The sequence below is a fragment of the Pomacea canaliculata genome, linkage group LG5 (genome assembly GCF_003073045.1).
Source record: "Pomacea canaliculata isolate SZHN2017 linkage group LG5, ASM307304v1, whole genome shotgun sequence".
NCBI lineage: Eukaryota > Metazoa > Mollusca > Gastropoda > Architaenioglossa > Ampullariidae > Pomacea > Pomacea canaliculata.
Window position 1 is genome coordinate 9810379 of NC_037594.1, and position 71826 is coordinate 9882204.

General features: G+C 42.4%; 5 protein-coding genes and 2 long non-coding RNA genes across 9 annotated transcripts in view; 2 read left to right on the plus strand and 5 right to left on the minus strand.

The window, feature by feature from the left end:
- The window catches only part of LOC112563952, a 24887-nt gene extending 24513 nt beyond the window's left edge, over nt 1–374 (minus strand). The window contains exon 1 of the mRNA XM_025238431.1: nt 1–374. This exon is cut by the window's left edge and continues 35 nt beyond it. The gene's annotated coding sequence lies outside the window, so the exon portion shown is untranslated.
- A 23146-nt stretch (nt 375–23520) lies between these two features.
- On the plus strand, nt 23521–26809 carry LOC112564876. Its single transcript, XR_003099272.1, has 6 exons — nt 23521–23685; nt 24110–24197; nt 24674–24697; nt 25116–25220; nt 25936–26035; nt 26699–26809. It is a non-coding gene; the product is annotated as an uncharacterized LOC112564876 (long non-coding RNA).
- A 203-nt stretch (nt 26810–27012) lies between these two features.
- Nucleotides 27013–28599, plus strand: LOC112563953. Its single transcript, XM_025238432.1, has 4 exons — nt 27013–27028; nt 27276–27401; nt 27611–27771; nt 28070–28599. The coding sequence occupies exons 1-4, from the start codon at nt 27013–27015 to the stop codon at nt 28166–28168; spliced, it is 402 nt and encodes a 133-aa protein (XP_025094217.1). The 3' UTR covers nt 28169–28599.
- Nucleotides 28600–28766: 167 nt separating this feature from the next.
- LOC112563954 lies at nt 28767–34589 on the minus strand. Its single transcript, XM_025238433.1, has 5 exons — nt 34372–34589; nt 30398–30534; nt 29643–29801; nt 29144–29292; nt 28767–28983 (listed from the first exon to the last, which is right to left on the minus strand). The coding sequence occupies exons 1-5, from the start codon at nt 34587–34589 to the stop codon at nt 28840–28842; spliced, it is 807 nt and encodes a 268-aa protein (XP_025094218.1). The 3' UTR covers nt 28767–28839.
- A 3032-nt stretch (nt 34590–37621) lies between these two features.
- Nucleotides 37622–42465, minus strand: LOC112564629. Its single transcript, XR_003099251.1, has 3 exons — nt 41014–42465; nt 40316–40509; nt 37622–38469 (listed from the first exon to the last, which is right to left on the minus strand). It is a non-coding gene; the product is annotated as an uncharacterized LOC112564629 (long non-coding RNA).
- Nucleotides 42466–43577: 1112 nt separating this feature from the next.
- Nucleotides 43578–57686, minus strand: LOC112564856 (FMRFamide receptor-like). 3 transcript variants are annotated; one of them, XM_025239933.1, is made up of 3 exons: nt 57301–57686; nt 48494–48602; nt 43578–47777 (listed from the first exon to the last, which is right to left on the minus strand). In XM_025239933.1, exon 3 carries the CDS (start codon nt 47744–47746, stop codon nt 46796–46798), a length of 951 nt encoding a protein of 316 aa, XP_025095718.1. In that variant the 5' UTR covers nt 47747–47777; nt 48494–48602; nt 57301–57686; the 3' UTR covers nt 43578–46795. The 3 variants fall into 3 exon arrangements, with proteins under 3 accessions (XP_025095718.1, XP_025095716.1, XP_025095717.1); XM_025239931.1 differs by lacking the exons at nt 43578–47777; nt 48494–48602 and adding an exon at nt 51933–56176 and having other exon boundaries at nt 57301–57672; XM_025239932.1 differs by lacking the exons at nt 43578–47777; nt 48494–48602; nt 57301–57686 and adding exons at nt 51933–56176; nt 56926–57287.
- Nucleotides 57687–62671: 4985 nt separating this feature from the next.
- LOC112565058 (neuropeptides capa receptor-like) lies at nt 62672–66991 on the minus strand. Its single transcript, XM_025240304.1, has 2 exons — nt 66361–66991; nt 62672–65184 (listed from the first exon to the last, which is right to left on the minus strand). Exon 2 carries the CDS (start codon nt 65152–65154, stop codon nt 64126–64128), a length of 1029 nt encoding a protein of 342 aa, XP_025096089.1. The 5' UTR covers nt 65155–65184; nt 66361–66991; the 3' UTR covers nt 62672–64125.
- Between the last annotated feature and the right edge of the window lie 4835 nt (nt 66992–71826).

The following is a 71826-nucleotide window of genomic DNA, read 5'->3' on the forward strand; positions in this document are numbered from 1 at the left end:
ACAGGGTATCTTCTTTCTTTACTGTTGTTATGCGCAGGAATCGAGTCAGCAGACCGGGTCACTGCTGGCGCAAGCACCGCACGAGGGGGCAGTCCGAACTATTGTGGAGGAGTTGTGGGGATGGGGTGGGGGCAGTATGGGCTGTATAGTTATCTAACCTTCGCTATAGCGACGACTAGAGAAAGGACTGCGCATGCTCTTCTTACACGCGAGTGCTACAACACTTTGAGGGAAATTGCGGAGGTCTGCGAAAGGGGGTTCTGGCAGTTTTCACAGAACAATCTCGTCAAGCCGATTATCGTCGACAGCCTGGAAAGTCTCTGGCGATTACGAAAAACATCCTCTCTCCCCACCACCCCACCCACACTACCACCACCACCACCACCCCAACCCACACAGCGCATACACACGCTCGCACTCACGCGCGCCAACGGACGAGAACGCGCACGTGAGGCCGGGGGATGCTGTGGCGCGCGGGGGGCTCGCGTGCGTTCTGCGAGAGATCGCTGCGTTTCATCGTCGCTGACTTTACACCGAAGCATGTCAAGCCGGCAGCGATGTGCCCTAAAAAACTGCCCCAGAAATCTGTCCGCCAGTATCTCTTGTCCTACGCGCGCGCTGATTGGCTGCTTTCTCGAACGAGGAAGTGCGGCGATCGCTAGGGGATTCCCCGACATTTTCTACCGTAGAGCTATTGACTGGAGTGGGCCGCCATCTTCACCCAGGCCGCGGTGGACGTGCGCGTGTTTTCACCTCAAAAGATTATCCAACTTTGTCTGATGAAAAGCAGGCAGCTCAAAGTTCTAGCAGTGTCGTTTCCCCGTGAATAAAGGTTAATTCCACTTGCGAATAGCTTCAGGGTAGTTAAACAGCTTTTAATCTTATTCGGATAATATCGTCTCCGCAGTCGGGAAAGATTTATGCCGGTTTTTTTTTTTTTTTTTTTTTTTTAATTTGTGCTCAAAGACACAGACAAGGAAGAGTGAATAAAGTTGTAACATTTAAACTTTGTGGGAATTGTGGAGATATAGTTTTTTTTTCAAGTCGGGTTCATGTTACACGCCTCGAGGTGGAAAGCACAACCAGGAAGAATTAAAAACTAGTCCAGGGTTTGAAAGCAAGCGTATTGCTCAACAGTTTCAAGTATATCAATTGTATTTTTGGATAAATCACTTGATATACATCTTAATCAGTGTAGCAGATTGCAATGATAGTTTAGCAAGAAAAGTCAAAACCGACCTACACCACCTACGCATTTATACACAAACACACAAACACGTGCGCACAACTAGATTGTTTATGCTCATATGCATGTTATTTATACTAAACATTAGAGATATTTATGTTTTTTTATGTATATTTGTATATCTGATATTATCATAGTTGTATTTTTGCCGTGGATAATGTCATTCAAAAAAACAAACGTATTCAATCCAAAGTTTGGAAAGACGGTTTATTAGTATTGAATAATCGAATCTTCTTTTACACAGTACTGGGCATCGGTTAAGGGTCCACCTGACATCACTTCTACTGTTCACCATCTTTTTGGAGAGCATCATGAGAGAAACCCTTTACTGACCCACCCAACCCCTCATTTCCACCGGCTGGAGACCAACATGTATGACATCTATGTTGCACTATGCATGTAGGTAGTACGTATGTGCGAACATGACATGCAGACTAACAGTAACACACTTACTGACCTACATGGCTTGCGGTGTAGAGATAATTATTGTCAAGTGACAGGTGTCCAGACAGATTACAAAAATATCAAACAAGTGATAAGTCCCGTCCAAAGTCACCCTGTCCTTGACATACACTTACGATGTGCACGTGCATTCACCTAACTTATATTTACATCCATTTGCAGACTGATTCGCTACATTCAGTTACTTTACACATGAGCACCATACAGATGATCGATAATAATTGTAGTAAAACATTCGCTTTTCATCTTCACTTTTTTCAACTTTATTTCGTAATTTTTTTCATTAAACCTATTTTTCTATTTCCGCGATAGATGCTTGAACTGTTTATCAGACAGGACTGTGCAAACAGCGCCATATCACTGTCAAAAGATCACATCACTGTGCCAGGCAGGAATCATTGAGTTTTCCCTATTCTTGGGCTTCAGCAACAGGAAAAAGGAGCTGACAGCATCTTCGATATCTGAATCTCACGGCTTTCCGCAAGTGTGACAAGAGACTTCTGGTCTATTTTTGGCGCTCGGATGTTGTCCATCTTGATTATTGGGGCCTGGCGACATCAAAGCAGGACGACATCACAAGAACAGAATGAGGAACATGTTAGTCTGTAAGGTGTAAAGTATGTACTAGTATAGTCTTGAACCCTGCTGACCTTCCTCGCTGGTGTGGACGTTGCTGCGCGCGCATGTGGTGTGTGTGTAGGGGGGTCGCTGGTGTCACAGACTGGGGGGGCGCCTCCCGCGCTCTGCTGTCAACTGCCGGAAATGTCAGTTGCACGTCACAAAGCAGAGAAATGACATGTCAGACTGTGTTATGTAGCACTGTGTGTCCAGCGACACGCTTTTCTTCTTTCTTCCTCTCTCTTCTCCCTTCCTTCTCTATTTCTCCTTTTTTTTCATGCTTCCTTGTGTGTGTGAGAGAGAGCTCTAATATTTCATTGACAAAGCTATTTCAGCCATTGTAACTTATAGTGTGTGTGTGTGACAGAGAGAGAGTGTGAGAGAGAGAGAGAGTGAGATGAAAAGCGCCAAATAAAGACTTCAATTGGTTGTTAAGATGCTGCGTGGTTTCTGTAATATCGCGACTCAACCCCTTGTATATATCAGGTACCTACTTACTTTGGGCTAAAATAAGCCCTTAACCTGCCAACTGACTTCAAGAAAAATATTATCACGTGATTAAATGTAGAAAAATTAAGTAAGGAGAACAACTAAACTCGTATATATTATGAGCATAAGTTATTGCACACTTTTGAGGGCTGACCAGACACCTGTTTCCATCGTTGTTTTCCTTTAACAAAAGATCCTTACAAAATAAATTCTACATGTGACCACAACATAAAATCTTATCTGTAACTAAAATGCTTTACTTTTACTGATTTTTAGCTGTCTGTGTATGACGGGGATATATCATCAGAATAAACAAAGCATATTCTAATCGTACATTTTTTAACACAGACTTCTCCCTTTCTCTCTGTCGTTTTCATAAAGGAACCTCCCTCCTACGTACAAACAAGATCACTGAGACACGTACACCCGCCAGTTACATACGGGTAGGGCTTCCCCAGGTACATATATACATACCTCTGCAGCGGAGAAACCAGAATCCTTCATCTTCATCAGACATGAAGGTCGGATGGGCAGGCTTCAAGAAGTCTGCTTTTTTTTTCTTTCTTTCTTTCCGCAATTTATTGTGAACTGTCCGAGGAACATCCCAGTCGCCTCCCATAACCCAGTTTACTTGACCCACAAGCCGACCCAAAATTTCCCCGGCAGAAAAATTCGCTTTTCTGATTGGGTGTTCGATTCAGACGTCACTGCCAAAAACTCTAAAATTAGGCACAGCAGGTCACATGGAGGGTGAGAGGTCATGTGTTCTAATGGAAGAGATCATAGGGCAGGTGAATGAGAAAAGTGCAGTTCTTATCCACTAAATGAATAATTAAGTACTAATTACAGATAAGAAAACGCACCAATGGCCGTCTTTTAAGTAGGTGACAGTAAATTTTATACTATTGTGGACTAGAAAAGTGTAAACAAGGAAATTTGAGTAAAAATCGCTGACGAAGCTGTCTCGTGTGTCGAAAACAAACAAACTATTGCTGTGACATCTACTACTAGCGTGACTGATGTCCCTAACCAGATCCTATTTGTCATTTCAAGGGGGATTAACTCGAGTTTGGTGTCTACTGTCGACATGTATGTTTACTGCGCCGTCTACATTGGTTCCGGATGTCTTTCGATGCATATACAGTGTAGTTGTTGTCTTCAGATATTTTTCTTTTACTGTATTCCCTCTGTTTCACTGCAATTATCGCGCTTTCTGGGCGCCATTTGATGTCCGTGCTCGCTTCCTTTGCTTTAGTCTGAATCTTTGTTTGTCAACGCGTCGACTGACAGCCTGTGATAGCTTGTGCACTGTTCTGGCTTCTGTCCATTAATGTTCTGCACTCGTTTGTGCTGGTGCAGCTTCTGTTCTAGCCCGGATGTATATCTTGGAACTCCTGGCTGTCTGCCGAGATCAGCTCGCAATGTCGTGCGCTGTACAGTTATCCAGAACTACTATAAAATGATTAAAGTCGACCAACAATTTGCAATAAAGTTTGTGATTTAGTTACTTTTATTTCTTTTAGGGGTGCAAAAAATCTGGACTTTAGACTTCCCACTCTTTAGTGCTAATAAACTGAAAACACAACAGACCATGAAGCGTGAGCTTTTGTACCTCCGTCAGCACGATTGCTCGCATCGTCTGCTTTTTTTTTTTTTTTTTGATGTCTATAATTTTACCAGAAGCGAATGTGTGCTTTGGCTCGTTCTAGAAGTTAACAGAAAATTCGCCTGCAGACAATCCAGAGATATACGTCCTTGCTGCCTGTCACGGACCGTCCGCAGACATGCGCATTCTTTCCACAAACCAAAATATCCTGATCGCTTGAGGGTGGGCGTACCTTCTTAGAGGCACAAATAATTATTCAAATCAAATACAAAGTCAAATGAAACAAAGGCAAAATCCACACTCATAGATTCACTCCTTCATTCGCCACACAAGATGTATTACCAATATGTTATCATTCATCCCACATAATATTAAAGGTAACAATAAAATCGACTCTCCTAAATTATTGTCACTGATGAAGAACCCAATGTTCGCTCCCGATGAAACATCAACCTCTTATTTTAAAGTCTTTGAGACCCTCCCAAGTCCTCTATTCCAATTAATCCCACTGATCTTCTTTCCACGAAGTCTATTTATGATTGAAAATAAATGGTTTTCACAGTACCCACAGTTTATAAGCAGACGTCTCGATCTTGCGCATGCGGCCGCCTCCTAGATGTTTGGCCGGATGATGTTAGATTCGCTGAAGGCCGGGAGGAAACCTTTCCTCCACCGGCGCTTACTCTCAGGCTGTGAAGAGCTGCCCCTTCCAGGCGACAGATGGAAGTCGGTGCCCCAGTCTTGCACCAAGTTTTCTGTTCTTTTCTCGCTGATACCAGTGTTTAGTTTCTTGACCCGCCAAGAAACTGGGATGCCCAAGCCACAGAGCTCCCCCACGGTGCGAACACGGACTACAGTGACTCACGACCTGTGAAGTACATCCACCTGTAGTTTACCCACGGTATTACTTCCCGTAATACTTTTTCCGCTGTCGCAGCAGTTGCGAGAAAGTCCCGAGAAAAATCCACCAGCTCCAACTTTTGTTTCGCCGTCTGCTCTCTGCCCACCGTTATTTTCTCTAACGTTAATTTCCTCTATCTTTTACGTCACCTTATTTTGACGTCCCAGTTTACGTCATTTGCTCAAGGGCAAACAACTTCCAGCCCACTACGCTAAATCAGATCAACCACGGTTGTCGATCTTCCCTCCTAACCCCCTCTACTAAGTACTTATCCGTTACACTGCCAGTCATCTATGTGCGGTAACAGATAGTCAACCACGTGACTTGCAGTCACCATCGCCGTTCAGGTCAGACTTTACCAGGAAAATTGTCGGAACACCAAACCTCAGAAATATAGCGCTCTATGTAAAGAAATTCATTTATATCTGTTACAATAAACAAAATAACAAAAACAAACAAAAAACAAAACAAAACAAAACAAAACAATGATAAGGCTATACACTATAGCATGGAGTAAGAAAAGGCCATTCGTCAAGGTGTTAGGAGAGAGACATTACAAAGACAAATTTTTAAACTACATCCTCAATACAGATAAGATAATGGCATACCTTCGTCGTTGTGTGGATGAAGATAATGTCATCAGCTTTTTTCCTCTGTCGTAAAAATAAATGAAACTGTTAGGAAGACACACGGACTCGAAGAATTCTATAATCCTTTCTTTGTAGAAAAAACCCATTGACAACAGAATCTCAGGAGAGAAGGCTTGTCCTGTAAAATGTTGCTGTTGGAGACAGGAGAAAACATCATTTGCTGAGTGTCACAAGTGTCAAAATAACGAAATAGTCTCTGGAGCCCCGGGGACTCGCTCCTCCAGGCTGCCATGCTAAACAGTCCAAAAAAGCGATCTCTAGACACATAACGGTTAACGAAGCTGTTTTCAAATAAACAAAACAATTTCTTGCTGATTATTCTTAACAAGTGAAGGTAACAAGTAGTCCTCTGAGACATGAAGTGTTAACAGTCTGCATTTGTTTCCTGTCTCTTCAAGTGTTTCCTCCGCCCACGCCATTGTCCTTTGCCGCTTGTTTGTGTTTCTGTAGGAGAGCAACAATAACAAGCTTTTCGTTGTCGAACTTGCCTTTTCTAAAGTCTTATTTGAGAGTTACATAAAATAGAATGATGTCATGATAGGAAGTCTTTGAACAGACACATGAAAACACATCAGTTATAACCTGATATATATATATAGATTCCTTCTTTGTTGCTCTAATAGCATAGCTCCAGAAAGGGTATGAGCATCTGTCAAAGTAACTACAACACCTGCTATAAATATAAGCAGTTATAAAAATAGTTATAATCGATTTTTATAAACACGTTACCAAGAGCTCCACACGCAAGCAAACAAACAAACAAACAAACAAACAAACAAACAAACAAACAAACAAGCAAACATGACCTCTATTTATACTCATTACTCTATGCCTCTCCAACTGTATCCTGTTCATGCGGATCTCTCGTTCTCTCTACCAAACACCACCAAGGCAAAGATCCGGATGAACGGGGTAGAGCTGGAGGAGGTGCAGTGGTTCAAGTACATGATGGCGACCCTTCACAAGGATGTAGGTCTCAAGATCACACCAGCGACAGCGGCGATGGCTGGACTCAACAACATTCGGGACAACAGCTTCCGCTAACAACTGAGACTCTACATGTCTCCACATGTCTCTACAAGTCTCTACAAGTCTCTTGTTGTCCTCATTATCCTGTGCAGCTGCGAGAAGTGAACCTTGCTCACAGACAGGTCCAAGTGTTCGAAATAAAGCGCTTCAAGAGACTTCTCACGATCTCCTGCAGACAGCAACAGACTAACGACTTCGTCCGCAACCTATTCATCTGCTTGGTGTGTCCTTAGGAGCTTCTTCTCTGCACCGGCAAGTGGCCGAAGCTGGATTGGTTCCATCATATCATCCGAAATGACACCTTGTTGAAGACGGTGTTTCAGGGCTACACTGTAGGCGGCAGACGCCGTGGCAAACAGAACAAAAGCTGGGTGGCCAACATGAATGAATGGACCGGGTGTCCACTGGGGACATCCTCTCACGTCCGTGCAAGACAGACCTTGGCGTGAGTTCACCCCTGTTGCGCTCCATCTGTATCTCCCTCACGATTAGTACTTCCGGTACCAGTTAATGGAAAAATTAATGAATTACCCCGAACCCAAACAATATATAACAAAAATCGTTACATCTTAGAACAAGAACTAGACATGGACAGCATACGAGGGACAGGAAAATAAACAAATAACAAATGAACTATAAAAGAATAAACAACAGTACTAAACAAAGAATAAAATCAAATACAGAAAACACAAAGAGGAACAAAATAACGAGAACAAGAGCAGAGAAAACATGATATCGCAAAACGAAGGGAGTGAACAAGGACTACATTATGGGATAGGTTGTTAGAAGTCATGTTTACGGAAGAGGTGTGTTTTCAGTGCACGTGTAAAGGATTCAATAGTGGGTAGGTGGCGGATATAGAAAGGGAGAGTTTCATTGTTTCACTGCACAATAACTAAACATCCTGTGGCCATACACAACATACGTTGTTGTTTTGTTGACAGGAAGAGCAAGGAGACGATCATCAGACGAGGAGCGGAGTTGTCTAGCTGGCAAGTAAGGGAAGAGCAGTTCAGAGAAATAACCAGGGCAGGTGCCAGCACAGAAATGGGCAAGAGTAAGAATCAGTTCAGTTGTTTAGATACGGAGCAGGATACAAACACACACAAGAGACTTTTGAAGTGGTATAGACTGTGTGTAGTGTCTGCTCAGTGTCACAAGAAGCCCCAGGTCTGTTAGATGTAAATGTTTTTTCAAACATTTTTAAAACTTTTTCATCATCATCACGGTGGCAACACTCGGAGGACATCAGGATTCACTACTCTCAACAGTCAACAGACGTAGAGAGGTTGTGACCAGCACGACAATCTGTCCAAGACTATCCTTCGAGGTGCCTTGGAAGGTCAACATCCAGGTGATCAGAAGAAGAACTGGTTTATAAACATGAAGTGGATGAACAACCTGCTAACCATCGCTCAGTAAAGGTCTCAGTGGCTGGCTTTGTCAGTGTGTCTATCCACGTGCTCCACCCACCCCACGTTCCAACGACCGGTACCAGTTATTGGACAAATGAATAACGTGTGTGTGTGTGTACGTGTCTAAGCCCTTTAACCCCGGCTACATCTTGCTAGTGTCACTAATGTCTCGAAGATACTCTGTAACTCGAGTGTCAGGTAACATCACGCAAAACATAGTTTTACACTGGACAATGTGTTTAATGTCTTGTTACAACGCCAGGGGCGGATGTTCATGCACGGATACCTGCCTACAACTACAAGTCAAGCTCAGTTCACAATTTATTTTTTTGGCATGAGGTTACACTTACATCACAGTTATACAACACAAGCACCAAAGCCAGACTCAATTCCTTTACATCCAGGCGCACGAGCGGGGACATCCGTTTGTGTGTGTGCGCATGCGTAGTTACAAGCTCACCGATTAGATTATCAAATTCTAGAGCCCAAAAAATTTTTCCAACATATCTTCCGGGAAAGCTAACAAAAAGGATTTTTATTTAGAGTCAGAATTCGGCCGATTTTTAGCAAATGAATCACACATCACGCGCTAACGAAAATGGATGAGCTCGGGTTTTGTTTTGGAGTCAACACCGGGACTTCCTGGATTACATGTCCTTGTCAGCAGTCCACATGAAAATGAAAGTCGGTGGTATGTCCATCCTGTTGTTACAGACACCAGTGTGCAGAAACGCTGGAGCATAAACACGAGAATGACAAAACAATCAAAAGACTATTAATAAAGTTTGAAAGTTAATTGCCTGTTAGAATTCTGTCTTTGACCTCCCCTGTCACTGGTATTTTTGGATGAATGAAACACAAACATTTCTGTTTTGAAGTGTGAGTTTCGTGTGTGGATGCTCTATCGAAAACTACTTGAAATTGTGTGTGTGTGTGTGTGTGTGTGTGTGTGTGTGTGTGTGTGTGTGTGTGTGTGTGTGTTGTAGCTAATTTATTCCCATCCCGTGCTAGAAAATAATCATGTTTGGATGATGGATTTAACATACCTGGGGACCTACACAATAGACAACTTTGCATGTGCTTGCCCAACCTGTATAGTCCTCATGTTTGTTATGTAGCTCAGATTCAGAAAATAAAGTATTTTGGGTGAAGAGAGAGAGAACTCTGTAAACTAAGTCGAGTTAGAAATTAGGCGGAAATGCCAGCCAAAAAGATTAAAATTTCCCGAAACTTTTAGTGAAGGTTTTTCCCCTTCGTGGCTACGAATAGCATGTCTAAGACACTTTCTAAACACTTTCCTTAAATCTGTCAGATTCTAAGTAGTCTCGTTATAAGGTCCTACAAAATGTCAGTAAAAATAAATAATATATATGTACATGAAAAAAAATGCTTTGTCGCAAGTATCTCACTTTGACAGTTAATGGAAGTTTTTTTCCCCAAAATAAATACTATCAATGTATCTGATGCAGCTATAGTTTCTTTGATCACTGTCATGTTTCTTATTTCATGAAAGTAGTACACGAATGAGAACTTTTGATCCTTTAAGTTTCAAGTTTTTTTTTTTATTGTAAGCGATGGATTCTGTACATTCTATTTAAAAAAAGTGTAATTATCTCTCTAAACCTCTCACAAGGTGAAGACACTTTTGCTCTTAATCTTTAACAAACAGTCGACCTTGCATCCTCGCACGTAGCTCTCTAGAAATTCCGAGAACAGATTTATAGCCGAAGATCCCATCCATCCATCCACCGTAGAATGTCCGTGGTATAGATGCTGGACAACTGAAGGAAGAACTCATGACCTGTGAACTGTTTTCTTGCCAACGAGAGGACGCGATGTCGCCACACCAAGAACTCAAAGCCATGTTGTCGGCCTCGATGTTGTTTACCGGCAGGTAATCCTATTATCTTGTCCTTGGCAGGTGCGAGACTGTAGGGGTCGTGACCCTTCATGTCTCATTCCTGTGTTTCCGAGCACTTGTCACTCGCGACTGACGACGACTGCAGTTTGCTGCCCATGTTCTCCTTTAAGCTCATTAACATCTTGCCAGTCTCGGTGGACAGAGGTTTACTGATAAAACCTTTTTGGTTAGTAGTGGATACAAATATAAAAAATGTATAAAATATATCTTTAAAATAAAGGTATCAAGAATATACACAGCTAGGTTTGTTTATATGACTTCCAGAAGAACTTTTTTCTGTCACTCCCTTGGCGATAGGCTGTGGAGAAATGTTAGTGGCTTAAATTTACGATTCCAGTCTTGTAAGGAGAAGAATATTAACTGAACGTATGTATCAATAATCTCTCTTGATTTATCGGTCGACAGTTTCTTCGCTAACCAGGCAGTCGATTAGTCCCTCGATGATTCTCCGAGTATTCTTGTAGAGATACACACTCCATGGTATTGAATCTGAAAATATTGTTAAATGAGTTTCCTTTTGTTTTGTTTTTTTGTTTTTTTGTTTGTTGTTGTTGTTTTTGGTGTTGTTGTTTTGTTGTTGTTGTTGTTGTTGTTGTTTGTTTGTTTGTTTGGGTTTTTTTTTTGTTTTGTTTTTTTGTTTTGTTAATTCTTTAACGCCATTCACAAACCATAAGCCACGTACAGCCAATCAAGTTTCTAAATCATCGCATGTTTTTAGGGATGTTATCTGTAAAATAACCTGGATAACACAGATTCCATAGTACAAATAAACAGCAGCATCATCCACAAAGACAGTTAATGATGGACACATAAGGAAGAAGAGTGTCGAAAGCTAGACAGCATCAACGGGAAAAGATAGACAGAGCGCCACAGACGCTCCAACAGGTTCTGCAAAGCAAAGAGACTGTTCCTTCTCTTCGTCCTATTGATCAGCCTCCACACTGGCATGAGTCGCCATCATTTTCTGACTGCACGTGCAGCGAGGTTCTTGGTCCAAAAAGTAGGTTGAGCAGACGACCAGAGGCCCACTGGAGGGCGCCTGTCACACAGGCAGAACAGCGCCAGAAGAGTTCGTCTCTCCGTCGCGTGACGAGTGCCGAGCGCTGAACTTGTTTTCTGTCCGAGGTCTATTCATCATTCTTCCACAAACCAGGAAGAGGATCCCGAAATAGACACATCACTAGTGATTACCCTGTCTGTCCGATTTGTTGTAAATACCTTATACCTCCCACCACCCTACTCTTCCTTCTAACTACTTGGTCTTGCCGAGCAGTTGCCCATTCATTGGTTACTGTCGGTTGGACTGACGTCAGAGAGAGACTATCTGTAGCCAGTTGCTGGGCAACTCTACCTGAACAGAGGAAGGGACAAATCTATCCACTTTTCCTGCTTTCTTCCTGTCGTCATGGTAACATATAGACAAGTGGCTGTTAACTCCACCTCTTCTCTCTGTTCTGATTGGTTGGTGTTGGTAGCTGACTGGATTCATTTGACTAAATATATTTCTACTAGTGGCAATCTCGCACTAGGGGGGAAAGGGGCAAAAAGATGGAAGGAACCATAGTAACCGAAGAATTTCCCTTCCCCACCAGCTAGGAATGTGAAAAAGTTCCCATGAAAAGAAAAGTAAAAATTTACCAGGGAGATATCTTCACTCTTGACATTATGATTCTCGATACAGAGGTCGGTGACAAGCGCCTACACCCACTCCCCACCTACACCCACTCCCCAAGCACCCTCTCTCTCTCTCTCAGATATGAGGCAAGGGTAGATTGTTGGCCCGGACAAATGTCTTGTTTTCGAGAAGTTATAGTGACAATTGTAGTTATAATTTGACAGCAAAGGACTTGTAGAGTTAAAAAAATAATAATCCAATGGTATGGACATCGCATAACTAGAAAACAAACGCTTTTCCTTCGGTTCCCGATTTAGCCATGGGAACAAGACTTTTCTGCATCATGACAACTGCTTCTGATGCGCCAAGCATCCCCCATCTTCTCCTGAAAAATCAAAGAACAGCATCTGGTGTGGTCTGGACAAGGACCATGGCAGAGTAATTCCAGCAAAAGCATACATGAAGTGACTTGCTTCATTTATTTTTCCCTTTCTGCTCAGACAAGACTTTTAAAACGAGCTTCTGGGTTTCTATCAGCCTAAGAGGAAGAGCTCTCGTGTTGACGGAGGTACAAAATCTCCTGCTTTATGGTCTGTTGTGTTGTTGGCTTATTGGCTAATAGCCAGGGTCGGGATGGAGTGGAGGTCGACAGCGTTTGCCAAAAAAGAAATAAATAATAAATTAACCAGGCAACTAACTGTTGACGACAAACATGTTTTCTGACTAAAACGACCTCGCCGACATTGCTCCTTCCGTCAGTCTTGGTCATGTTTGTTTACCTCAAGTAATGTCAAGTCACTCTCAGTAACAACAAACCTTTCAAGGGTCATAGCTGATGTAGGAGACGAACCAGAAACTGGACAATGACACGTGATTTAAACGACCAATGGGATCAGCGCTAGCGTTCGCTCCCTACATCCTCATGTTCGTGTACTGGCAGCAGTAAACATGGCGTCGATACTACACAGACGAGGAGAGATCTGTTTGCCCAGTCAGATGACACAAAGAAGAGATGAAATCAACGAATAAAAATGCGCCATGACGATGCGCACGTGGGAGCAATTGGAGGAAGTTAGCAGTGACGTCATCGGCACTTACATGGTGAGACAAAGACGGGCACCAGATGGCGCACCACTCGCAACCGGATGAGTTTTGTATTCAATAAATGATATCCATGGAATGACGGTTGATGAGATCTGTGTTGCGGACGCACTTCGCTGCTACAACCCACCCTCGGTTTGAACTTTGCGAGAGCTGTTTACACTTGCCGAGGTTTGATGTGGGGAGGTGGGCCCCTCCCTGGCGAACCTGTGCGACCTTCTGTATAGAACTCATCCTTACTCCACCCTACTCACTCGGTTTATAGAAAGCACCAACCTTCTCTATTTATTCAGAAGACTTAAAGGAGTACATTAGGCACACACAGTGCAGTAAGTCCCTACTACACTGTCTGACACAACAAAAACACAGAGAACAGATTTTGTCAGGGTAGTCCCACCCGGCACAACAAATAATATAGTCACAGTCAAAAAAAAAAAATTACAACTTTAAACTCAGATTTACTGTGATATAGCAAACTGTGTGAATAACGAATCAAGCTTCAAGGTAATTCGAATCTGTCAACTGTGATTGCCTCCCCTACCTTGTGTTTTTAAGACAAATTCTGTGTGAAGTCTTTCACCTGGAAGTGGAATGCAATGTTTAAAAGCTGTTATACATGACTTCGTTTATTTTCTTCTGTAAGTCCTTTGTACACTAAAAGTTCTGACAAAGCTACAGGTAAACTGTTTTGTCGTCCTGACCTCCGACCAAAGAATTCGTCCATTGTGGGACACGGTTGCCCTCGAGATGGCGGTCTCGTGTTTTTCTTCTACGATTGAAGCCTGTTGTCGGAGGTTGCTGCAGTCCTCACAGTGGCATCTTCTTGCATATAATAGGTTGATGACAGTTCTAGTGGATGTTTTACACGTGTGTGTGTGCGTGTGTGTTCTCAATTGCCATGACTGTGATGTGTCAAGTGACAAGGTTTGCTTCATGTCGCAAAAGCTTTCGCTGTTGGGTGGCAAGAATAAGGAGCGAGTAGGTTACAGGTCACCACCACTCTCCAGATGATTTAGTCAATAACCGAATCGACTTCATCCTTCTGCCACGGCTTTCCAAATCCAGCATCAGCAAGAGAGAAAAGGTCATGTCTAAAAATCGACATAGACAGCGACTATATTTTCGTTCTAACAAATCCGAGGTTTAAGGTGAAAGTAAAATTATTCTCAGGCGCATTTGCTGGTCACACAGCTATCAATAAAATCCATGTCAAAAAAAGACATTAACTGACACTTCACACACCACTGTCATTATCTGTGTTTCTACACTCTACACAAAACGTGTAGTAAGACAAATAATATTGAAATCAGAAATGTTTTCCCGTAATTAGTTCCCAGTTTCCAATCAGTTTTGTTGCTATCCATGGCATGTAAATTAAAGTGTATACAGTCGTATATTCTGAATGCGATTTCTCAAGCCGGAACCTTCGAAAATCCTTTACTGTTAGCATATCTCGTCGACATGTTATCACCTGTGTCCGGGACACGATCACCTTGACCTGGCGCCATGACCTGGCCACTGGGTGCTCTATACTGCTCTAGAAAATAATGGTAATATTTTGTCCTTCGAGTGGTTCTACAAAAGAATAAGGTGCATTAAAATTGTACTTAGATTGTAAACTCAAACTATGAAAATGATACTATTTTCGTATTATTAGCATCGTTCTAAAACAATATGACGATTGCTACTCAGGTGGACTGATTATTGCTGTTAGGTGTTGTAACAGCTTAGAAAGGAGTTGAAGTGTTTGTTTGCAAAACTCCCAATTTTTTATTATTTTTTAAAAACAAAAAGGGCCTACCAACGGGTAACGCATCTCATGTCTGTCAATGACAAATGAACACGAAGATGACAGCAGTGGTCCAGGGCGAGAGATTGGAGCCACAGAACACTCTCATGTTGACTTTCGGCACCAGAAACTGTGATGTCTCGTGAGAATCATGGAGCGAACTACTGGTGAGCCCAACATTTTCAGTACAACTCGAGGAAAAGCTTCTTGGAAATCATAAAACGATGTCCTGACCCCTCGGACACTGCTTTGTGTTTCTGTATCCCAGGCCACCTTCGCCACAGCTTTTTAATTACGAATACAGGGCTACAACACCCTGGGGTCTGCACACCACTTTGTACTTTTAGAAACAAGACATTTGTCATTGAGTTCAATAGATGTTTAGTCGCGAAATGTCACAGGTGTATGATAAATACGATATTAACCTATATATAGAGAGGGGGGTGGGGAAGAAAATAGTTTTGATGGAAGATGAAATACAGTGGAATACAATATACAAACTGCTTCTGTACATAAAATGCAGTACTAACGTATGTGTGGAGTTCCCTACAGTAGTAGTCACGCGGGCGGAGATATACAAAGGCTGGACAGAGCAAAGTAAAGATTTATTTATCGATTTTCCGATCGATTTGCAGGTGTTAACGGGTATTAACGGATGATGTGAGGGCCGTGTAGTAAGGCGCTAATGACCAGGCCAGTAAGACTCGGGGGACGTGGGTTCAGACCTTGGTTTCAATGTACATTATTTGCTGTGGGTGTGAGGCCTATTTATAGGGCTAAACACGCCATGATAGCCTAGCCTTATAGTTTCTATAGTTTCTGACTAGGGCGACAACACCATCAACCATCACTGTGGCTGTCATCGAAAGCTGAGATGTAAGTGCGTGAATGCGAGAATGAGAGAGTGCATGTGTGCATGAGAGCACGCGTGTGTGATGAGTGCATCTATGAGAAAGAGAGAAAGCGAGAAAGAGAAAAACAGAAAAGAGATAAAGAGAGAAAGAGAAGAGAGAAAGAGAGAGAGAAAGAGAGAAAGAGAGAAAGAGAAAGAGAGAGGATAGGGACACAAAACGAGAAAGAAACAAAGGGTTACAGAAAGTGAGCGAATGTCACACACTCACACACACACACGCACGCACCAACCCTGATCGCATCTCACCATGGGGAGAGAGAAATGTAATCACACAAAGACTTGCTCCGCTTTGCGGAAGCTCACTTCAGGCGACGAGTGGCGTCGAAGATTGGCCGCCAGTCAACCAATGCTCGGGCCTTCCTCTTATCGAATTTTGCATGGTGCACCTTCTCCACACCCCATCCCACCCCATGCGCGTGAGCTTGAACCTTGACCTGCTGGTTCACGAAAACTTAAAATCACACCCTTCCCCCTCCCCTACCTACTAGCTTAGATGTTGAAGAGATACACGATGATGATAAGTGAGCCGAGATCAGGCAATAAAGAGGGTAGAGGGGTACGAAACTCAGTCTATACCAAGTCTGGCTTCATTTCCCGTATCTAATCACAAAAGACTTCAAACTATGTCTTTTCTTCCCCATTTCAGGGGGCGTCTCTTTCTTTGTAATAACCGTTTGATCAACCGGCGTTATTCTAGCCCCCGCACCACTCTCAACCCCCTCTCTCGCTTCTCTTTGGGGTGGGGGGAAGGACTGATTGTAGGGAGAGGACCACTTAGTCTTCTTAGACAGATCAGCCCCTGAGTAAATTGAATGTAAACCAATGAGTATAATTTATGTTGGTTAAATAGAAAAAAAAAAAACTTGGACTGGGACCAATGGATTACGTCCTTTGTTTGGAAGTCATCGGTTGGTGAAGACCAATGTCTGTGATGGAATCACATTTAAATGTTTTACTTACTGGTGTCAAGCCAGCGGAATAAACCTGCCAAGCAGGATGAGTTTCTACATTTGGATTTGCCAAAGATACAATCAGTATCGAGGAAACAAAGCGGGAGACACAGGGTGTTGCCAACTCCAGGGCCAACACAATGTTTCTATCCGTGAATAAAGTGCTAGTGAGTGAGTGACAGGGTTTGGGGGCGCTCTAGTGAAAGCTAGGGTCAAAACCACAGAAGTGTTTGACCCCAGCTTTGTAGCTGACAGAGAAAAGCTTTGCTTTCTATCGAATGAAAGTAGCGGGGACACTCGCACCAGCGTCAAGATGGCGCACGAGCAGTCAACAACAGGATATTGCGATCAGTTTCCTCCAAAAGATATGTTAAGTCTTTTGAAATTATCTGCACCAACAGGTTTCACGCTAAATTATCTTTATTCCAAATAAATAAATTCTTGTATTTTTATATTTTTAATAAATAGCTTCAAATGTCCTCAAATAATCTCATCCAAAATGTGCCAAAGTAATTCTATGCTGTCTACCAAACCAACTCTTCATGCTCTCTCTCTATATATATATAAATAAAAACACACAGATATATAAAACAGTTTCGTGCTAAATGTACCAAAATAGTTTCTGCACTAAATTACCAAACTGTATCAATGTGTACTGTACTAAATAGTCTCCACCATTCACAATTGTTCGCACAGGTCATGTCTAGGAAACAGCCAATGCCATTCTCAAAGAGTTTTAGACTGTTGGCTGCAGTAACCATTCAAGAACATTTTTTTTTTTTGCATCACAGCCTGGCACTAGCATGAAGCCTTATGGCTACAATGAACGACCGAGAAAACCGAATTTGTACCCAAGGTCCCTCCCGGTCCCCATGAAGTGAACAGAGGGGGAAGACATATTGACAAAGCAAATAGTGGAAAGCTAACTGTGACAGTGACAGACTCCTGTACACAGCTGAGACCCCAACTGTAAATTCCGGAGGTCTCTTTAGACAACCCAGAGGTAGCCATGAGCAAAAAACGGTCCTTGGATTCTAGGTGCAAAGAGACATCGATCTCGAATGTCAACTGGCAGATAACCTTTGACATTTTGCATCTGGGTCTTTATTGCTTGTACCGAGGTTTGCGCCGCCAGAAAGCAAATATTGGATCAGAAGATTTTTGGCAAAACTTTTGTTATGAAAACGTGTTTAACTCTCGCAAACAAAGTGAGGATAAGTAAGGCATTCAACACTTGAAAGGAAATATCTCCAACCTCGTTTATCCCGTCCTTTAAAAAATTACGAAGTCCTACATTTCCTAAAATGACTTTCTACAATTTTTTTTAATTTAAGCTGCAGTATACGCCATTAGCATTAAAGTCATTGCTGGGGTTGTGGATCGGCAAACACAAGTTCAGCTTGCCAAGAGGGCCTGATTATAGGGCTCTTTGCTAGCATCCTGCAGCCGGCGAAATGGGAGAGCTCTCAGACTGGCTGAGAATATCCTCTTGGTCTAATAACCGGACAAGCACGAGGTTACAAGACTCATCCATCAAGCACATTCAGTGAATTAACCTGCTGCTGACATCCTTGTCCTCTCTTCGAAAGCAAGGCAGGAAGGACATTTACGTAGTTCATTCATTCGTCCATTTCTTTATTCCTCAACGTGTTCATCCATATATTTATGTTTATCCATATATGTATAGGAAGAGAGAAAGATGAAAGGACAGTATGAAGTAAGAATAGGAATGGAATATATTTAACTGTCTTTGCTTGAATGTAGTGGGCAGATGGCACAAAGTTTCAGTAAACTTGCATCTATTGCCTGCTAGCAATGAACTCCAGTTCTACTCTGGGTGAAGATGCTGACTGAGAATGAAAAACTATTCTGGGAAAAAATGAAGAACAAACACTTCTTTGATTTTCTCCTGCCCCTGATTTTGACCTCCTTGTGCTCTTCTCGATGAATCTTGCCTAACTTCTCCAAAAAGAAGTTTGAGTCAGGAGCTAAATGTTGATTTAGGGTTGTGTGTGATGTTTGTTTAGTTTATTGATCGTCAGCTGTATATACAATAAAGACAAGTATTAAAAGGTCCAATGATCTACATGCAGATGTCAGTCGTCACAGTCGTTACCGCTCTTCGCTTGGTGACCAGAGATCTTCTGTGTGGAAGGTATACATCACCATCTGGTAAGTATGTTTATTTTCAAGAAGCTTTGTTGATCTTTGCACCTCTCCACTTCCTGACAGGACCCTAGGTTTGGCTGCAGGGTAAGGGGAGGAGAAATAAGATCGTGAGAAAAGAGTGGTCTGTGCAGACGATAAGATTTTGTGTTTGTAGTCAGCGGGGTGTCAGCTGTCGTATTTCGTGCGAGAGAGAACCAGGGTAAGAGAGACAGAGAGAAGAGGGGATCTTAGAGAACGTGTAAATAGTGATAAATGTGCCCTGTATGAACTTGGACAAGGACAAAGTACATGGGCGTGTAGAAGGTGCTTACATTCAAGCCAAAGGGTAAAGGTAATAATGTAACCTTTTGACCTGAGAAGTGAGCGATGGCGTCCATCTCCCTCTCGCTGCCTTACCTTCATTAATCTTCCTCATGTCAGGTACACACTCCACAGCCTTAATGCACATCCATCATCAGAGCATTATTATTATTCGATTGCATTACTACACTGTCTTAATAAAGGCATAAATAGTTATATAAAGATGATGATGTAACAAATATATTGTAACAAATATAGGGTCCCTTCACTCATGACTAGATGTATGTAAATAAAAGTCTAAATCCAAAAACCGCACACAAACTGTACAGAATGTAGAAAACCAATACAAATACCAAGTTTACAAAAACAAAAACAAACTGATGTCTTTCAACAGTAGAGACTAATATAGTACCTACAACTATATAGAAGTCAAGAGTAGGGCAACTTTAGATATCTGGCAACATACAATACACTACCACCGCGGACATGGCAGGTCTCCTGGACACCAAGAGCAAGTCACAACGACATGTAAAAGAGGGCAACAAACAACAGTTAACAACACCTGCGGCATCTACAACACCCTCCTACCACATCTCCTCCCCAAACCCTCTCTTTCCTCCTTCCGACCATTCTCTACTCTCCATGCTCCCCAACCCTCCAATTATCCTTTACAGTACGATCGAGTTCAGCATTTTTCCTTCCTTAAAAAACAAAAACAAACAATAACAACATCCACAGATGTATGGTTCAAGCGGGGACACAAGCTGCGCCACACAGACAATGAACCGAACACCCTCTGCACTTTAGGTCTCAGATGTAGTGTTGTACTTTCACCCACAATCGCCTTCTGAATATTTCCTTCACAAACTACATACCGATTTTATTTCTAAATACTTTGACAAACTAAGTCGGTCTTAGTTTTACTGAAAGCGGTATTCAATAATCGTTAATTTCGTAATGGAACTATTTAATTGTCTAGGATTTTGTATTCACGGAATCTTTAACCACAGTTCGATCCGACAGAGATCCCTAGGGGTCATTCAGGTTAGAATTCCAGGCATCAGTTAATTGTATATGAAGGCAATACCAATGCCACAGAGAGAGGGAGAGAGAGGAGTCATTTACACACGAGTTAAGACACGTTTGTAAACGAAGTACACGCGCATTCACGCAGGTTCAATGCAGCATATCACAGTTCAGAATAGCGAGAATCACGCGAAAACACGCGAGGTGTGCACAAGTTGTATACAAGTCCCGCGAGCTCGAATTCTAACTGTTAAAAGTCACGTGTGATTTCCACATGAGAAACGCAGGATTGCTACAAGTCACACGAAGCATACATGAGTCGCCCACATGTACAGGTCACAGGTCACAGGTCACACCCGCTCACGCACATTCAGGTGATGACGTCTGCACTAACAACGGCCAGTTGCAGAGGCAGCTGACGAACTTAGTTTGCGCAATGATCTACTTTTCTCGCGCACAAGCTGACTATCATGCCTCGGAAGGTATCGATGGCCTGAGCAGTCAGCTGACAGCTGCATCAGCATCGTCAGGCGGCAGTCCGCATCCAGGAAGTGCTTCTGCCAGCTGTCCTCATTTCAGTATGGAGGGGGCTTCTCTCTCTCTCCACCCGTCTCTCTCTACCACCTAATCCAACACATATGGTTCATAAAGCCAGTAAACCTCTTCTTTCACATATAATACTTCTTATTCGAAATTTCAGTTTTAGGAAACCATTAAATTGATTGGTTTAATTATTGCCCTCCCGCGCACGCGCACACATTTGCGTTCTCTTCTAAAACACCGAGAGAAAATCGTTGTGTAGGGTTTAGTATACACGTATATCTGTGTGTCCGGGAATGAGTGTGTGAGCGAGTGTGTGGGAGAGATAGAGAGTGTAATGTGTAATCAAGCGAGCACCAAGCACATAAACAGAAAAAAAGAGAGAACGATTGTTATTTTTACCTGGCTGACAACGCCAACCAGGAAGCAGCGAACGAAGTCAGCCCTCTCCCACCTTTTTGTCTGTGACCAGACAGTTAATGTCATTGTGAGGATCGTAAAGGCTATAGTTTGAGCCGTGATTAACACAGTGCATTCCGGCTTCACCTGCGTTCAACATGTTTACATTATGGGGTGGGCAGCCCCGCCTACCCGTGATTGCTCACCTGCAAGCGATCGTCTTTCTTTCTCGCTCGTGTGTGTGTGTGTGAGAAAGAGAGATATATATGTCAGAAAGATGTACTTTTGCTTATTTTTTGTAAACGATTTATTTCACTTTAACATGTGCACACACACACACTAAAGATGGAAAGCAAGTTAAGCTAGATAATCATAAAGGAGAAAATAAACACGAAACAAGCCTGCTTTGCGACAACCAATTCCACCCAAACCCCATTACTATGGTGGAACCATAGATTGAAAGTCTTTTCTTCCAAAGTTTAATGAGGACCTGGTGAACGATGTGGATTTGCTTTCTCTGCAGGTGACCATCATCGCATAAATCCAGATGTCGCTAGCAGTGATAGAAAACTGTACAATAGACTGGCCATGCATCACCGCTAGCGTCCTCACAAGCTTATGTTGATTAACTGTTAGGTTCAGCATGTTAAAAGCCTTCCTTACTCTCATATTACAAAACGCACTAAATGGAATATTAGACACAGCAGGTGCTACATTTAAACATCTATATTCTATCAAATTTTAAAACTAATGATGTCTGATAGAAATGCATAAACGAAGATATTTTCTTTCGCTTCTGCTTAACAAGGGAGAAAACCTCGAAATGAGAAGTAGGGTAAATGCAACGAGTAGTCTGTTCATACTCTCGTACTAATGTGTTCTGTAAATACCTTCTGATGTATTAATCAAAACTTTTTTCTTGAGTTTTAATTTGCTTTCTAAGGACATAATAAATGACAAACGTTAGTAAAACTCGAAAGTAGTGTTCTAAAGTTTTAAATATATAAGGGTTCCAAATACCTATTGCTTTATACTTGTTAACTTTAAACTAGACTAAATGAATTGCATTTTCATTAATTAAAATGTTTATAAACTAATAATTATTTGTTCAACTGTTTCTGATATTATTTAACAGCTACGTAAAACTGATGTGTGACCACTATTTGGACCGACATTCACATACAGCAGAAAAGTTCGTATTCTTTGACAGTGTCAGTGCCAATCAGTGAATTAAGAAACAAATTACTGGGGGAAGCAGTCTTAATTTTAAGACAGAGATCGCTTGCTTAAGGCCCATGCAACGCACTCTAGGTTCTTTGGGCCTGTGTATTTACAAAAGTGTCGAATAACTGGCCTAACATTTCTTACATTTCTCTGTAGCAGTTTTCGCACAAATCGTCGGTATGGTGGAAAGGGGATGTTTGACACAAGGTGGAGTAAAAGGGCTTAGTTAAATTGGTTGAAAACCTTTTGGACACTAAGCTGAATCAGTATTTATTCTCACCACACCTATGTGCCATGGTATGTAGGTCGTCTTTACAACTAGAGTATGTGAAATGCAAATTGGATAGTATAGCAAAACACATCCCGTTCTGTGTAAATAATGATATAAGGGAAGAAACTGCTGTCTTCTTTGGGGATTGTTTAGCTATGGATTATTTCCCTTTAAAAAGTAACAAAGCGTCAACCAGTCAGGTATTTTGTTTTAATGGCACTAGGCTAAGAGTCGTTTTGTCAACAGCCATGTTTCAATTTGACATGGATTTGTACTGCAACAGCTGAAAACGACAATATAATATTAATATTTGAAGTCTAATGTAAATTCAACGTTTTGTTAATTGGCAGTGTATATTCGCATATTATGTGTAATTTTTTAATTAAACTTTCTACCTCGTAATCTACTTTAAAGACAGAAACTGTAAGTTTTCTACAGAAAAAAATCTTTCATTCAAATTGAGTGCAAGAAAACAGAAAGTACAAAATACAGTGTTTGTTTTTAGACTAAATGTAGGAGAAAACACACACACGAGTTTTGTAGTAAGACACAGTACAGCTGAGGTGTTCGAGCCTGCTGAGATGTCCACGACAATTTTATTTCCTGTGCCTTTTAATATTAAATATAGGATGACCAAAAGTTCACCCAATTAAAATACTATTTGATATAATTATAGTCATTGTTCCTTTGCGTGTACACGTTTGTGTGTACACACATGTTTTTGTGTGATTCTTAGTTCATTGTACTGAGATTTTGACAGGAGAAAATTCCTGACCCGTTTATCTCCGTATGCTTCTTCTCATAACCGAAGAAAAGAACTATGTGGAGGTTATAAACTATTAGTACTTACTAGTACTTACTAGCCCCGCTGCTAATCAGCATAGTCTGATTGGCCAGATACTCACGTGGATACAACAGACCGACAGTGGGACTTCTTTTTAGTAAGTGTGTTGTTCGCGAGAGTGATTTCCGAGAGAGAAGACCGACAGGAAGTACAATCACAGAGCCACTGGAAGCAAGACACTTTCTCCAGACTTGAAAACTCTGTAAAGTATGAACTGTTCTGATTACATTTCAAGTTATGCAATATAAACATGTTTGGTTTGATTTGTTTTTATCTGATTAAAAAAAATTATCCTTCATAGCTTTCGCTTTTTCTTTCTCCTCTCCTTGCTGCCTCCGTATCTTCATTTGCAATCTTTCTCCCATGAGATGAGCAGCTGTTCTGTCGCTCATCAAACGACAAGTTGAGTGATTGGTTAGAACAGCCTCTCACATTTAAACTAAACACCGTGATGTCTTGTGGAGATAAGAAACAGGTTTTGTGTGATAGCAATCCGTGAAAAATACCCCAAGGTTTTCTTGAATTTACAAAATTTGTGCAATTTACAAACATGTAAGCGTTACTGCTGTTAAGTGGTTCTACATTTAAATGTAGCAATAATTATTAATTCTGACATTTTACTCGCTGCCAGGTAATACAATTCTGTGTAAACATGTTGCTGACAACTGTTCTCCATCTTCTGTGTCTGGCTTCATTGGCTGCTGCCTTTCTTTTTAATCGTAAGTACAAGTGAGTTCAGACTGGTAAGTAGTAACAACAAGAAAACATATTAAGGAGCATAAGACACACGTGTAAACATAGATTACGACACGTCAGCATAAGCGAATCAAAGCAGATATACACTAAGGCAGACAGGTAAGCAGACACAAGGTGGATAACTAGAAATGAAAGATGTGTAACTAAAGAACAATCAAGGCATGTAATAATAATTATGGATAAAGCGATGTATATAGAAAGGTTGGTAGATGCCACGTGTCTGCTCTACGAGAGTGTGGGCGACTTTTGTGTGACTACCACAGTGACGACATCATTCTGTTCAGTCGTAGTCGCGTTCGTGAATGTTAGTGTTAGTCTAGCTGCCGTTAACTTAGATATGGAGTGAGAGAAAGGATGATGACGACAAATGTAAGTGAGGGAGAGAGAAAGGTACTGCATTAATTATATTACACATTTGCTTGAAACATCTTTATTGCAGGAGCCAGTTGGGATGGTCTGAAAGGTAAGCTAACTATGGGTGTTCTCCATTTTTGTTTGTTTGTATATTTGTTTGTTATTTTCCTCGTGGTCTGTAATAGATTTCAATGTGACAAAATTAAATTTTCTACCCTGATACTCCTGCCTTCTCGCCATTACTTGAGGACTTGTAATAGTGAACGTGGGTAGGGCATGCCTCTAAGCATTCTTGTATCTCAGGTCTCTTTGCTTTGACACCTGCCATTATTAAAATATATTACTTTGCTGCTCCTTTTGTCATACTATATGAGAGGCATCATAGAAATATTAATCAAGAAATTGCAATATGAATCGAATGCTTAAGTACAGTATAGTCCGCAAGCGTGCGCGCGCTTGTGTGTGCGTGCGCTAGCGAGCGTGTATGTGTGTTTCAAACTTTATTTTTGTTGCTTTTTTGTGGTCAGTGACCTGGGGCATGGACACTCACAACCCCAACACCTTCGCCGCACTGCCGAGACAAGAGAGTGAGGCCAAACAAGACGGGTGGACCAAGATAGCCGACTGCGACAGTATGTATCTACCTGTTGTCCTAGTTACATGACTTACATCCACATGAAATGTGCCAAGAAGGCTGACAGCTAACTGAAGTGTGATGTGTCTTCGACCCTGTTTTTCTTTGTATCTCTTTGTTGATTTTGTTAGGAAAATACAAGTGATTTTGCACTGTGGTGGGAATGGGAGAATATGGGGAGTGGGGGATGGGAGGGGATAGGAGGGTCAAGAGGAGGGTCGTTGCTCCGTGACGCCGCTGATGTTGTTGACTGTTGGTGATGCTCTTTCTCCTGTTGTTGCCATTTGCTCTCGGTATGTAGGAGGTTTTTCTTGAGATGCCATGTTCGTCTACTCACTGAGTCGAACTTGCTGGCGTTGGCTCAGAGGAGACACAGGCGATAAGAAATACATCTGACGTGTCTGTGAATATGTCAGCTACAGGGCGATACATATCTTTACTTATCTCTATGAAAGTGGATGAAAGGGTCACAGTAAATGTACTCCAACGATATATCAGAATAATGTATGTGATTGCTAGCAAAGTACTGCACTCTATCATTCCTCATTAAAAGGTCAAAATTCACAACAGTCACTCCATAACTCTCTCACTCTCTCATTTACGCTGTAAAGTCGTTGGTCACGTAATGGCTGTAACGCTGTAATGTCATTCGTCACGTAAAGCTGTAACGTCATTCGTCACGTAGAACGTAACGCTGTCGTCTCGTTCCTCAGGCAGCAGCAAGTTTCGGGGGTGCGTTACGTGAAGGACAACGACTACTCCATCATCCTTTTGTTCGACAGAAATGGTTACATCGCAGGAATACAGTGCGGGGTGAGTTCGTCGTCATGTTTTCAGATCTCAGAATCAAATCCAGAATTAAACTGTCACTGAGTAGGTAAGACAAAGACTACCTGGCCACTTCATCTCAATCACTCTTCCTCCCTCTCTCCCGAAACGCTTCTCATCCTTGCTCTGAGCTCAGCATCGCAGTATCATTTGGCACCATGGACATATTTCTATCCCGTCCATCCCGTCCCATGGCAATTTATGCCTGTCCATCCCGTCCCATCCCACGGACTTCCCATGGATTCCCATGGTATTAACAATCCTATGGACACACTGAAACCACTTTTCGGTTTTTGTTCTATAATTCCTGCTACTTCACATACAATAGATGATTCAGAGGAAAGATTTAAATCCTGATGAATGAAATAACTTGCAATATCAAGTATCGACTACCATGGGAAATACAAATGTGTGCTGTCCCGTCCCATCCCATCCCATGGGACGTTTCCCATGGGATTCCCATGGGATTCCCATTCCTATGGACAACACTGATCATTGGTATAGTCTTCTCTCGAAGAAAACAGGAAAGATTAAGTGTCTTGTCACAAAATCGCTGTACAATATATATCTTTACATTATATGTTAATAGGCCGTAAACAAGGAGACTTGTTGTGAGACCATCACTAAAGAAGTATTTTTGTTTTGAAGATACCCAAGGCGAACCTGACGGATAACTATCCTCCGGTTACCCAACTCTCCGTATTCCAGGAGGACGGTGACCGCCGGACTCTGACTGCCTACTTCACTAACCCAGGGAAGTCGATAGTTTCTCTCTGTTAACTAAGTGTATCTTATAGTTGTTTTATACCTTTCTAAAACTGACAGCTGTAGAGTTTTCAGCAGCAGTCTGCAAATATTCCAAATATTGTAATAAAAAGTCATACACTCAGGTTTGCTATGAGACAAAGTCTCTCAAAAGAAAAGTGATAGAAAATGGAAATTAATTTCAGATTCATGTTAGTATGAGTTCAGCTATCAGTCAGAGCTGTCATTCTGTCTGTCCATCTTCTCATTTATACCAAGATCCATGCATCGCTTCCCTACTTCTGTCACTTTTATCTTCTGTGGCTTTGTCTTCTCTCACTTCTCTTTTTCTATCTGTCTGGAACCTCCATCAGTCCTCCGTCCAACATCACATCAGTTCTTTAATAACTGAACCAACCTTGTTGCGCTTGCAGCCACGATCTGCACCACGGGCCGCAACTTTCTACAATGGGATGCTGAGGTACCGGAAATGCTCTTTACATCCAGAACGGCACGGACCCTGTCTCGCACTCCATTCACATCCCAATGAGGGAGACTGGTCTGGCAACCACCAGCTGGACCAAGGGGCATTGCTTTGCCTACATGGGTGAGTGGGCCGTGCTTTTTGTCACACAAGACCACTTCATCCTGTTTTCTATTCCTTTCTCTAAATTAATTATACGTCCTCTCCCAGGTGTCGTAGCTATGAATCAAGTGTAATGTCAGGTGGCTGGTCAACTGGTTAAATGTCTGGGTGACTGATTAGTTAGAGCTCGTGTAACTTTATAGAAACCTTGGTTGTCTGCTTGTGTGTAGGCATGCACTATTGGCACAACCTCACCGCTGACATGAGCTGCGAATATTTCTTCCCGGCCTTCCTTCTGTACAACAAGGGGGCGCTGACGGCCTTCGGGTGGGCCACGGGCCTGGGCCTGACCTCCAAGCGCTTTGAGCATCCGCCTCACGCCGCCTTCTCGGTGAGTGAGCATCAACCACGTGTTCTTGCTGACCTGCAAGGGGGGGGGGACCTCTGTGTCTGTCTCTTAACCCGGTTTCACGAGGTCTGGTGTTTGTTACCCGAGAAAAGCTCACGACTCAACTGTTAGACTTCAGCGTTCACGTTAATAAGAATCATTCATCCTGCAATCCTCACATCTACTTATTCCCCGCAAAGGGTTCATGTCAAAACTATTCTTTTTCAACTTGCAATGAACCGTTTATTTTACGAAGTGTGAACTGTTTATTTTCATGCTACAGTGAACACTTCTTTTGCAGTCTTTTCTGAATCCCGTGCCGCTGTGTCTGAACCAATACGCCCAGCTGTCCACCATGCACATCTACTTCACCTCTGACCCCACCGCCATCGCGTGCTGAAGGCTGACAGGTGATCTCCCCTGCCCGATACCAGCACACGGAGATGGCTTGTCAAAGGGAGATAACTTGCTACTTGCTGTACTGTCAGGACATGTCAGTCACCCAACATCTGGCGGAAGTTGCATTTAATTGGTGTTCCCCATGAGCACATGTACATCATTGTAGGAGTCTTGTGACAATTATCTAAGCTATGCTAATGAGGATTTAAAAAAATTAGTTTGGAGATGAAAAAAAATCTCAAAATGAAATTAACGAAAAAACTTGAGTCGTTTTAGGGGATGTGGAGTTTGTATACCTATTTCTTTTTTTTACCCCACCATCAACTAAAATCCTGCCAGATATCTACGAGTTCGACAAAAATTCCGTGCACTTATACTTCTGCTGTTTGTCGTTGTTCCCTGTCTACATTAAAGAATTTCAATAAAAAAAAATTAAATTTGTTGATACTTGTAAGCAAACGTGCTCTGTAAGTACCGCAGAGCTGCTTCGCCAAAGGAAGATTTCCTATCAGAAAGGAGGAATCTTGGCGAGAAAGCTTGTAAAATTCTACTTTCTCTTTATTTTCGTTCAGTGGTTGAACACCAAGAACCAGTCAACATTTGCTCATCATTTTTATTATCATGTCAGAAGGTTAACACGTGTAGCTGGATGTCGGCCAAAGTTCATGGCAGTCAGCAGGCGATGTACCAGTCAGTGAGGTCCCAGTCCTTGATGAGGGAGGTGAACCCGACAGGACGGTGAGGACTGTTGCAGACGCTGGTTCGCTTACTGGCTCCTTGGTTGTGGTTGTCCACGTACTCCACGTGGAACACTGCCTGCCGGCAAACAGACAAGAAATGGTTTAAAGTCTGACTCACTACACAAAGCTTTGCCACCCAGGGTACAGATCTTTGACACTCAAATCACAAGACACAGCACACAATTATTTGACGCTCAACACTTTGTTTACAACACTTCATCCACACAAATGCCGACCTTGTTGTGAGACAGGAAGGCCTGGTAAACTCCACACTCGTTGTAGTGGACGCACCCCTCGTTGAGAGCCCAGTCAAAGCTCGGCTCCAGTTCCTGGACCAAGTCCACGGCGTTCTTGAGCCCCACGGACAGTCCGCGAGTGTGAGCCTCTGTACAAGACAACTTCCATCGGTACAGAGACTGTCGTGTCCATGTCTGACCATTGCCATACCTTTCTTTTGTCCTCATTGATCCCTACTTCCTTTTCGTCCTCCTTGTTTACTATTTACATCTACATCTGTCTTTCGATCTCCCCATGTGTCATCTAAGTCGTACGACGACGACGACGACGACAACAACAACATTATTCCACAGAATAAAGAGATGATGAGAATCAGGCAGAAAACAAGAACACAGTATGTCACCGTCAGACGAGAGCACTTTCAGATAGCGTGTCAGACCGTGGAGCTGTCAGACAGTATGTCAGACTGCAGGTCTGTGAGAAGCGTACAGGACTCACCCCCAGCCAGCCATTTGTTGAAGAACAGCTGGTCTGTCCGTGTCAGCCGCAGGCCGTTGTTGTTGGCATAACTGTCGACGTTGTCCGGATCCACGGCATCGCAGCCTCGCTGCTTGGCCAGGTCCAGCCGGCCTCTGATGACGTCACGCACTGCCTGGGCTGCCAGAGACAGAGTTCAAATCCCAGTGCTCCAACACCACCTCGCTTTGCCCCTTCCTCTCCTATTTCTAGATGAATGCGTTTCTTCTCACGGCATACTACTTCAAACCTAACCATTTATCTCCCCGCAGACTTTTGTTTCATCGAACACCGTGGAGCACTTACATTATCTACCTTTCTGCCTTTACTTTCTAACTCTCTCGAACCACCTTTGCTGCTTCGCATTGCATGCAGAAACATTCTTTTTACATATTTTTATATCTATTGCTAGTTACTCACACATTTCATTACGTGGAAATAATAAATAATAAAAATTTCACATATAGACAAAAGCAGCAATTGAATATTTGTATTTGCGTGTCAGTCTTTGACAGGTGATCTTTTTTTGTTCACCGTTTGCACTTAGACTCTGCAGCCTACATACAGGTTCCCCTATTTACCTGTCTGACTCACAACATTGATATCATTGTCAGCAGTCTACTAATGTTTGGCCTCTGTTTGCCCACCGACAAGCAACTGTAGGTGTCTGACCGGCGGAGACTATGCCAAAGACCTATTGATGGTATTTTGTGGGTGACAAGGTATCGTGCTCTCACCTCGAATGTCCCAGTACCGCTCATGGGGCCAGTTCTCCAGTCGGTTGCCGAGGACAGATTGTGGAAGACCGCTGACGTCATGGCGGTAATCTTCCCAGGTTCCCGCTGAGAAATAGCAGATAACCTTGCGACCCCGACTGTCAGGGTTCAAACATTTTGTAACATTTTATGATGAGTCAAAATACAGCAAGCACACACACACATATTTGAAAGTAACTATCACGGTCAGAGCATAGATTAGGGTGAGGGTGCTGTTAGTACACGTGTTCAAAGACCCTCCCCACCTGTACCTGAAGAACTGGACAGGTGAAAGCTCGCACAATTTCCTGAGCTAACGTGCGAGCCTGACCCGGGGAGGAACTACGCTTGACCGAGTTGAATTCTCACTTCAGATGTTATAAAAGTAGCACAAGATCGGAGAGTTAGAAGTGCCTGCTAGAGAGGTGTTAAAAAGTAATCCCTAACATTTTTTACTTCAGCGGTAAGATGAGTGAGACCACAATTTACTTGGGGCCAGATATTTTGTGAGGTCGATGCCCGCATTCTCTCCCTCACTGCCTTATTTTCGGAAACAGGAGTCTCAGGAGTCTACAGCTCTCTGGCCGACTCCTTTCCTCTGTTAAGGTGTCAATAACTTAATAACGCACGGTGTCTCTTCGGTCTGTCTCACCTGTGCAGTGTCTCACCTGTGCAAGGTGCTGATGTCGGAGTCTGTAGACACTTCCAGATCGATGTCGTAGACTTTGGCGTTAACAGTGAGGTTTATCTGATCTCCTCCGAGTTGCAGCTGGAAGGTGGTACCAGGGGCTGGTGTCCAGACACCTTGAGTCCCATTCACCAAGAAACACAAGAGGACAATGGCGACGGACAACTTCATTTGCAGCAATACTCCTGCAGACGACAAAAACAACGGTGAGTACATCATTGAAGTACAATGTCAGCAACATCTGTGTTCTGTGAGTAGCTAGCCTCCAGTATAAAGCCTCTCTGGTCCCTCCCTGAGCCTCTACTCACAACATGGGACACGTTTATAGTCTATCTATCTCTCTCTCACACACACACCCGCCCGAACGCACGTACGCACGTACGCACACAAAACAGACACAGATAAATCAATCATAAAGCGGATAAAAATTACCTGGAACGAGTTCCAACTTGAATATTAGAACATTAACATGCACAAAATACTGTTGGAAGGAAACGGCGGCCCTTGGTTTCAAAGACACTGATAGCAACGACACAAGTCTGTCAACCTTTTAACTACACACTAGTCATGTCAGCCATCTGCACTGGTCTTCAGACAGTCCCATTGCACAGTTGGTGTGTGATTTACAGACTGAACAGGATACATTCACGGAAATGGCGTACAGATGTCAGAGCGGACAGCAAATATTTAGAGGAAAGTTGTGTTGTTGTTGACTGGAGACGACCTCCGTCTCTACCATGGACTGCTCCACTCAAGGATTGATTAACTGCCTGATGGTAGAGGGAAGGAAATGTTGATGAAATGTTGATGAAATAAAACAAACTGTAGAGCAAAATAATCTGCGAGTCACGGCCTGGTGAGTTTACACGTGAATCTGACAGATTTATCACGTAAAGCCAACGTAAGAATACTAAATTCAGAGACAACTATGTGCTGACGAAACACTCACATCCATTCGTATTCATTAAAATACATTTTATGCCAGGTCACTTTACGGTTTATTTTTTATCATTGTTTACATAATTTTAATGTAGTGTGCCCTGCAAGTCATGCACCACAAGTGTCCACGCTGAACATCACTACTTTAATGTAAAATCTTGTTTGTCTGATGGCTGTAAGATGGGGTTAACCTACTTCAGGCAGATTTAATAATAAGCAGTTCTGTGGAAATCTTTTGAGCATGAGTGTTTGTGAACCTTAGTACTTGGATTGTTGATGAAATAGCAGACTAACAAGAATGTGTTTGTACAATAAAGACTGCCCTCGTAATCAAGTAGTTTCTTTTAATTGAAATACAGCGCATGTTGTAGTATTTTTTTACACGAGGTGACCAGCGATGTACACAGACTTACCTGCCATCGGGACTTCAATCTGAAGTTTATAAAACATATTCACAGCATTTCAAACAAAGCTTCAAAATGTCTACTTTCGCTTCTTTTTCGTTCAATGGTTGAACACGAACGACCAGTCAACATTTGCTCATCATTTTTATTATCATGTCAGACCTAACAACTACATGTAGATGATGTCAGAAGGTTAACACGTGTAGCTGGATGTCGGCCAAAGTTGATGGCAGTCAGCAGGCGATGTACCAGTCAGTGAGGTCCCAGTCCTTGATGAGGGTGGTGAATCCCGACAGACGGTGAGGACTGTTGCAGACGCTGGTTCGCTTACTGGCTCCTTGGTTGTGGTTGTCCACGTACTCCACGTGGAACACCGCCTGATGGCAAATGGACAAGAAAAGGTTTTTGACTCTCAGCACCAAACTTTACCACTTAACAAACAAAGATTTTAGTCCCAGGACATCAACCTGTAACGATACCTTCGTATCAAGACAAGGCCAAAGTTTTAGAAGACTCGTGGATTTTGAATACAAGGACAGCATGCTTTCTGATGTACACCATTGCACATATTCTTGTGTTTACAACACTTCAATCCACACAAATGCTGACCTTGTTGTGAGACAGGAAGGCCTGGTAAACTCCACACTCGTTGTAGTGGACACACTCCTCGTTGAGGGCCCAGTCAAAGCTCGGCTCCAGCTCCTGGACCAAGTCCACGGCGTTCTTCAGCCCCACGGACAGTCCGCGAGTGTGAGCCTCTGTACAAGACAAGTCCTTCCATCGGTACAAACCTTTCTGTCATGCACCCCTGGTCTTTGTCATTCTTTATCCCAACCCCACCACTTTTTTGTTAATTAGTAATCAGTTACCATAGGAATCTAGATATAATGATCGAAGTCAATAATCAACTATTAACTCACATCTGAGCTTGGCAATCTTTACTCATCAACATTATTTCCGAAGAATAAAGAACTGAGGATAATCCGGACAATAACAAGAACTCTGTGAGTCACTGTCGGATAGCTTGTTTGTCTAGAGCATTGTCCGACAGCATGTCAGGCTAGAAGACTGTCGGATAGCATGTCAGACAGCACAAGGGACGACAGTGTATGTCGGACTACAGGTCTGTGAGAAGACTCACCGCCAGCCAGCCATTTGTTGAAGTACAGCTGGTCTGTCCGTGTCAGCCCCAGGCCGTTGTTGTTGGAATAACCGTCGACGTTGTCCGGCTCCACGGCATCGCAGCCTCGCTGTTTGGCCAGGTCCAGCCGGCCTCTGATGACGTCACGCACTGCCTGGGCTGCCAGACGACAGAGTTCAAATCCCAGTGCTCCAACACCACCTCGCTTTGCCTCTCCTTTTCTGTCTCTTTCTCAATGCTTTTTCTTCTCATCGAATATTGCCCCATACCCCAATCCTAACAACTTACCTTCTCCGGTAAGATGAGGTCAAAAGATTTTTAAGACTTAAGCTTGTTGTTTGGGTGACCATTGACCATTTTAAAATATTTTAGTTACTCGCTTAACATGATAACAATTCTAACTCCCACCCACCAACCAAAAACTCTCTTCAGCTTGAGGTGTCTGAGACTAAGAAATAACTGGTGATGGTATTTCCATAGTAACAAGGGAACCTCTCTGACCTCGAATGTCCCACCAGCGCTCGTGGGGCCAGTCCTCCAGTCGCGTGCCGAGGACAGATTGTGGAAGACCGCTGACGTCATGGCGGTAATCTTCCCACGTTCCCGCGGAGAAATAGCAGATAACCTTGCGACCCCGACTGTCAGGGTTCAAGATTTGGTAAAATACTTGATGAGTCAGCATACAATATTAATATATATATACAGAGAATATTTCAAAGTAATTAAAAATGATTATATGATAAAAGCAAGTGACAAACATGAAAGGTGTTCCCGAGTGTCTCACCTGTGCAAGGTGCTGATGTCGGAGTCTTTAGCCTCTGTCAGATCGATGTCGTAGACAGCAGCGTTGACATTGAGGTTTATCTGACCTCCCCCGAGCTGCCACTGGAAGGTGGTACCAGGGCTGGTGTCCACACTCCTTGAGTCCCATTCAGCAAGGAACACAAGAGGACGATGGCAACGGACAACTTCATTTGCAGGAATACTCCTGGAGACCGACATGTGAGTACATGTGAATACAGTGTAGGCAACTTCTGTCCTATGTGACTAGCTAACTAAACTAACAGGTTGATCGCTGAGTCCTATAGTGCCAGCATGGGATAAACTGAACAGAAAACAACATCTTTACAAACACTGCTTGTGTATTCAATCTTGCGCCGCAATCGCACATTTCGTATCTGTATACATGATCAACATCAACCTAAATTTATTAATCGAAAAATCCTTTCAGACCTTTCTTGTTTAAAGAACTGATCTTTAGTCTCCCTCCCTCTCTCTCACACACACATATATATACTTGCTCAATCACGTGCACAAACCCAAACACACACAAACAAAACAGTCGTGCTGTGATAAATAAATCGTAAAGCTGAAACAATTACCTGGAAGAACCTCTAACTCCAATGTTCAAATAGTTGACCAGTCTGAACTCAAATGTAGCTCAAAGGAAACGGAGCCCGGGTTTGGAGATAACCACGAGTGTCACGAACTCACTTTTTACTACCGGAGGCTATCTGTAGCCCTCTACACACCTTGTTATGTCGACATCTGCCCTTGTTTTCACGGATTCCGGATGTCACAGTTGGTGTGTTTTATTTACACAGACTGAGCAGGACACATGTACAAGAAAGTAAAATAACTTGCAGAGGTAGGTCTGTACATGCTAGGTGTGTGTGTGTGTGTCACGTGCCGCAACTACAGGACCACGTGGCACGCACGCCATCAGCGCCCGTGTAGAGCTCAACAACATACAGAATACACAAACACGGTGCACGCTGAAAATTTCTCAGCTGAATTTTTTGAATCATCATTTTTCTTATACTCTTTCTGAACAGGAGCTTGGCCACCATAGTTCTTCTCTCTCTCTACACTTCCAGTCAGTCCTGTGCAGGTCTGATAGGTCATCAACGGTTACTCTGACAGTGCCACCATTATGTTTACATATACGCATTATTTATCATTCTGGCTGCTCTTATCTCTCCCCAGCATTATCTGGGAATAATATGCTGCGAAGTGTCTCTACAAAAATTCATTCTGGGATATCGACAGACTAGGATTTCTCTGTCTTTTCAGAAAAGTAGGATTACAATCCTGAGACATGGCAATGATCTTAAATGCCCTGCTAATACCTCTCCCACCTAAAAGATAACACCTCATCAAAGTTTCAAGGAGAGAAAATGATAAAAGTTTGTTTTCAATTATTTTTTTTAAATTGTTAATTACAGAGTAGTAAAGATGTCTACTTTAAAGATAAATGTATTTTTGTGTTCATTTGGCGTCAAAGGTAATGCCGTGGTTACAGCAAGCAACGGTGTCTTCTTCAAAGATATTTTTTTTATTTTTAATTTGGCTTCCATGCAGTTGGCATGTGAATATTCTCAAGCACTAACAGACCTGGAGAGGCGATTAATCAGATAAGAAGTGTGTCTGCCCACGGAGCAAACACATGAAGTGTAAGTTCCAGAGCAGGATGGAAGGAGGCAGAAAAGGCGGCGGGTGTGCTGCTGTTAATCATTCTCTCCACCATCTTCGGGAAAACATTTTTTAAATTGTTCAATAGTTATGATTATTATCACGCAGGATGTGGTCGTTATTTACTGTGGACGGGAAAAGTGTAAAAATTGGGAGGATGGCGATGAGGGTGCAAGACATCTACAGGGATGCAGCCCTCGACAAGCATCGGGTTCCGTGACAGCTGACCTCATGTTTCAGTCTGTTGCTTTTTTCCCAGAGGCAACGGCAGCAGAGTGATGAAGCATGTCTGATAAGAAGAAAAGTATACGATGAGGAAGAGGTTTTCCTTTTCAGTTTGCTATTTGTCAAAACGAAACAGAAATAGTCTCTACTAAGATATTTTGATACATGTCTCACCTCGTTCCAAGTAGTAAAATAAGCAAGCAAACAAACAACAAACAAAAATAATGATAGCTTTATACCGGCAACACCATGATAGTAGGATTAGTTACTGATCGAGTTACATTGCCACCCGGGGGGGGGGGAGGGGGGAGAGAGAGAGAAAGAACTCGAATTTTGTATTAAGAAGGCTTCAAGGGGGAAGTGAGGAGTAGCAACAACAAACATACTGATTATAAACTAAAATGTATTAATAAATTATTTAAGTTAAAATATATGAAAATTATATGAAAATATATGATTAAATTTACACCACTAGAGCTATTTACTGAAATTCGTTTTAATGCATCGTCTTCATATTTTTTTAACCGACGTTGTCATGGTTACAGTAGTCGTGCAGTTAAGCTCTACTTCACGTCTCCTCTGAAGGTTACTTTTTATTTTATTCTACCTCCAGGGCACAGGATGTTTTTGTAGGAGTTGAAACTTACTCTAAAACAACTTTGTGTTGAATGGCTGCGAGAACTGTTAAAACAGACCTTGGTGTGGCCAACAGCCAAAAAATATCTTTTCGGTAGCAAGAGAAAAAAACCACAGCGTCTATTCTGGAATAAAATGTCAGGAAAATGAGAACCATGGCTATTGCTGAACCACCATATTCTTGAGCAGCTTTTTGCAACTGTTATTCATTCTTATCAGAGAAAAAACAGATTCTCGGAACGTACAAGAGTTCACACCCTGCAAGCCCTGGTGTGAAAAGTGTGAATATAGAGAGGACAAGTTGAATTTCTAGGTTGTTGCTCTTATTTGTAACACCATCCTCCTCCCTCCTCAAGCATTGGGCTGCACGGCAACTGCCGGCCTGACCCACCTGACAGGTGTTTCTGTGTATCAGTCGAGGGATGAACGGATTCCTTTCACCTCCTCGGATAACGATTCAGTTTTAACAAAAGTGATTTACTGTCCTGAGAGCTCGGTTTAGTATGCCAAGGATGGTTGAGAATTACTGCGGAATTTATATCACCAAGTAAGCTGATACAAAAATTGTTCTTAACATCAGAAGTAGCCTTTCTGTTTAGTATATGAGACCATTTAATACTTGCTTGGAGAAGATTAGTTGATTTCAGCATTTTTGGATGTCTTGGTCGACTCATTCTTTCACGTTGGGTGGAGACGGGGGTGTGGTTGTTTCTAGAGAGGTTCTTTCATGATATTCTCCAGAAAGATGTTGAGCAGCATCTGTGACAGTGGCTTGGCATGCAACCTCCTTCGTCGGTAAGAGATGCTTCTGGTTGTCGAGAAGTACTGAATTCATGGATCATTTGTGTAAAGCTTCGATAGCTTCAACAAGATCCTCTTCGATGTTGAATTTACTCATCATGTACCAAGGTCTGCAGGGTCACTGGAAGCAGTCTGATTACCTAGGAGGATGTTAGGAGGATGTCTCCAGCGGGAAGTTTCATGGGTCATTGCAGTACTTAGTCCATTGCCTTAGTACAACCATTACTTCTGTGGGAAGATGGCCATTCCCGCACCATGCTTCTCTTTGTTTTCCTTCACGCTGTACCAAAGCGTGTGATGATCATTCGTTGCTTTTTCTCCAACGCCCGTGCATCTAATATCTGCCAGACCCACAACATCCTACTTGTACCTTTGACCTCCTGGGTAGGTTAGTGCACCTCGGGTACAACTCCTGCTGGCAAAGACAACAATCTCTGACTGTTCTTTTCCGTGGATGATACGGGTTCAAAGCGGATGAGATAATATTTACACATATTTCAGCGACAAAATCTCTCTATTTGGCATGCGTGCACACACACAAACACACACACACACATGCCATTGAATGACGATGAATAATCGTCGATTATTTTCTTAATATTGTATTGCTGTCCTGTTCCGCAGGAAGAATCTTTCCCTCAGGAAATTCCAGCTGCAAGTGTTAAAAGCGAGCATCAAGCAAGTCTTTGTGTTGTCAGAGTTCATGTCCTGCAGTTCTTCATGGTGTGATAGTCTCCCCTGGCGCCACCTGCAAATAGCAAAGAACATATTCACTGTGTGGTTTATGTGACGAGCGACAATGGCTCCCTGTATTTGTGTTTGATGACTCGCACACACAGTTGTCTTTTTACAGTTTCCCCCTCGTTATCACTTCGGGTATCTCCAAAGAAGAAAAAAAATGTCTTGTACTGGGATGTTTTCTTGGAAGCTGTGCACTGAGGTTGTCTTATCTCGATGTCTCAACAGATCCTTTTTTAGCTTGGCTTTACGTGAACTACATAGTTTATGTCCTGGTTATATTCATTTTCCAGGGTCTAGCTCGCTACAAGAACTTGAAACGGAGACTTGAATGAGACAAGATGTCAGATAAAAGATATATTTAGTGGTAAGAGCAAACAGACATAACGACTTTACTAGAGCAAGACGCAAAAGGTTGGACAAAGTGAACTGAGCTCACAATTTTTCTTGGCCCCAGACTGCTGAGCACACATTTTGATATCCGAAATGTCTGTTCACATTTAGATGAAGAAAAATATAGTTCGGGGCATGTGTGATTCCTCTCTTCACTCCATCCTGAGGAAGGTGATGATGTGGAGTATTAAAGTGAGGGAGAAATCCGTTAGAGATGCTGCTTGTATCTTTAATGCACCTCACAAAAACTACCGGAATACCCGAAAGCTGTCCTCATACATCAGTCTCTTACTTTTTATATTTAGTTAGAAAAACGAGGAAAGGATTTCTATCCCCTTATCTAATAGCAAGTAAGATGAGGGATAAAAATAGTTTTTAAATGTGATTTACCGAGCATAAGAAGTTTTGGATTTCGTCTGGCAAACATTGATGCAAACTCGTGGTTCTTGCATCATACTGTTGTATCATATTGAAGGGATGCTAACAAGTTATTTGTATTAGATGTAGATTTGCTAGTACGTACATTGCAAATTAGTGCCTCCATTGATTAGTTAATTTTGGCATTCATTGAAGTAGTCAAAAGGTAGCTACTGGGAGGTAGGGAATTAAGTAGTGACAGAAGAGTCAAGAGGTCATGACCCCTCAACACAGCTACCATTAGATATGTCAACACATATTTACTGGAATGTCAACAGGTACTGGCAGACAGACCAACAGGTTCTTGCTCACATGCCAAGTATACAGCTTGACTCCATACATTGAGCAACTGATGCTCTAGCGAGCCTCGTGCATGCTTGAAAGATGAGAGAGAGAGATAGCCATCACTAGAGGCTTGGGGTCGGGGGGAGAAATGCCTCCCTTAGAGGAGCAGCAGATGCAGGGAGAGTGTTTGAGGTGTAACACGTGTCACGCCAGTCACGAATGTTCTCTCAGAAGCGCGTGCCAGCAGCTGTGGAGGTGTAACAAAGCATGTAACACCTGTTACAGGAGGTTAGTAGAAGCATGCAGCACTAGCAGACGATTATCAAGTCTGGCAGCAGCCATCGTGCTCATACCATATTGATTGGTCTCTGTTTCCCTGCGCACTTAATCATAACAAGATAAGAAAATTCTCAAAAAACATGGAGCAAATTAATTGGAAGATAGAGTATTGTATCGAGTGTTGTATCGAGTGTTGTATCGAGTACTGTAGCGATGGCCAGTGAGGCTGCATCGGATGAAATGTTAGGACTGTCATTGTGGACTATTCGTAAAATAGTTGTTTATTTATTGTCCCACTTGCTACACTATTTTATCAGCTACTGTGTATTCTCATTACTTATACACTACACAGTGCTCACTCCTTCCTTCCTGCCTACCACGTTCTACTCGATTTTTGTGATTCAATATCACTGTCATAACTTCTCGGAAGAAAATAAAGATGATGAAGAGCAGACCCAAACTCCTAAAAATGGAGAACTCACGGGAGATGATAAATCATTTCGCCAGGAGCGGTCAATATCATGTGACTCTCTGGGCGTAGGGCAATGTCACGTGACCTGTCCTCCAGCCTCGCTACAGGGAGGTAGCGCAGCGTGCAGGCTGCCACCCACTGATAATGTCCACGGATGTCTCCTTGTTATCATCACTTGGGGACCGATCACAGAAGCTTGGAGGGCTGTGGAAGGAAATATCACACGTTTTCACAGAGAATATGGTGGTGGGGTGATAGCTGCGTTGCTATGACGACAAATAGCTGAGCACCACCAAGGGGGTGTGTATGTGTATGTGTGCGCGCGTGCTTGTGCATTGTGCATAAAAGTATGCTTGAGTACTTGAGAGCGTGTGTGTGTGTGTCAGTAGCTGTATTATCAACCATTTATTAAAAAAAAACAACATTCGTATCAGCTTCCAGGAGGCACAATAGTTGTAAACACATGTTACTATCTACATCTTGTATTAATGCAATTTAACAATTTATTGTATTGATGAAACGTACTAAGCTACAAGATGCAGCTTTGTTGTTTTGATATAACATACTAAACAAATAACTACAACTTTATAATATTCAAATTACCTTCTAAGTTAAAAAAATAAACTAAAGCAAACTGACTAGCAGACTATAAAACTCATAAACAGTTCTTCCTAACGACAGATGCATTCAGGTGAAGCTCACGTGCACCTCGGGTGGTGCTTGTAGAAGATGATATGGCGCAAGTCGTTGATGCAGGTAGGGTGGCATCCTTTGTGTAGTCCACGAGGGTGCAAGTCATAACTCTTACTCTCGTCATCAAGTCCCTCCATGAGAAAAGCAGTCTGGAACTGTCTACACACAGCAAGCTGGCTGAAAATGTCAGGGTGAGTCACATGAGGCTATTGAACTGACGAAACCAATCTCGTTCTGCTCAAAAAGCGACTATGACAAAGCAGGTGACCTGCAAGTTTATAAACTATTTTCCCGCAAACACAAACACATCTGAGCAAGAAGTTGGAAGCTTTGAACAGATAATAAAGTAGTTTACTCTTCCTCTCTTTCCATCCGCCTGTCATGGACGTGTTGTGACTCAGCACCAGCTGACATGCAAGAAGAAGATCAAACTGATTAAAAAACGAAATTCAGAGAAAGGCCAACAGGTCAACAGTGAGCAGAAATACGGTCACCACCGATTTTTCATTTATTAGCCGTTTGGTAAGGAAATATAAAAATGTCATTTACATGTTATTTACGCCTTGAAGTCCTGTCCAGTACGAGGACCAGGGAATGGAGTTAGGAAGACAGGAAGACATAAAATGTAAATCAGACCTTCCATGATCCAAGACATTTTAATTTTATTTTTTAATTCAGAAGCCAGCACGAGGTGGACATCCGGAGTAAATTTATGAAGATGGAAATGCACAATTCCTGTTCCCTACATGCATCTGTCAAATAGGAAAAAAAAAACCACAATAATTTGAATGGAAGGATCGGACACTACGATACACATCACCACACTGACGTCACTGGAACTGCTGGAGGTCAATATCTACACGACCTTTCACCTCTTCTCATGGCGGATGAGTCAGGAGGATTGACAAGTAAAAGCATTAAAATAAAACAAAAAACTTATTTATGAATGTCTCCAAGGATACTTGTAGGGATACTTTCCTTATTTTAATTGAATCAAAGCATATTTTATTTACGTGTTTTGCAGACTCAGTCGATGTTTAGATTGGATTATGTCATGATTTTATTGGAATATTGTCACGACACCACCGGTGCCTCTTTTCTTTCGCTCTCTCCAACTCACCAGCGGGTCGGACAATTGCGCGTTCTTTCGTTCCAATTTAAAGAATGATTCGCCCGTACGAGTCTGTCTGTTTACTGATCAAAATTACCAACCAAAAAAATAGATCCTAACTATAAAAGCAAAACGGTCTCTAACACCACAGTTCTTCCTTCAATCTCCACTTCTACAAAGTACAACGAACACCTCACACACTATAAACTCACTGTCTTGGCAGTCGTTTCTCCTTTCACATTAGTACATTCGATCTCTGATCAGCAAATCGCATTGTCTTGGCAAATGCGTTCACGTCTCCCGTTCCGCTCTCTAACTTTCTTCTTCTTCCACTCGCTATCGTTCTTCCTCTTCTATCTACTCTCTAACGTCCTCTTCTTCTCCCTATTCTCCAGCGTCCTTCTTCTTCTAAAAATGTCCTCTAACGTCCTTCTGCTTCCATATCCCTTCTCAACGTCTCTCTCGCTTACCTCACTATTTCTTTTTGACGTCACTATACGTCATTTGTCACGTTCTATTTAGAGAACGTCCATCATTCGCACGCTTTCATCTACACACGCGCCCAGTCCTAGCACTCTGACTAGATCCATGACACATATATTTACACTTGCATAGCTGTATGCAATGATGACGCGCGCCCACACACACAAGGGGACAGATTTATGATAGATAGATAATGAATTCTATCAGTAATAATGTGATTTCGTTTCCGTCGGTGAGACGGAAAAATGATTAAACGTGTTTTCCGATACTCGCAAAAATATTTTACTTTATGTTCCCTTAGGGGCAGCAAACATGTCTCTGGGCACTTCTTTACTGTCTATGACCGAGACGTTGCTAGGGTCATGTCGAGCAGCGGTCGCTCACATCTTACCCTTCCCCCAATAAATCCTCATACTCGCCCACACCTACACAGCCACACACGGGCGCTCACACAAACACCCCCACACACAAACAAACAAACAAGCACACATACATGCACACAAACAAGCACAACACACACACACACACACACACACACACACACACAAAAGCACACACAAACACACACAAACAAACACAAACACAAACAAATACACACAAACAAACACACACCAAACAACATACACTAACACGCACATACTAACACACACAAATAAACACAAACAAAAACAAAAACAAACAAACAAACAAACACACACACAAACACACACACACACAAAAACACACACACAAACAAATAAACACAAACAAATAAACACAAATACACACAACCACAAACAAACAAGCACACACACATAAACAAGCCCACAAACAAACAAACAAACAAACACACAAACAAACAAGCACACACACAAACAAATAAACACAAACAAATAAACACAAATACACACAACCACAAACAAACAAACAAACACACAAACAAACAAGCACACACACATAAACAAGCACACACACATACTTTCACTCACTCTCGCTGTGTGTGAGAGACTTGTTGGAGCGTGTGCAGGCGCGTGCTGTGACGTAAACATGACGTGGTGCGCGTGCTCAAGTCTCTGACTGCACGTCCTGATGCTCTGAGCCAAGTCATCTACACTGCATCACGCGCTAACAAGCCTACATACAATAAGCCAAATGTCTTTTAATCGTCATCTTTGAAAATGTCTTTGCCATTTTAGCAACAGGCTAACAGAAAACAGCGCAAGAGAGAAATAACCATTCTTTAAAAAAATGTTTTTGGACTTTTAACATCAGTAAAAGCAGCAGACACAGACGGACAGGTGGACGTACACACAGGCAGCTGCAGCCCGTTTAAAGAGCACAACAGTCCCACAAAGAAGCAAATAGAAATGTAATAATCGTTTTGCAATCAGAATTTCATCCGCCAATTCGTTTAGCAGATGAACACCCATGCTAATCCAGACAAAAGCTGCTGTCACCAGTCCACGCCATCTTGGATGAAGTATTGCCGGGGTCAAAGGTTTCTGAGTAACACGAGTCTGTATTTCTGCCTTGAACATGAACTTGGTAAGTTTCGATCTGCATGAGCCTATTTTTTGCTTATGCATCTTGCCTGACAACTGAATACATTTCCTTCCTTCCTTCCTTCCTTCCTTCCTTCCATCCTTTCTTTCTTCCTTTCTTACAGGTTACGCTGTTGCAATGCAAATTACAGCTGAAAGCTTCAATGACTTTTTCCTGTATCTAACGGCAAAGGATTGCTAGCTAACTACCCGCGTGCCCAAAATACATTGTCGTTAAGAAAGTTTTACAGTTTTTCAGTCTTGTTTCTATCCACGCAATCGTTTTTGACACCACAGGAGAGTGTATTTTCTTCCAACGCATACGATTACTTCCCCTAGCCCTACTTTATTTTTAAAATCAGGAGACTGTTTTTTTCCAAAGTCTGCAAACATCATCATGTGCAGAGAAGGTTGACAAAACTGCGGGGTTGTGAAAATCTCCGACATAAATATGTCAAGACTACCGGCACTGTGGAAGAGCTGGAAACGATTTTTTTACGAGATGTATCCATGAACATTCGTAAACTTTTCACTTTGTATTTTTTAGGTTATCATCTTTATAACGACCGGTGAGCTACATTCACCCAAAATGTGAACAGAATCTGGCTTTGAGCTCCGTGTGAGTTGGTTTTGTAGCAAAACATTCACAGCAGATGTTATCTTGGCTGAGCCTCATCTACTCTCGTCTTTCTACACCTCGAGCAACACCAGGCTGTGACTCCTTCCTGACCTCGGCATGCACAGTGTTCTCAGTCAAACCTTGGTCAGAAATGCCTCCAACATCTGGAACATTTAGCTGTTATTAAAGAAACGAAATGTAGATGTCAGACATTCATCAGGGACTGGCACGGAAGGTTTGCAGAACTTCAGTAAGCACAGTTTCCAAGAGGAAAATTTAACAACCGTCTTCCACGAGAAAAGCTTGGACTTGTATCAAGCTTGGGCAAAATTACTGACAATTGTTTTGACTGTTCACTCTCTTTGGCCGTGAATGCTTTATGTCTTCTAACAAGGTATGTTTGTAAAGGACCTGTGGGCTTTGTGGCTGGAGCTACAGGGCAAGCACGAACTGTACACAGCAGGCGCTGAAATACACTGGCAACACCAACACCAACACCAGCACCAACACCAGCACCAGCACCAGCACCAGCACCAGCACCAGCACCAGCACCAACACCAGCACCAACACCAGCACCAACACCAACACCAACACCAGCACCAGCAACGGCGTCACACACAACATTTAAGAAAAAAAAACCATTTCCTTATTACAAGCTAGGAATGGAATTGGATCTGGACTTGTTTTTTTCAAGTTTATGAAAATGCTTTTATTTTTACGGACGACAAAAGAAGGAAAATATTTGGAGCAGAAGATGGCATCGTGCGGTTTTGGACGAACGTTGAATAGTTCATAGAGCAAAAAAACAACAAAAAAAAACCAACAAAAAAACAAAAAAAAACCCCAAAAACCAGAGAAATACTTACTACTACTAACGGCATGCACAATTCAACTCTGATGTCACAACCAACAGCTTTTGAAGAGAAGCTACATGGAGTAAAACATTATATACAATAGTTGTTCTTTCTTTTCATAAACTCTGCCCAGCTATTTAAGATTAATGTCTTGTTTAATAAGGAGTGATATCGATGTATGGACATGTTTATTCAAGATTAAACAATTCACAGTTTGGTTTAGGAAGGGACACAGTCTTTATCCTCAGAGAACTGGACGTCGGAGACAATACAATAAAGAACTCCACCTTGTCTTCGTTACCCCAAGTAAAGGTGATCGGTACCTACATGGACTGACCAATGATATGCAAATTAGATAGGAAAGACAGAGGTCATTACTGTCAGTAGAATGTCAGGCACTTTGAACACCAACATCAACAACATGCCACTCATCGGCGAAGACAGTACCCCAAGGGTACCAGTAAATGGTAAAGAAGAAATGTTCTTAGTGTCTACTGTATTCTGGAAAAGACAATGGCTAGAACAGAGAAAACCTTGGCTACTCAAAACAATACATCGATGGTCAATATTCACACAACAAAGCTGCAAGCACATGCACTCTAACACTTCTGGGGCAAAACATCCATTAACAACGACAGTTCCCCATTTTCATTTAAAAAACAATTGCCTGGTAGCCTTTGGGACAATCAAATGTCAAAGTTCGACTGTGTCTAAGGCATGCGAAAATAGGAGCCAAGCCAATACTGCCTGCAATTATTTCCCCTGAGATACCCGTCATCCATTTTGGGTGGAAAGGAAAAAATTACCAGCAACATCCTTTACTGCTTTTCCCAAACAAAATTTGTTTGCTTTGTTTCTACAGTCTGCACTTTCAAAGTAAAACTAAAAGTTCTAAATTGTCATACAGCACTCTTCGAATTTCCACCACATTCTAGGCTTATTAATTAATTAAAAAATCCAAAAACAACTGATTACTTTTTGTCTAATCTTTTCTTTTGGGATGCAAACATTTTCAAAGCTCATAACAAGTAAACAGCAATGCTTTTAAACCAGTGTAGTGTCTCTTCTCCCAACAGCTCAGCATTTTTGTTCTATTGTTTCTAGGGATTTACATCACCTTTATCCACCTACATGAAGGTGCTTAAGATTTTTTAGAAGGGTGGAGCCACTAGGTTTTCAATTTTTGCAAACAGTGATTACCACAGTGTTCCTAACAAATCTTGTGCAAAAGCTGCTTGAAGCGACCACGAAACCGGCCGTTGGTGAGGAAGTAGATGTAGAAGTTGATCCCGTGACTCAAATCCGCGAGCTCCTTGGAGAACTCTTCAGTCAGCAAGGTGATAATCTGAAGATCAACGCCCTGATCGTAATTCAGGACATGAGCTTCGTACAGGACAAAGTATACGCAGGACGGGAGGGTGAGGAACAAGAAGACGACAGTCGCTGCCACCATCATGACACAAATGGCGAACTCGGCGCGAGAAAAACTTTGTTCCACCCCCGAGGTCGCGTGCAGGGTGTGGCGAGACCGGAAGTGCTTCCTGAGACTGTGGATGATGAAGACGGTCAAGACAGCGAGTAACACGAAGGGTAAGAGCGAGTACAAGATGGATGCGGTCCAGATCCAGTACTGAGTAAAACCTGGTGGCCCGTTGAAGAACCCACATAGTTTATCAGGGTCAAACTGACGAAGTATAATTGCATACAAGTAGCACAAGAAGATCATCATGGCAATAACAACGGCAATGGCCACGGCTTTTGTTTGTGTGAAGTAGGCGTTCCGCTTGAGAGGATAGCACACGGCCAGGAACCTCTCAAAGCAGATGAGAACCAGGGTCCAGCTGGCGTAGCAGCTCACCACCTCCACAAACAAACCAAACTTACATCCCACATCGTACAGCGGTATGTTGTGGTTGCTCAGCTGGTGAAAAACAAGTTTGAGGACCAGAGCGAGGAGGTCAGTTCCTGCCAGCAAGGTGACGTAGAAGATGGACGTGGTCATGGTCATGGATGTGAGAGTCAGTAAGCTGGCGATGTTGCCAGGCACACCCAGGGCCACTATCACCCAGATGTAGCTGTTGTGAAAGGAGGTATAAATTCCGATGTAGTAATTTACTTTATCTTCGTCAATTTGATTTGTGATGTTGGACGTCAGGTTCATTGTAGGGAACTGCCACCGGTCAAAGACAAATCTGGAAAAGAAGAAAAACGAATATATTTACACAGGTGAGAGGACACTGTTTATTGTAACCATTTTTCAGGGAAAGGGAAAATTGAAAACTTATTAGATTTAATCTTTTTTTTCTTGTTATTGTTTTGTTATTTTAAAATGATCATACACTACTTAGGATTATAATGGTGAGGACAATGATGACGAGGACCAACGCATGCATTACATCATCTTCGCTTATGCGTTTCTTGTACAAAAACTTTCAACAAAATTTTCCATATTTTACTTCTTTTATTCCTCTCTCAAGACCTTTCTTCTTTTTATTCGTTTCACAAAAACAAGTACAGCTTAATAGCAGGTGTCTGGGATTTTACAAACTGACAAAAGTCGTGTGCACGGAACGTCCACTTCACGTGTCTCCGAGAACAACTGTAGTCTGAGTACAAAATATTTTAAAGTCGTTCTGAAAATCTCAGTGTTTCACAACAATTTTAAAACAAATATTATCACCACATAGCATGTTTATCTACAGACAGGAGAGGCTTTCAAATGAACATATGTGTATGACCATGCTAGTAAGTGCAGCATCTGTTGAAGACGGAGCTACTACAAGCTATGCGGTACTATATCATCCAATTTCTGGTTTTATTAATGCTATTATTTTTATAAAAATCTTAAGGACAGTTAGTAAGATTTCCAAATAGTTTTCGCTAAACATTTGTTTTAAAATGAACTTACCAAGAATTTGCTGTTTGGAGATGCAGTGGAGACGAATGATGATCGCTCAAGGAACTGGCCGCAAGAAATCGTCTGAACACCCGCCACCCGCAGTCACAGGTCGACACACCTGACAACGACAGTGAATTCCGGTGATTTTCAAGCACACTGCATATATACAGATATAGGTCTTGTGGTATTTTCGGGAACATGTAGGTGGCCTCAGCTTCCTGGTTTCTAAAAGTATCCCGGATATCTGGCAGCAAAGGACTTGTATAGCTCGGTGCCAATGAGCGCAACGCAAATCTACTTCTATGAAAAAGGGAATGGCCCAGCCCAAACTTCTAAAAATATTTTCCAGTCCTTGCAAGATAATCAACTTGCCCTCAGAGCGAGGATGGTTGTAACAAAATAGTGAAGTCCGGTCTGACTTGCGTCGCTCAGTCGTTACCTCTATCGTCACCACAGCCAACTGCCGACATCACAACTGATAATCTCCACACTCCACCGCACCCACATCTCCCCAGAAGCACCTTGTTGCAGCCTCCACATGCAAGTGCAGTCTGTGCTGCAGCCAAACATCAGAGGGCGAGTGGAAGGAACTCACTCTCATGTTTGTATCTACGTCTGCCAACTCTCTGGCTTTGTCAACAACTGCTGCAGCCTCTCCGATAACCGCCTCTCCACCTTCTGTTGTCCACCTGTCCGCTTTTGCAAACTATGTAGGTTCGAAAACTTGTATAGCTGTTGAAACAGACGGTTTTTTCCTTTGAAGCTGAGAGATTCATGATCCTAAGTAAAATTAGGCCTGAATTTTTTTTTAAAAAGACAAAGAAAAAAAAAAAGAGGTCACGAAGAGGGCCAATAGCTTAAAACTATTTGCTGCGATCTGCGGCATGGATAAATGAATTGAAAAATGTGTACATGTTCACTTGTTTCATTGAAAACGGTAAAGCTATCAGATACCCGTACACAGCGCATGGACGAGACATTCCGTGAATATAACACAGGACAGAACGATACCCGGCACCTGAATATTATTATTAACACTTTCCTAGCGAATCCACACATCGTATGGACGCAGGTAATGTAGCAATGTAGGCACATATAGACAATAAAACTATCAACACTTTTATTCATTAATTTATAAGGGTTATCATTTCAACAGCAGTAGACAGAACTGATGTAAAGATGTCAACACACGGACTATAATAATAGAATATTAATAGCTCATCATCATCAATCTCTCTGTCTCTTTATTATTTTTAATATCCGGATGTTAAAGAGATGGCTTTAGTATTCTTCACTCGCACACACACACACAATTGCATCCATTGATATCTGTGATAGAGAAAGCAGTCGGTGAGTCAGTTCACTGCTTCATGGGAGGGAACAGTTGCTGGTAGCAGCTAACGGTGGTGGGTTTTCAAACAAAAACTTTGTCTGTGCGTGAATATGTAGATATTACACAACCTGAATACAGTGTACCGTAATATACATTTCAAAGATAATGTTTCAATAGAATTATCCTAGAATAGAAATTATGTTGTATATTATTTAGGTGTCCTAGTACATGAGTGCGTGGTCGCTGCATCGCACGTACGAACACGAACGCATACACAGAGAGAAAAAGTAAGAAATGCGTGTTTTATTGTTGACAGTATATTTATTGTCTCTCTTTAGTATCACACAGAGACAAGCAGAAAATAGACAAGAAAGAAGTAAGCATTCTTTTTCTATTAACAAGAAATTATTGTCATTCGAAAGTGGCAGCTGTAGACAGTCACCAACAGTCACACTTGCCAGGAACTGACTCATTCTCTCGAAAACAACTAAACAATTTTCTGTTTGGCTGTCCACGTCATCATATACTGGTCTCCTACACAAAGAACTGTAGTCTGGACAACTGAAAGCGCATTCATCTCGTCTCTACGTTTAAAAATGCACGTGCAACATGGACCTGGCACATGGAGTGCGAATTCTAGGAAACGTGGACATCGACAGGAAGAGAGAAAAATGTCAGACGAATACACTTACACATAATTTCTAATGCAGACCCTTACAGGGGTGAATCACAATCACTCCCTTCAATTAACCGAAACAATGTTTAGAAAGAAATGAACTCAAGAACATTTATCGCCCAAAATTTTACGATGGTGTTGAACCACTCCCTCTACATCCAGTGCACTGTAACACAGAGGAGGTTGGGATACGCCCTCCGAGTAATTACACATAGTCATCACGATAGCCCTCTACACCCACCACAATAATTACCCATCATTACATAACAATACAAACGTGAACCTCGCTTGACCCCGAGGTCACGGCAGATGTGACTCGGTGAACAAGTCTCACAGACAGGACATCACGAGATCACTGGTAATAAGGCTACAACTCTGGTGCTGCACTGCTTCCTACACTAGTCGAGCGAACGCGCTGTTAAACGGACAATCACAAGATGAGAACGGTTAGCTGTGGTAGCGGGTAGATGCTAGGTGGCGCTACGACGGTGAACACAACTGTCGCCCTCTGGCGGGGCTAGGCCGTTGGGAGGGGCAAGGGTCGGGGATGTCTCGCTGCTGTAATCTCCCCTGGAGATGAGTCGGAGCCTGAGAATCGCTGGCTGCTTGCCTCCTATCGGGGGACAATCACGTTTGATTGTATCGCTCCCAAGCTGGACATAGGAAGCCAACAGGAAGCCAGACGGTTGCGTTACGGGTGGCAGGGGGAGGGAAGGGAGTGGTAGTGACAGAGTGACTACCTGTAGATTATATACTACTCGGGTAGCAATTAGCTAGAATTTGAACTTCTTGTGTTATGTCAACTTGTAGAAAACTCTCGAGTCAATAATTTGTTTATTACACTAGACTGCCTGGAGTTGATTGTTGGAGACGTACGCTGGGGGCTGGGAGTCACATTGAATTATCTTTGTCAGCAATTCAGTGTAAGTGTTTTGCGTGCACGTGCATGTTGATGGAGGAGGCATCGGGAGTGTAATCAGCCCCAGACAGAGGCTCCATTACAGCCCCTCTGTCCATTTCGCTTCTGGACAGACAGAAACATGGCTTGCTGGCAGGCCGGCTAGATAAATAAATATAAATTCGTGTATTTTTCAAATTATTGTATGTTTAAGAAAAATAAGTTTCTTTAATAGAATAGTCTTCTTTGCTGGTGTTGGCGAATATTGCTGTGTTGCTGTGGTGTACAATGTACGAGCTCTGGATTACAAATGTTTGTGTGGTTGTTTGCGTGTACGCGCGCGGAACTGCATTGGCTTCCCGTTGCAATGTGTTCACAAAGCTTTGTTTGCTGAGCGTGCTTTTATTTGTGTATGGTCCTCGTGGTGGTTCATTTGGTAATCAGGTCCAGTTGCACATTTACACTGGTTACCGGACGTGGGAATTTCAGACATGGAACAGCCAACCGCAACAAGTTTGGAAAGAATAATAAAAAGCTCACGTATATTGAACATGTAATTAGTCTTTTGCATTTATCACCGTGAGATCGAGACAAGCATCTGAGATATCAATCACTGTGATGGTCAAACACAACTGTTACAATACAGGATCTTAAAAATATATCACCATTGGTACTGACACAAAAACAATAAAGGAGGTGGATACATCTCAATTTGACCCACATAAATCGAAGCAAATTTAGAATCTGAATCCATAACATTCTACACAACCGTCACATAATAAACACAAAACTCAGTCTGATTTTTATACTGAAAATACTCTCATGAGACAAAATGCAGATGTCCAAACAGCCACCAACACAAAGAGATACTTGGCTTGAAAGACAAAAACAGAATAAAAACTATATTTATAACGGACATAACTATTTTTTTAAACATTTATCATGAAAGGAGTAGTTTTACCCAGATTGCCTCGATTAGAAAAAAATCAATCGGCAAATAGTTCAGATTACTTTACAAACGTTCAGATTACACTCAGTCCTCATTGTGCAGCAAGCAACCATCAACAATTCAATATTTTATAGTGTGGGTCTGGGAGGAAAACAAAGCAGTAAACATCCTGTATACAGGACATCACACCTTCCCTCCTCGGTCACACCTGATGAGATGACAAAACACAACTCCAAATCGTCAAATGGTTTATAAAATATGTAAAACTCAAACTGTACTTTCCAGTGGCTCGCTGCCACATTTGATATGCTTTCTTTGATTAATTTTTTTTTATTTCGTAACTAAGATTCATTAATCTTGCATCCGAAATCGTTAACATCGGCCAATTCATTCAGTAAGTAAAACCATCTGCTAGTCTGTGTAGCAACCTCTCAGTCAAAAGACATCTTGAATAACACAAGGCACTTTGCTGTGTTACAATATTAACCAGTTCACCGGTTTCCTTATATTGTTTTGAGAGCAATAAGGTGAAGTACTAATAGTTCCACCTGTCTGTATTTGTTTTTAGAACCTTTTTACTCTACATTTCTTTTATTTCGTTGTTCTTGTTTTCTTTCTTTGATTCTTTCTGTCTGTGTTTGTCTCTTTTTTTCAAATTTCGTTTTTGCATCCGATTTTTTTTCTTATATTCTTCTTTCCTGTCTTTTTTCTTTTTTTCTTTTCATTCTTTCTTTTGTTCCTCTATATTTTTGACACACTAAGGTCATCTGTTCTCTGAGAAGGGCTGACAAGCAGAAATTATACTCTTACAAGTTACAGGTATACCAGCAATGTGTTACGACCGTTGTTCATGGCTCTACGGTCTTCTGGGAGCGGAGAAACCCGGGAAAATGTTCGTCGATTGACGATCTGTTCTGTCGTCTACTATTTACTTAGTTCACTTCTTCCTGACAATGGCTTATTTTTATCTAATTTTTTTACAGTATATTATTCCTTTCCTTATATCCTCATAATATCTTATTCTTCTCATTATCTTCACTAGTAGGTAAAGACTTCGAGGTCAAAAGACACAATGGCTTCAGTGATCAGGATTTACTCGGAACCTCTTGTGGACAGGTTATTTTTCTGCTAAATTCTAATATTTCGGAGCTTTTCACCTTCAGATACATGTGATATTTTCCATATTGATATTTCAGGTATAGTCCAGATCCCTGACAATTTAAAATGAAATGTTTGTGCACTGGCTATGATAAACTTTAAGTGCAAACATTGTAAGAGACAGCCCCATAACAATGTATACATCAACACGCACAGAAAGCGATGAACTGCAATGTCAGAAGGTCACGTGAGGACTGCAGCCAGTAGTCGAGGGAGGAAAGTCCACTTGTCCATCCACTTTCTTAACGTTACACTTCAACTTTTTTCATGGAAAGGAAGGGGTTATATTTGTTGAGATTTGGGGGGAATTTTGAGATTATACTGAGCTCAACCTAAGCTTCAGTTATAGAGAATATTTACACAGCACCTGATCCAAAGCACACACACACATACAGCTGCACGAACACAAGACCAGAAGATAGGCATCACGGGCACCTTCCTACACAGACATGCACCCAGCATGCAACACTTTCTGATGTCGGCCCTGATATGCGACGAGTTGGCGCAACACAAAACGGATTTTTTACAATATCAACAGTAAATCTGGGATACGAATACCTTCAGGCATTAGGAGAATGAAATTCTAGCAAAAAAGCCATCAATCACGGATATCCACAGACTTACAGACCCTACTGACACTTTTCTAGATGACAGCTTCCTTTTAACTGGAAAAATACTTTGTGCAGTAAGCAAAATATCACAGTTACCATCACGATTTTTACAACAAAATGTTCACAATTATTTACATCTTAGAATCTCGTAGGTATGATGCAGTATAAAGTCATATTGAAGCATTTACACAAAGCCTCTCTCGTGAATGTAACAATATTGTCGACGTACGAGGATTTGTAGTTTGTCGGGAATGGGAAATATTCGTGAGGAAGTCGTGTCTATTGAAGGCATGAGACTGATATGTAAGCTATTATTTACATTGCAAAACTTAATGTCAATAAGCAACAACATTGAGCACAGAGTATTCTACTTGCTACTTACAGTTTAACTGTTGTTAAAAAGTTAAAATATCAACCTTCTATAGATGCATCTATACATTTTGGTTTAAATATATATACTCAGATTTCTTGGTCACTGGTCTTGTCGGAACTTCATACTCATTAATAAGCTAATTTGGGGCTAGAGGCTGGCTACATCACAGTCAGTATAATGTACACAGTCACATGACTTATAAGGTAGACAATAGGTCGCCCCGTAGCCATGCGGGAAACAAATACAATCGCATATCCGTACATCTCATAGAAGACAGAATGTAAAACATAAGGATACCGGTCGAAACCATAACATTGACCTCTAAACATTCTATGTTAAGAGGGTTAAACTTAATTTTTGCAGATATTGACAAATATCACGTGTCTTTGTCTCTATGTTCTGCAGTGTTCACTTTAAACTTCTAGCAACATCCGAGACAGGTCGACACAAAGTATCAAACACAAAGCTATGACTGTAAAATATTTTTTCTTTTCCTGTTAATGTAATTTTATAAATACACCATTAAGAATTTGCTTTTCTATATTAAGACCACAGATTAGTCTCTTTTCTCCAACAGGTCTGATAAATAAAGATTTCCTTCCTATAGTTCCACACTTTCTTTGCCAGTTTACAACTTGGCTGTATTTAGGTGTTCGAGACTTCTTTGCAAAATGGTAATTTTACTTCTGTAATCAACGGTACTTTCTGGAACTTTCTTGAATCCCCTTTGCACTAAAGCCTTGAAGCGGGCACGGAATCGCCCATTGGTGAGGAAGTAGATGTAGAAATTAATGGCATGATTGGAATCTGCTAACTCAGTGGAAAACTCTGCCATCAGTACAGAAATAATTTGAAGATCCGTACTATCGTACCCCAGTACCTGAGCTTCGCTCAGGACAAAAAATAAGCAGGACGGGAGGGTGAGGAACAAGAAGACGACAGCCGCTGCCACCATCATGACACAGATGGAGAACTCGGCGCGAGAAAAACTTTGTTCCACCCCAGAAGTCGCCTGCAGGGTGTGGCGAGACCGGAAGTGCTTCCTGAGACTGTGGATGATGAAGACAGTCAAGACAGCGAGCAACACAAAAGGTAAGAGCGAGTACAAGATGGTTGCGGTCCAGATCCAGTACTGAGTAAAACCTGGTGGCCCGTTGAAGAACCCGCATAGCTTATCCGGGTCAAACTGATAAAGTATAATTGCATACAAATAGCACAAGAAGATGATGATGGCAATGATAGCGGCAATGGCCACGGCTCTTGCTTCTGTGAAGTAGGCGTTCCGCTTGAGAGGATAGCACACGGCCAGGAACCTCTCAAAGCAGATGAGGACCAGGGTCCAGTTGGCGTAGCAGCTCACCACCTCCACAAACGAACCAAGTTTGCATCCCACATCGTACAGCGGTATGCTGTGGTTGCTCAGCTGATGAAAAATGATTTTGAGGACCAGAGCTAAGAGGTCAGTTCCTGCCAGCAAGGTGACGTAGAAGATGGACGTGGTCATGGTCATGGACGTGAGAGTCAGTAAACAGGCGATGTTGCCAGGCACACCCAGGGCCGCCAGCACCCAGATGTAGCTGTTGTGAAAGGAGTGGTAGATTCCAGCGTAGTACTTTAATTTTTCTTCTTCAGCTTGATTTGTGATGTTGGACGTCAGGTTCATTGTAGGAATTTTCAAGTGGTCAAAAAGAAATCTGAAAAAAATAAAAAATAAATCCATTGCTGCTAGGAATCAACTCTGGCATCCTTTTGTGTATAGATCTTTTAAGAAAGATGCCAAGAAAATTTAAGTGTGTATTGTTGTTTGCGAATAATTAATTACTTTGAAGTTTACTACTGCTTCTTCTTTAATGATGATGAGTACAGAGTATTCTACTCCAGCGACGGTTTAGTGGGTCAAAACTTTTTTCATTACCTACTGGCGAGCTGATCAACACTAGTCTTACAGCAGGAAGGTATTTGGCAACACTGGGAATGATAACATCTTAACCATTCCTTTGCGGGGCTGTCAAAATATCTCTAGATATGTGTGCATGAAATCAGATCCGAAATATAAGAACATTGAGATATTCAACAAGCAAAATATGTTGACATGCTGTGGCTACCATTAACCCTCGACATTTGTCCCGCAGAACCATCTAAATGTCTGTGTACTCACTCAACAGAACACTGAAGCAATATTTCAAAAGCCCAGTGTTTTTAGACCACTAAAGAGCAGCCTAGCCTACTGCCACTAAAGGTAATTAACCACAGACAGGAGAGTAATCAACAGGAGGTCTGCTAATGACTGTTATTAATGTATGCATACAACAGCCTTCACTAGGACAAGCAGCCATCGAGTCTCCCTGGGATCACTTGTATTGATGGCGAAATATTTAACGGAGGCAGATTTTGTTTTTTAACAAGATAAGTACAATTTTCACCAAGTATTCAATGAACTCACCAAACTTTTATTATGTCGAAGCTGGAACAGTCGAGACCTTGATATCGGGAAGTATCGGAGTAACAATGAGCTTTTGTCGGAAACCCACCGCCACCTGTCGCAACTACCCGGCAATGACTCAGTGCATTCCGGTGATTTTCAAAAACACTACTTATATACTTGCCAACAGGTGGAGCTTTTCTGGTAATTTCTGCTTCCTTGATTTTTAAGGTGTGACGGATTACAACAGATGATCAGTTTAAATTGAGTTCCTATCTTCTGATGGTGATTGGCCAGGAGCACAACACAGACCTACACTGACTTTTGTAATTAAAGGGGGAGTGGGTACAAGCGAGAAACAAACAAAGCTATCAAGAAAGGATTGTCTCCACATACCTGGTAAGCAAAACAGAACTTGCACCTTGATGGCTCTGCTCTTCGGGAGCGCTCACCTGTTCAGAAGGTCAACGGCCAGGAGTTCAGATCCCGTTTGATTTGCGTCGTCCGATTCTAAAAACTTTTTTGGTCGTCACCAGCTCCAGACCCTTTTATCCCACCCTGATGAACTGCACACACTGACGAACACAAACGCACCACCCACACGGGTGCAGCACCACGCGACTGCCTGCAGTGCACAGTTCACGGCGCCAGGGGCGACACACAGCGAGTCAGCGGCGATAACTCATGGCGCAGTCAGTGCGTGCCTGTGCTTGTGTACTCATGCTACGTTTTCCTAAAGTCTGATTCCCTCTGTTTTATTATTCCACTCACCCGTGGCCTTCCCTTGCTCACACGCTCACTCGAGCTTTACTTGATTTTGAGCAAAACCCTGTAAACAAGAAAAAAAGTTTCGCGAGTTTGGTGTGGGAGTAATAACCGTGAAGCAGGAGGGCCTGGCAAATGTTGGAAGGAAGGAAAATTTGTGAGACATGAGAAGAAAGAAAAAAATAGCATCAGCTAGGGTTACTCTTGTTTTAGTTTTTTTGGGGAAGCTTAAAATCACATTTGTTAGAGATTCATAATTGATGATTTTTATTAAAAATTTAGCGCCCACTTACTCTTGTTAAAATTAGTAATTAAAAAAAAAACATTTATATCACATTTATCTGGTTTCAGAATTTCTAACTCAGATCAAAGCACACTTAAAAAGTTTGCATTAGGAACTCTGTGTGTTTACTGCTCGTAGGGACTATTTCTATCATTGACATTTGTGTATCTTTGTGGGTTTTTACACGTTGCTATAACAATAATAATCAACAAAGGACAAGGACTTACTCCTTCAAGTAAATGCCAACTATGTAGCTCATTTCCAAACCAGCGGGAAGAGTTGGTTTGGAACCGAAAACACACACACGGCGTCAGTCGTCTGCATTCCACTCGGTGTATGTTTGTGGCTGTTATCTTCAGCTTATTTTATGTGTGTGTGTTTTTTTGTTTCTGTTTTTTTGTTTTTGTTTGTTTGTTTGTTTGTGTATGTGTGTGCGTATGTGCGCGCGAGCGAGAGACATGGACCAAGCAGGTCTGCCGGTGGCTGTGGTGTTTGGCCACAATCCCCGGACCAGATATTGTTTCAGACAAGAGGTTTACAAACAGTTCTCATCTACCCACAGAGGGGCAAATGGGAAGATTTATTATAATTATTCAAAAGATTTCCAGTCTCCTGCATTACCAAAGAATTACGAACTCATTCCCCTCCAAAAGAAAATGTAATCACACTTACACAAACGCCATGTTTTATATCAATGCTCGAATGGACAGACTGCAAAGGAGGAGATGGTAATATTACAAATGCTATTTGAAGGCAGCTTTGTTCATAAAAAATGTCCCTGTGGCCTTAGACATGCGTTTATAAGTATTATGGAATCATTGCCACCTAGATGGTTACGGTGGCACCCTGGCACTAATTGGGTAAGGGAGGTAATTCCCTTCGCAGTTAACGGGGTTGAAGATGAAACCTTTTTCCCGTCGACGAACTAAAATTGTAGCAGGCGAGTATACGTGTAGGGAGGGGGATGTCGGAGGATGGGGGAAGATGGAAGGCAGGTCGCGACTGAAGTCTGTATCACGCAAAGAATGCCGCCAGACGGCAGCCTCCGGATCTCAAGGGGAAGATATCGACTCTTATCGCCCGCGCCACTTCCGGAAGTTACGAGTGCCAGCCACGCGGCCAGCCTGCTGTGTATGGCTGATGCACGGCAGCCTGCAGCTCCCTCTTCCGGTCGTGCGCAAAGTCATCAACTGACGTATAAAGGCTTCGCCATACGGACTCCACCAACTTCGCGACGAGCCTTTGCGAGCCTCGTGCCTCGTGCCCTTCCGGAACAGGTTCGTCAAGTGCTGCGCATGTCCAGTCAACAGTAAACACGATGTTTTTCTTTTAGCCAGCTCCCTCTGGACAAAGTTTGCTTTGTGGAGAAGATTGTAATGTCTCGACTGAAAGGCATTTCGAGTTTCCCCTCCTTACAACACTGGCTGTCGGAGTGCCTGAATGGCGAGCTTGATAGACAAGATATCCTCACATTATTGCCAGATTCCGCTATGAATACTACCAAAACATCTCACATTAGTAAGTTTGTAATAAGTATCAGCTATTCAGTAGCCAGTAGCCCAGTCAGCAGTGTGTTTTGAGTTAGTGTTAGTTATTTAGTGCCTCGGGGACCCGCTACAAGCTAACATGATGTAACTTAAGGGACACCTTACATCACTGTGGTGCTGCTGGGCACAAAAGACACATTTAAAGTAATCACTGCTCTAAGACCTTCAAAAGAATGTTGCAGTAGTAATCTACAATATTGACAAATCTGTTTATATTACGAAGTTTGTAAAGTCTTGGGATGTCCAGTGGCGCAACGGATAGCGCCTGTCACAAACACAGTGAGAACTGACTGTCCTGGGTTCATTTCTCGTTTTAGGCGCACTGTTTTTTTACATGCATGTTGCAGTTGTTTGCAACCCTGGGTGCTTTGCTTTGATGTAGCCTTTATTACTTGCTCAGCGTGAAACACCAGACCTCTACAAACACACACTCGACTCTCGCAAACATGTCTCTCATGACTGCACATTTCATAAACATAAAAACAAAATACTTGAAGGGAACTCTTCTCACTGTTACATCACACTGTCCTCGGCAATATCACAAGCTGTGCGAGAGGAAGTAAACAGTCATTAGAGGACACCCACAACGCCTCCAGCTTTCACGCGCTACCTCTCACATTTCGTCCTCGCCAGCCGCACGCCCTCCTGGCTTTACCCTCCCTTTCTTCATCCATCCACCCCTACTCTCTCTCTCTTACTTTTGGGGAAAACAACTCAGAACATAATAAAACAGCATGGCGTCTTGCCCTGGGAACCGTGGAGTGCAACGATTTCTGATAAGAGTGCATCGCTATGGGAGACAACTCTCGCGATAAGCGTGTGTGTAGTACGCATGCGTGCTCGTCATAAACATGGCTGCCGGCAATGTATAGCTTGTTTGAGACGGTTGGGGAACTCCTCCTACATTTATTTCTGCTGCTTGGCAAACCCTCCAGGCATAAACTCACACACACTCGCAAATTATGAACGCTCTCGCCTCCCCTTGCCCTTCCCCAAAATACACCCATACCAACAAATCAAACGAAAGAACAAGAAGATGAACAAACAAATAAGCAAAGAAAGGTGGGTTTGCGCAGAACAGATAATGAGTCACAGGATCCACGTGTTTCAGATTTCCCCGGGGTGTGTCGAACAAAAAAATTTGTGTTGCTTAGTTAAGCGCCTTGTGGTGAGCGCTGGGTGTTGTGTGGCCTGGAGCACGGAGTGCCTTACAATCCCATTCACATTCACACATACTTACACACGTGTGCACATGTCTACACAGGAAATGATGGCTGTAACAGCATCCTAGTCAGATAAGCGATATCATTCATGTTGCCAACACAGGCGCCGAGGTGCCGAGCGAGGCCAGACCTTGTACCAAGAGACCGACAATCTCAAGTTTCTCATCTTCTTAATGGAGGACGAGTCCTTGAAGTCGGAAATGACGTAGCACTCACTTTTTGCTGCGCACGAGACTAAGTAAAACACGAGAATAGGGAGTTTTGTTCCAAGTTTTTTTGCTGCAGTAATAAACAAGTGACAGTTGGTGTTTCGTGTTCCGGTCATTAACACTAATCATCGTTTTAAAGGGAAAGTTGACTGCTTTGCTGACAAGCCGAACAACCGTAAAGAAGTGCAAGCACATCCACCTCATCTTCTGTCAAACGGAGAAAAAGAGTTCAAACAGCGAAGATGACAGGAATGACTGTGGAGGCATCCAACGAACTCTTTGTGTTTCATGAGACAAAAAGCGCGCTACGCTGCGGAAGCATAAATAAGTGATAGGGATCCGGCCATGTCCCTTTCTCACGAAATGATTTGAAAGTATGTAGCGAGGCATAGACTGCACTAGGGATATTTCCCAGCAGGAATCAGGTAGGTGAACCTGAACAGGTGCCAAGCGGGACCGGCAGAGCTCAGCACCGTGAGTCTGGGGTCACCGCTTGTTGTTCTGACCGGAGCTCTTCGCCGCGTCCGGGTACCAGTAGCCAGTGATGACAACACACATATACCTATAATATATATAAATGCACATATGCAGTCCACCACACACAAATAACTATCTAGAGATAGGTAGCTATGACTAGAAGCTACCATGTGACCAGTGTCGGTACACGAGGCAGCTGCTTAGGTCGAAGTATTGGGGTTGGCATGACAACAAAGCGCACATACACTTTGACCACTGCGTACCGGATGCCGGGCGGTCAATAACCGGTTCCTCAAAAACAACAAATATCAATAGTGGACATATGAAGGTTTGAGAAACATCGTCAAGTAAGTTCCATAAAAAAAGGCAAGTCCGGAGTTTGCTGTTAGTTTAAATTCTTGGTGGTCGAAACCCATCAACACAGTCCTGCTGCAGCATCGAGAAAGAAAAGCTCGGTGGTAACTGCCGAGGATTCTTGCTCCAAATCTCTGCGGTCTACGGGAACATATCGGCAAGTTCAGCCCTGAGAGGAATATGTAAGGACAGAGCTGACACGGGACAAAAAGAGAGAAGTGCTGCGGATACAAGAGTGACACACCAAGTGGAGGAGACGACCTCTGACCCTGGGAAGGGGTTCAAGCCCGTTTATTAAAGGGTCGTCCACTTGTGGCTGTCATGCTTCTGTCTGAGTGTGTGGGAGACAGTTTGCTGACACACCATGACCCCACCACTCAGATACAATGTACACATCAAAGAAGGCTAAAATAAACAACAAAACAGTGTAAACATGTAATGTATCATTCAGTCTCACACATACAGAAAAGATTTACTTGCCGGCGCAAAGGTTCCTTCTGAAAAGACCGTTGACGACCTTTGTTTGTTGAGAGCTGTCTGTGTTGACGTGGAATACAAAGACCATGGTTGCCTGTAATCATGGACAACAGCCACTATTTCCCCCATTAGAGAGCGATTACTACTGTCTGTCACAAATGTCATTTGCACAGTTTTATGTATTGAAATAATCGTCTGCGTTTTATTTGCCGAGCTCGTGTCCTGACTAGTAGCCATTAGTTGTGTTTGTTGGCAGAGAAACAGATGTAAATGAGATGCAAATCTCTCTCTCATACAAAAACAAATGTGCATACACGAACAAGTGCACAGACACACACATGAACACTGAATCACATGGCGCGCGCGCACACACACTCACATACTCACGTGCACGAACGCACGCATGCACACACAGAGTAAAGTGCAAACAAACTCATATAAGAAGTATAATTCAGTAAGTGCTTCTACAGCAACCATCATTCTTTGGATACTCCGAACGAATTAGCTCTCTCCGATGATTAGGTTGATTGCTTTTTTGTGCAGTTTCACATGGGATGAATTTGTGAAAATTCTCTCCTTCAATCCAAATTAGCTAATGCTTGTGTTCAAATCCACAGAGAATAATTTTGTCAATGAGGCGTTGAAATTTAGTCAAGTGGTCAATTTATTAGTCGAAATCGAAAACCAAAAAGAAATCATAATAGTGATCAGGATGAAGAGAGTATGGGGCTCCAGTAACCTAGTGGGACAGAAAAATGCACCGAGAGACCTTCCCGCAAAATAACCTGGACAGGTGAAACCTAGAGACATATGCAATGCATACCTGTGGACAGGTGAAGCTTGAGGCAGGTAGATGTATACATAATGTATACTTGAGGACAGTGAAGGCTTGAGGGTGTGTACATGATGTATACTTGACAGTGGAAGCTTGAGGGTGGTAGATGTGTGTAGATGATGTATACTGGAGGGCAGCGGAGGCTTATAGACAGTGGAGACATGTTTACAATGAAATTTGAGGACATTGTAGGGTGCAGACAGTGGGTACATGCAGACAGTAACTAAAACACGTGTCACAGAGCTATACATGCTCTCTAAACAATATTTGAGCTGCCCTAGCAATGAGTCTGATTGTTTCAAGATAAAAAGGATCTCAACCAAATTTTTTCTAAACAGACAAATTGAGTCAGATGTCAGACAAAGTTTGGCAAAGTTACCCTTAAGTTCATAGGAAACCAGTAGCTTCAAAAAAAAAAAAACCGCGTAGGACTGGTATAAAGATACATTTGACAATACATTGGGACTTTCTGGTACTTTGGAGGTTTGGCAATTAGACACTTAGTCTCGACAGGTGGCACTGTGAGATATCTTCCCTTAATACAGACACAGCAAGGTGTAAAAAGGTAACAACAACCCGCTTCGTATTTTGCAAAGTTTCTTTCTTTCTCAGACTGACCCACTTATTGTGTGGTTCCAGTTCAAGGGAGGAAAGCTGTTGCAAATTTCTCAGCCAAGCTTTTTTTACAAACAGGAGTCGCGGCCTTTGCTTGTAGCGCACGTTACTGATGTAAAAATTTTTATTTTTCTCTTTTGACATAATTTCCTACAGAAGCTGGTTACATGCGTGTCCCAAACATTAGTTTTTTTATGAGGCAATCCACATGAAACATCGCCAAATATTGACACAAACAACTGCGTCATGTTGCTGAGAGACTGGAAGTTTATCAAAAAGTTTGTATAACCGCCAGAACTTTCCCAAAAGTGGCCAAGCATCAGTCCATGTCTTTTTTCCTTCATATGTGTCTCAAATGTCTCTAAATGAGGCCCCTGCCACAATATTTTCTGCCTCTTGCAATGTGACCGACACTTAAGTCACGTGATTTTTCCTCTCACTGCGTGACGGTGGTGTGTAGTTCATAGTCCGTGCGACTGTGGACAGAGCCGACCGCTTGGCACAGACAGTATGTGCGCACCAGGTCCTTGAAGCGAGCGCGAAACCTTCTGGCTGACAGGAAGTAGATGTAGAAGTTAACAGCATGTGTGGCATCAGCAAAGCAGATGCTGACTTCTTCAAACATAACCGAGGCGAAGCTCTCCTCCAAGGTGCCGTAGCGGTGCTGACCAAAGGCCAACATCAGGTAGTACACGCAGGTGGGGAAGGTGAGGACCAGGAACACCACGGCGTACGATACCAGCATGATGCTGACGGTTCTCTCGAACTGCACGAAGGCGGGCTGACTGTCATCGTCTTCGTCATCGTCACCTGCGGTGGTCTTAAGAGATGTCCGAAGGACTGTAGTCTGCTTCCTGTAGCCCACGATGGTCAGCGAGGTAAAGATGACGAGGATCGTGAACGGCAGAAAGGAGTACAGACAGACGGTGATCCAGTACCAGACAGGCAAGATGGACAATCGTGAATATTCGGGGAACTGACATGAATTGTCGCCCTTCTCCTTAACGACGACGGCGTACATGTAGCACAACAGCAGCGCCACCCAGAGGGCGGCGGCCATGACAGCGGCCTTCTTTTTCGTGAAGCAGACGGCTTTTTTCTGGGGGTAGCAGACGGTCAGGAACCGCTCGAAGCAGATGAGAACGAGGGTCCAGTTGGCGTAGGAGCTGACTACTTCCACTAGCACCTCCACTTTACACCCGGCGGTGCTGACAGGTACCCCGTAGTTGTACATCTGGTGGAAGACGACTTTGAGGACCAGGGCCAGCAGGTCGGTGACGGCCAGCAGCGCCACGTAGAAAATGGACGCCGTGAAGGGCATGGTCAGGATGGTCAAGACGCTGGCCACGTTGCCAGGGACGCCGAGGATGACTAGTACCCAGATGTAGGTGTTGTGGAAGTAGGAGTAAATGTTGATGTAAGCCATGCGAGCCACATCGTCTTCACTGTTTGTGGAGTTGTCCATTATGACACCCGCGCAGGATCGGACAGAAACCTGAAGAAAAGGAAAGCAGAAAGTAATAATGGAGTGAGTTTAAGAAGAGAATTGATCATGAAATTATGTATATAGATATGTCGCACTCGTTTACAAGCTCAACAGTCGATTTAATTCGAAAGGATTTTAGTGCTGGTACCGACAGACTGAGATCCACACAACCACCTCACTTAATCTCTTGTTTGTTCTAGCAGAGAGTTATTTCAGTTATTTAAATTAGTTTGATTTATACATCATAGATTATTTTAACACAGTTTGTTTTAATTTCCCGAGCAAAGGCTGTGCGTGTATGCAATAAATAATTCTCTTTTACACATGCATGCACACAGCCACACACGCAAACTCATTCACAAATACAGACAAGCAGATACAAATATAAACAGAAACAAATAAATGCGCAAATAATTTAATTAAAAAGGGAGACTAGGTATAAAGATGTAAAAAGATCGAGTGAAAGACAGTTTGTGAAAGGCGGATGAGAAAAGGGCGACAAGATAAGGGGAGATAACAATTCACGGAACACCAACAGTTATCCGCTGTTGTTTATAGCTATAATTCAGTAACGGTCTACTGCATTGTACCTACAACATCTTCAGATGTAACCAATAAACAGAATACTTTTAGCTCTTATGGAGATGTGTAATTAATTTGATAGAAGTAATCCTATTGTTGTCCTAGTTTTCTTTTCCGAATGACAGCAAACAGCTTGAAGTCTGCACAGTCAGCAGACCGCATTTTTGTAAACAGAAAAAAGAAACCAAGCAGATATATTCCTCCCCCCACCTTTTTTTTTTTTTTACTGAATTGAGCTAGGAGCCTGCATCTTGTGTCTGTTCCCGATGTATAAAGTAGTAAAAACAGAAACACTTCTAAGTCACACTTCTACGCTGGACTGTAAAGCTCAGAATTACAAACAACAAACAAACAAAAACAAAAAAAAACACAAGTTTGCGAAAAAGAAGGAGGGAATAAAGTCGTCACTTTACACAGAAGAACGAAAGGAGAAGCGTGTTTAATTGGCTGAATGATGACATCGTTAAGAATGGGTTTGAAAAGACTGTTACAGAAACTGAATCTTACTAATGGAGTTCAATAGTCAAGGTTAGAAAGCTATTTTACCGAGAAAAATTTCAGTACAAATGTTTTAGTATTTAAAACTTCATAAAACATACTCACAGGCACTGAAGTTGACTTGGAGCCGACAGGTTGTTGCCGCCGCCTGACAGCAACCTTTGTGTGTCCCCCAAACTCTGACCCGATGGTGGCTTTCAATCTGCCCAGCCACTTCTCTGTTGTTCTCCCCAAGCCCAGAAACAACAAATATTGCCTCCCCCTCGGTCAGTCGGACACACACTGACTACCTAAGAGCTCGTCTAAGCACACTACAGTGTTGTCTCATGTTGCCAGACCCTAGGGTGCCAGGCTGTCTGCGTCAGAGCCTTGCCTCCGAGGCCTCCACCAAGTGTCTAACCTCATGAACTAGAACGAGAAGGTAATGTGCTGTTGCTGCTGTTGCTGCTGTTGCTGTGTCTAAATGGTTATGGAAGGGTGCTACTGGCATGTCTCAGCCTTCAATGAAATGTTTCTGGAAAAGAAATCTCCTTTCATAAGCAGAGCGGCGCCCCAGTTCCCTGGTGTTCAGTATAGTGTCTACCCACTTAAAGAAAAGAAATGATATTGTTCTCAGTGATTTCTCTAATGGGATCATGAATTTGAGACTTGTTCTGCACAATATTTCCCAACTTGATACTACTGACTTTCTGATGAGGTATTCATGAATACATTAACTGCCCCTCTGCGTGCTAATAAATAAAGGTCACACATAATTATCTTAGATTGGGAGTAAACTGCTCGAGAGGGCGTGCGAACTAGAGATGGAGAGATATGCCACGTGTAGACTGTGGAGATGTATTATGCGATAAACTTTATCTGTGCGGCCGCCTGCTGCTCAAGTGCGCGCCTGTGTAGATCTTTCCGCTGGCGAGAAAGCACATCAGCGAACACATCAGCGAACACATCAGCGAACACATCAGCAAAAACATCAGCAAACACATCAGCGAACACATCAGCGAACACATCAGCAAACACATCAGCAGAAACATCAGAAAACACATCAAGGAACACATCAGCGAACACATCAGCAGAAACATCAGCAAACACATCAGCGAACACATCAGCAAACACGTGCATAAAGACATTGCAGCTGATGGAGATGTGGAAGGAAAGAGCGATGAGCTGCCCATAGTCAAGAGGTACAAAGAGGAACAGCGACTGTCACCAAGATAGGATCGTGAGACCTCCCATCAGACATATTTTATTACTCGTGTCTCCGTGTGTGAATTACAGAGAGCAAAACAAAACAATAATCAAATGTTGATGTTGTTCAGAAACATATGGTGTACTAGTTTTCTATATGTGATTAGTTATTTGAACTTTATTTACTTATCTATAGCATTGTTTCAGTAAAGCAAACTTATAACAGTCGATTGTAGCTAAACGCTGATTAACTCATTCGCTACGTCAGGGTTCAACGAGGTCACATTCCCCTCGTGCGCACGGAAATTCACCAATTTAAAAAAAATAACAATAATAACTGTAAGAGATAGAAAAAAAAATTAAACTAATAATGCGATATCCAGCTCTGCGAAAAAAGAAAAAAAGTGAATCCTCCCTTCCCGACTGTGCCAGTGCGTTGATAAGAAGCTTCACGCCATCAACATCAGCAGAAGCGCTCAAGCGTCATCAGGTCACGTGGTGCTGTGAGAGATTCTTGGCGCCAGGAAAGAGGACTGCTGGAAGGAGACATGGGAAAAGAGGGAAGAACAATAAGGGGCTGTGTTGTAATCTGAAGCTGTGTTTGTACAAACTTCAAGCTTTCTTTTGTGGTTGTGCATGAGAAAAATTGTTTACGAGTATCACAACCTTTTCTCTTCAGTATTTTAAAATTTTTTGTGGAATAGATGGACAATGGGAGAAGCCACAATGGGATGAGGGATTAAGGGACAATCATGTCACAGACGGAGGTGGCTAGTAGGTTAAAGCTCTCTGAAAGTGTTTGCATCTAGCATTTTTCTTAATGTGTTTCCATGCCAAATATTAAACTACTTGACTTTTTGAAAGAGAATAATGAATGTGAATAATCAGACTAACCTTTTCACATTAGCTTGTGTGTTTTATTTGAGAAAAGAATGAAACTTTTGGAACTTAGGGTCCTTTGTTAGGCCCAACAGATTTGATAGTCTGTTGATTTTGACAGACGAGCCATTGAAACGACTACTGTTCTTGTCAATCAGAATATAAGGAGAGATTACTGTAAATTAAAAGCTCAGTAATACTAGTTTCTTCACTATAAATTATAGTACCTGCAGACATCGCTGACATGTAGAAAGATTATCAGCTATTGCCGACAAAAACAATCACAGGATTTTAGTCGTTGAGTTCCGATTGGTATGTAAACAGATGATCAAAATGTTATTGGAATATAACATATGGACTCTTGAAATGTAATATTTTGCGAGACGGAATAGTGCTGCCGAAGAGGAAATAATAACAACAAAATGTTACGAGCAAGCTTTGTTGCAGTTTATTTCTTAACAACTATAAATATAATATTATTGTCTAGCCTTGTATGCCAATCTGCTCAGTATTGTTTTATCTTGCAGATACAAGATGTTTGTTTAGGCTCAGAAAGCATGCTCTGGTATTTTGCTTGGGTGATGTATTTGTAGATTGTTGGTGTTGCTTGTAAAGTCATCCTTCAGCTTGTTCATGTATGACACGTTGATAACATAACAACCCTGAGTGTGAGTCACTGTAATCTGTCTTCATCTGACATATTGGTGTTTGCCATGCCAACTGTTGTATCACCTAAACAGAGAGAGGACTTGTTTGCAATCCTGTTTTTATTTAATTTGTTTGCAATTGTGAAGCCTCAGAACTCGCTTTTATGCACACATGTTATCAAATAACACACAGGGTCACTCCTACTACAGACACTACATACACAAAGTAAATACAAACACGTGTTCTGCACGCTCGGGGTCAGGACAGGGTCACAGTGAAGCTGTCGTTATGAAATTACCAGGTGGTAAGAGAATCAGTGACGAAGGCTGACAGGTAATCTGTTCCAAGTTGAGGTTTGGTAAGAAAAAGAACTCACTAAGAATAATCTACAGCAGACACACATGAAGGACAAGATCATATCTTACAATAAGATTTTATATGTTGATAATAAATAACTAATATCCTAACCTTGCTAAAAAAAAATCTCCCTAAAGGGTAGCTAAATTCCAGTCTCATATTTACAAACACACGTATCTTTAACCATCTGTACATCTTTTCAACAACCGTTCAGTAATTTTGTTTACAATAATACAATCTACAAAAACAACGTTAGGAACTAATTTTTTTTCCTTTTTAGTAACACGATTGAAACGAGGGAGCCATGTCTTATCTTGCAATAAAAAATTATAACATGACCTAAGTTTTCTTTTATCTCAGAGCACTACCAATGTTTGAAATTAGTAGATTTTTCTTCTCACATAGTTCTTTCTGATGGCACGCAGGTCTTCTTTCTCATTATTTCATAAAATTTAGGTTCCGATCATCGCACTGTTACTTCACGATGTTCACGCATAAAACATTCTAAGATGAAACTTTATTCGTAACTGTTGTCCGAATATGGTTAAAACTACTTTGAGACGATTTTCGCTGTCGGCAGAAAAAATAGTTCCCCATTAACTCCTTAAAGCGAGACCGGAACCTGTTGGCAGACAGAAAGTAAATGTAGAAGTTAGCGGCGTGGTTGACTTCTGACAAGCTTATGGCCAGATGATGGAGCATTACTGAAGCAAACCACCTTTCAGGAGTGTCATTTTTAAGTATGTTCCATGGTTTAATGAGGTGATAGATGCAGGTGGGCAAGGTGAGTATCATAAAGACAATCGCCGCACACACCATCATGATGCACATGGTCTGTTCATATCGCGCGAAACTTGTCCTACTAGATATGTTGGTGGTTGTCGCCCTGATAGTCTTTCGAGCCTTTGTCTGCCGCCAGAGACTGACGGTGATGAAGCCGGTGAAGATAGAGAGAAGAATGAAGGGCAGAAAAAAGTAAATGGAGGATGCGATCCAGTACCAGTAGGTCTTAACGAACTTACATGCGTACTCCGGGTAGTCACAGTGTCCCTCTTCCATCTTGTCCAAATTAATGAATCCATACAGAAAACACAAAAGCAGAAAGACTCCAAGTAGGACAGCAATGACAATAGCTCTTTGCATAGTAAAGTAGGCATTTCGTTTTAGGGGATAGCACACGGCTAGGAACCTCTCAAAACAGATGAGGACGAGGATCCAGTTGGCGTAGCAGCTGACCACCTGAATAAACACATCCCCTTTACACAGAAATGTATTTGGTGGTACCTTGTTATAGATAATTTGTTGATATATTAGCTTGAGCACCAGAGCTGCGAGGTCTGCCGCCGCCAACAGCACCACGTATACGGTGGCCGTGGTGATGGTCATTGTAGCAACTGTCAAGATGCAGGCCACGTTGCCAGGGACGCCAAAGGCTGCGAGGACCCAGATGTAGGAGGCGAAGTACAGTATTTGAATGTTGTCGTAGTAATTCATCAGATCCGATACAACATCGCTTGTGTTATTCATTTTGCTGCCGTTTACGTGGTACTCTGTAAAAGTCGTTTTATATATATTTTAGATACATTTCAGTAATTAGTACAACATGTGTGGTGTCGGTGAGCTAAATCTTAGACATCTTAAACAAATGAAGGTGCGCGACAAACCCACAGACCCTGGTTGTCCCGACAGCGAGCCCACCAATGAATTTTGGTTACTAAATAATATGTGGATACCTGACATTTATTTGTCCTTTTTTCTGTCTTTGCTACATTAAAGTCAGCAAATAAAGTGACGGGGTGTAACGGATAAGTACTTAGTAGAGGGGGTTAGGAGGGAAGATCGACAACCGTGGTTGATCTGATTTAGCGTAGTGGGCTGGAAGTTGTTTGCCCTTGATCAAATGACGTAAACTGGGACGTCAAAATAAGGTGACGTAAAATATAGAGGAAAATAACGTTAGAGAAAAAAACGGAAAGCAGAGAGCTAACGGCGGAACCGAAGTGAGAGCTGGTGGATTTTTCTCGGGACTTTCTCGCAACTGCTGCGACAGCGGAAAAAGTATTACGGAAAGTAATACCGTGGGTAAACTACAGGTGGATGTACTTCACAGGTCGTGAGTCACTGTAGTCCGTGTTCGCACCGTGGGGGAGCTCTGTGGCTTGGGCATCCCGCAGTACAGTTTCTTGGTGGGGCCAAGAAACCAAACACTGGCGTAAGCGAGAAAACAACGGTCCCAGAACGGAAAAACTTGGTGCAAGACTGGTGCACCGACCTCCATCTGTCGCCTGGAAGGGACAGTTCTTAACAGCCGGAGAGTAAGCGCCGGTGGAGGAAAGGTTTCCTCCTGGCCTTCAGCTAATCTAACATCATCCTGCCAAACACCCAGGAGGCGGCCGAGACCGAGACGTCCTGCTTGTAAACTGTTGGTACCGTAAAAACCATTTATTTTCAATAATAAATAGACTTCGTGGAAAGAAGATTAGTGGGACTAATTAGAATAGA

Coding starts and splice junctions, on each gene's coding strand:
- LOC112564856 (XM_025239931.1), bottom strand. CDS start 56,145: ATGAACCTGACGTCCAACATCACAAATCAAGCTGAAGAAGAAAAATTA.
- LOC112565058 (XM_025240304.1), bottom strand. CDS start 65,154: ATGGACAACTCCACAAACAGTGAAGACGATGTGGCTCGCATGGCTTAC.
- LOC112563954 (XM_025238433.1), bottom strand. CDS start 34,589: ATGTCGGTCTCCAGGAGTATTCCTGCAAATGAAGTTGTCCGTTGCCAT. Junction 30,535..34,371: donor GACATCAGCACCTTGCACAG/GTGAGACACTCG, acceptor GAACCCTGACAG/TCGGGGTCGCAAGGTTATCT. Junction 29,293..29,642: donor CAACAAATGGCTGGCTGGGG/GTGAGTCCTGTA, acceptor TGTCTTGTACAG/AGGCTCACACTCGCGGACTG.
- LOC112563953 (XM_025238432.1), top strand. Junction 27,402..27,610: donor GCATTGCTTTGCCTACATGG/GTGAGTGGGCCG, acceptor GCTTGTGTGTAG/GCATGCACTATTGGCACAAC. Junction 27,772..28,069: donor CGCCTCACGCCGCCTTCTCG/GTGAGTGAGCAT, acceptor CTTCTTTTGCAG/TCTTTTCTGAATCCCGTGCC.